This window comes from Strix uralensis, chromosome 22 (genome assembly GCF_047716275.1).
Source record: "Strix uralensis isolate ZFMK-TIS-50842 chromosome 22, bStrUra1, whole genome shotgun sequence".
Taxonomy (NCBI): Eukaryota; Metazoa; Chordata; class Aves; order Strigiformes; family Strigidae; genus Strix; species Strix uralensis.
Window position 1 is genome coordinate 7,615,657 of NC_133993.1, and position 60,948 is coordinate 7,676,604.

At 52.5% G+C, this 60,948-nt stretch overlaps 3 protein-coding genes across 3 annotated transcripts; 2 read left to right on the forward strand and 1 right to left on the reverse strand.

Annotated features, from left to right (window-relative positions):
• Nucleotides 1–4,756: 4,756 nt before the first annotated feature.
• On the reverse strand, nucleotides 4,757–5,238 carry LOC141953600 (reprimo-like protein). The gene has a single exon (XM_074892300.1). The coding sequence runs from the start codon at nucleotides 5,133–5,135 to the stop codon at nucleotides 4,800–4,802; it is 336 nt and encodes a 111-aa protein (XP_074748401.1). The 5' UTR covers nucleotides 5,136–5,238; the 3' UTR covers nucleotides 4,757–4,799.
• Nucleotides 5,239–9,199: 3,961 nt separating this feature from the next.
• Nucleotides 9,200–31,485, forward strand: ITGB3 (integrin subunit beta 3). Its single transcript, XM_074892465.1, has 15 exons — nucleotides 9,200–9,447; nucleotides 14,665–14,750; nucleotides 19,112–19,304; nucleotides 21,321–21,573; nucleotides 22,086–22,248; nucleotides 22,841–23,002; nucleotides 23,161–23,256; nucleotides 23,468–23,557; nucleotides 23,942–24,076; nucleotides 24,513–24,942; nucleotides 27,215–27,437; nucleotides 27,661–27,761; nucleotides 27,887–28,006; nucleotides 29,091–29,257; nucleotides 30,031–31,485. Exons 1-15 carry the CDS (start codon nucleotides 9,390–9,392, stop codon nucleotides 30,097–30,099), a joined length of 2,346 nt encoding a protein of 781 aa, XP_074748566.1. The 5' UTR covers nucleotides 9,200–9,389; the 3' UTR covers nucleotides 30,100–31,485.
• Nucleotides 31,486–46,584: 15,099 nt separating this feature from the next.
• Nucleotides 46,585–59,918, forward strand: METTL2A (methyltransferase 2A, tRNA N3-cytidine). The gene is made up of 9 exons (XM_074892466.1): nucleotides 46,585–46,705; nucleotides 48,530–48,621; nucleotides 52,557–52,918; nucleotides 54,266–54,315; nucleotides 54,791–54,851; nucleotides 56,031–56,170; nucleotides 56,963–57,069; nucleotides 57,269–57,334; nucleotides 58,668–59,918. The coding sequence occupies exons 1-9, from the start codon at nucleotides 46,617–46,619 to the stop codon at nucleotides 58,817–58,819; spliced, it is 1,119 nt and encodes a 372-aa protein (XP_074748567.1). The 5' UTR covers nucleotides 46,585–46,616; the 3' UTR covers nucleotides 58,820–59,918.
• Nucleotides 59,919–60,948: the final 1,030 nt, after the last annotated feature.

Consider the following 60,948-nt stretch of genomic DNA (forward strand, 5'->3'; position numbering starts at 1 on the left):
GCGGGGAGCACAGCAGCCTGGAGACCTTGCCAGAGCGCAGGAAACCTGTGTTTTGTTCTTAGGTCTGTCGTGGCTTTAGGAGAAGTGGTCTGTTACCTCCTTTCCAGCCCCCAAACTGCCTGCCTCATCTTGGAGACCAGCTTTGGGACCTCATCGCTTGGGATGCAGGTAACCGTAGGCAGGCTGCGGACGGGGATCACAGCATCCTGCTGTGGGCTCCGCTGGGTGAGGGCTTGTTGGTGACCGCTCTCTGGTGCGTATACACTTGGAGAGACACGTGTGTCCTTCCCCTCAGCCAGCTGGGGACACGCCTAGAGCCAGCCCAGAGGTCTGGCAGGAAAACCGGGTGGTGGTGAAGCATCCCAGACGCCCATGAGAGGGGTCCAGCCCCTTGCCCCCCATCAGCATTCGGTTTCCGACCCACGGAGATCCACTCCAGCCATTCTCCAGGCTTTCCAGGGCAATGTGTGTCTGGAAGAACCTGCTTCCCTCCACCTACCTACAGAACGAGCCCAGAACTGCTAGACAAGAGGAAGGAAACTGTTACTTACCTAATTTGATTTTATTTTACTTCTTTTTTATTTTTTGGGCTCTCAGAAACGTGTTCAGTTTGGATTGAGGTTACAACCTGGGTAATGCCTCCCTGCCTAAAAAAAAAGGCTGTTACCATAACAACCTGACTCTGCACTTCATTACCATGGCAATTCTCAGGAATTATTAAATACTGTGTATGTTTGGTGCAGGCGCTCCAGTACATCTGGTGCCAGGCTCAGGTTGGGATCCTCCCTCCCCCCTAATCTGTTTGTCTGTCTCATCTTGTTTAACTCTTTCGTTGCCCCCAGCCAAGACTGCCAGGGCAGGGAGAAGGAGGTGGGTATCATTAGGGACTTGGTTTGGGTTGTTCCCCACGGCAGGCAGGACTGTATAACCAGCGTTGCTGGGTTTTCTCAGGTGGGTCAAGCCACCTCTTTATTTCTCCAATTGTAAAATCAGTGATTACAGAGGTAGAGGATTTCTCTTGCAGGCAGGCTGTTCAGCAGGAGGAAATGCTCTCACACTTGCCTTTCTCTGCTGTTTCCCTGCTGCCTGTCCAGAAATAAGAAATTCCAGCTGGAACAGAATTGTGGCAAGTGGGGACCAGCCCAGAGACAGGGAGCTGCTCCTGAAGGAGGATTGTGAAGGTCCAGTGCAGGTTGCTCTTGATGGGGGTTAAGAAGCAGTTCCCCATTATCAGGATGACTTGACTGACCATGTACTGATCATGATTGTTTTCAGAGAAGGGATGCAGACTAGCTGGACCAGTGGCTCAGAGCAATGTGGCCAGTCCCACAGGATTGCATTGGTATCTTGTATTCCACTGCTAGATGATTTTAAATGAGGCTCAATGTCTGGTCCTCACTGTGCCACTGATGTGGTGATGCACCTAAGCATGTCCCTTCTCTCCCTGTCTCTCTGCTGTACTCTATAGCCAGCAGTGTCTCAGCCATACTTGTACAGCTCCTGGCACCCCACTGACGTTCTGGAAGCTAACATGCTACAAGTAACAATTAAAAAAAAATCAAAATAACATTAAATGAGCCTCGTTCAAAAAAAATTGCGTAAATTTTCTTGGGAGCCCATACCCACTCGTGAGCTTAAGCTAAATGAGTAGGCGTGAGATGAAAAAACACAGCTATTTGTGGGGAAAGGCAGTAGAAAGAGCCATTATGGTCTGCTTTCCTTACGCAAGCCCTGGAGTAGCCACCTCATCCTCTGGCTGCCAGACACGTGCCTCCGGGGCAGGGCAGCTGGGTTTTCAGGGTCTGAGATGGCAGCTCTTCCCCTGAGAACTGGGGAGCATCATGATGTCCTCAGCACCCTTCCTTCCACCAGGCACGACCTGAGCTGGCATCTGCTCTGCGTGAACAGGACAGAGAAGGAATCAGGGCAGTTAAAACAGCAACCATGACTTCACCTCAAGAGGGTCTTTAGACCCCAGATCTCTAACCTGTGGGGTTCCCTCACCATGCCAGCCCTCCATTGCCTTCCTTCCGGTCTCCCCTTGCCATCTCAGTGCTGGCATCAATCCTCCAGAGATCTTTTCCCCAAATAATTCCTCCTCTCAGTGGGGTAATCAGCCTTTTATTGGGAATCTAATGGGATGGGGGCTGTTGGGAATCTAATGGCACGACAAGAGGATGAACAAGCCAATGTGAAGTTGTGCTCTTGCTCCAAGGGGCCATGTGGAAAATCTTCCCTCTTCTAACTGACTCCTGAGCAAGTTCCAGCTTCCTCAGCAGGTGCCCAGCTCTGCTTTCTGTGGCACTGCATTGCTTCTCCACCTGATGTATGCATGACCCTGCTGTGGTTGACTTTTCTCCTTTCCTCTGGAAGATTCCACACCACAAAAGGGGTGAAGACCCCCACGCCCCACTCCTGGCTGTGGCCTCTAAGGACACTTGGCAAGTGGTGGCTGTGTGGGATTGCAGAGCCATGTTTCCCCACTGGGCAGCAGGACCCCTCAACACACACCCCAGCTCTCTCAGCCCCTGGCAGAGCAAGGCAGGTAGGGACACGTCAGATAATGTGACCAGCTTCTTCACTCAGGCCACTGCTGCAGGCCAGAGTTAAGGTGATTTTTATGCTTTCTTTGGATTGGCAACATTTCCTGTGCCTTGCTTGCATTGCTGACACTGGAAGGTTTCTTCCTCCACCTCTGAATTCTCCCTTGTGCTGGGGCCACGGCTGGTGGATGGATTGACAAGAGGGACCAAAGGCTGGCTTAAAGCAGAAGGTGGATGGGAGTTTAGTGAGTACATCTGGGCTGTCCTCTGATAGCACAGCGACCTGAAGATGCGGTTGCACATTTAGGTTATACAAGCAACTACACTCCTAAGTTTTTGCAGAGCTGGGTCGTTGTATGCATTGAGGTTATCTGCATCTCACCTTGATGTCGTGACCAGGCTGTGCTCCCACAGCAGGAGCAGTTTGCACTCATACGCAAAGAGCTCAGCGGCCATAACACCCCCTTCAGCAACAGGGACCAAAATCCCCTTCCACGCTGCTGTGTGAAGCCACTCTTACGTCTGCCAGCAGGGCAGCAAACCCTCCGTGCTGAGAAGGCTGCTCAGGTACACAGACCTACAAGCTGCTCATAAAAATCAGAGTCCTGCCTGTTCAGCCGTTTCGCTGGCACCAACAGGACATTTCAGAGCTTTGAATCCCAAATTCTGGTCCTGCTGCCGTGATGTCTTTGTGCTCTTAAGGCGTTTCAGACAACAGGTTATTGGGAGCAACCAGTGACAGCGCTGCACTAATCCTGCTCTGCATCAGGTTTAGTCCACCAATACCCTGTAGGAACCTTGAAGAAGGTGCTCAGCAAATACTGATTAATTACAAAACATACTCTAATCTTGTTTGCTTCTGGGAAGAGCAGAGAGCTGTTGTGGATTTACATCCAAGTAGATCAGATTATCAGCTCCTCCAGTATCCAGGATTGCTTTCCCACTACAGAAGTGGACCCAGCAGGAATATTGTTGGCGCAACAAAACTCAAATTATTTCCATCTCACACCCACGGACAGAGCTGTAATTCCATCACAGAACAAAGGTCAGGAGCCCTCCTCCTCTCACATAATTTAGTTTTGACAGCTCATCAGGATTAGAGGAGCTGGAGATTTTAACTTGGAGGCTGAAATCTTACTTTGCAAGAGGTGCATCAGTGCATCTTTATGAATCTCTGCCTCAGTACTGTGCAGGTATTTAACACAAGCCTGAAATACGTAGCTCCTGACAGATTTATTTGCTAGTGGTAGGTGATACTTGCCTGTGAAAAATGTATGGTAGTTTCTGCTTTAAAGAAACTCTAATTGGAGTTCAACTGGAAGGTGAGATGATTATATCAGGAACTAGGATTGAAATACCTGAACTCCGCACTCACAGAGAGAGAAAATGAACACGAAAATGAACACAACACAAAATACTTTTGAAACAGGTTCTTTTTTCCTGAATGTTCACCAGTTTTCAAAAAACTACAAAAACTGCAAGGACTGTAACAATATAGAACTTGAAAAAAAAAAGGCTATTGTGTACAAAAACAATCATGCTTTTGTTTTGGGGTTGGAGCGGTTTTTTGTATTTATCTGGGTTCTTTTCTTCCTTCAGCATAGTGTGAAAGAAGAAAGTACCAGTTTATTTAACAGGATAGCTCAGAAAAATAAGGAAGAACATGCTTTCCTCACTACAAAACTGTACCAGAAGATGCATGCTTGAGGTCCGAAATACAAACAGTGACACATTTTGTAGCATGGAGACTTCGTTGTACGACCCACATGGCACTTCCTTTCCCCTGCCCCACGGTCAAGATGTGTCCGTGCCATGTATTTTGCTTTCCCTTTAGTTTGTTTTTTTGTTTGTTTTCTTTTTGTAGTGAGCTATTTGCCTTTTTTTTTGCCTTTTTCTTTTTTTTTTTTTTTTTTAGCCCTAAATCCCAGGTAGCAGTATCCAAGGTAACAGCAGAAAAGAGTCCAGATCTGCACATTATCACTGTTTCTGCAAGTTTCATGCAAAACTTAAGCCATTTCTGCATGCAACACGATGCTGGTCATTTATTGTGTCTGATACAACTCTGAGGAGATTTTCCCATTCACCACAACAGAGTTTGTTGACTGGGAAGCGCTGGTTTGCTTTTCCCACGGACACAGACATATTAAAAGACCCCTCCCCCCCTTTCCACTCCCCCCCAGCTGCCCCAAACACATGGGAATGAGCATCTCAGCACCAGGTCCAGACAGTTCACTTGCCTACAAAAGCCCGGTGGCTTCAGTAAAGTCCCATGATTGCAGCTCCCACATCCTTGGAAGGTCTTCGGTCCTTCACCAGAAAGTTAATCATGCTCTCCGACTTGATGAGCAAGTTGCAGCCCAAAAAGAAGATGCCGAACATCACAGTCAAGGAGAGGACACAGAGGACAGCGATCTGCACCACCCGCGTGATGTAAAGGCTCCTCTCATCGGGTGCCAGGACCGAGGAGCCGCCATCGGTCGCCAACACCGAGCTGGTCCCATTGCAGCAGGCCATGAGCATTCCCAAGCCCTGGGTCCGGTTGGGGTAAGCTCCCTGCTCTAGGAGAGTCTGGTTGAAAAAGGATCCATTCATGGTCAATGCGCGATCCCAAATCTCCAGGGAAGGCAAGAGGAAAGCTTGCTGTCCCCCTGCCCACCCCTCACATGCCAGGGCTCGGCACCGTGGGCTGGCGGGCTCCGAGCCACCTCCTGCCTTTCTTCTCGCAACGCCTCGGATGGAGGGGAAACTTCCTCGAGGCTGCGAGCAGTTGGGAAGCCAATTTGTGCAGCTGAGGGATGGCTCACTCCTGGATCCCTCCTGGCACTGGCAGCATTAGCACAAGCCCCCAAACAAGCAAAAAGAGAGAGACAGAAAAGGCGAAGGAGGCGCAGGGGAGAGGAAGGCAGCCGGAGGTGGCCCCATGCCTCCTGCCCTCGCCACTGCCCCGAAGCTGCCACCCCGAAGCGCAGGGCAGCGGAGCGGTGCAGCCCGTGCCCCCGGGGCTCCCCGCGGGAGGGAGAGCTGATTCCTGCCGCCTGGGAGCTCCACAAATGCAAGTTCCAAGCTAAAGTCTTCACCGTGTTCAAAGAAAAAACAGCAACTCCACCCCCTTCCAGCCTCCCCCCAGGACCGCCTTCCTCCCCCTCCACGCTCACCCAGGCTGCCCACCCCTTCCCCACGCGTGTGCACCCCCTCTCTGCCCTGCCACGGGTGCACGCACCCACCCCCGTGCCACCCCCAGGTGGGGGCTGACCCCTAAGGCCCTGTGGAGTGGCACCTAACTCATCCTTCCTCCCGGCCCCCCCACCTGCTCCCGAAAGCAGCCCACATGGTCAGCGTTGGTCCTGGACTGCTGGCAGGTCCCTGTCCCCCCTGACACGGGCTCCCGTGAGCTCAGGTCAGTGCTGCTCTCGCCAATCCCCGGTTGCTGCTCTGTGCCACCCACTCCTTCTTCGAGCAGCGCTGGCCCAATCCAGCCCAGTCCACCCCCAGCTCTGCTCAGTGATGCCTGTCCTGTGCCTCCAGATGAGAGCTGGATCCATCCCCCTCCGTGCGTCCTTGTCTTCCTCTGGCTGGGGGTTTCCTCCCCGGGCACCTCTGTCTCCCTCTTCTTCCCCTCCTGCTCCTTTAGTCCCTCTGAAGGGGAGCGCTGCAATGCTGCACCCTGATCTCTGCCCAGTACCCCCTCCCTGCCCTGTCCCCAGCTCTGGGTCCTACAGCAGCATCACTGCTGCACCCAGGGCCGGAGCATCGCTGACCCTCTCACTCAGGCCCTCAGCCCCACCAAGGCAATCCCAGGAGAAGTTTCATCCCCTGTGTCTGTGTAACCTCCCAAAGTGACACCCCAAGTCGGGGTGTCCAGCTGTGTCTGGCTCAGTCCCGACCCTGCCCATCCCAGGGCTCTGCCCAAGGAACTGCCGTGTCCCGGCTTTGCCTGTTGGTATTTGCCCAGAAACGTGTCTGGAGGGCACGATCACCCCCAAGCCACGATGTGAGGACCTCGTCCTGGTTTAGCTGTGTACATCCTCACTCACTTTCTTTGCCCAGCCCCCAAAGGGGATTTTAATAAACCTAAAATGAGAATTGATAAATCGCAGCTAAAGACAGGAGCGTGAGGCTGGCTGGCTGAGAATGGGGGGTGGCTCCGTAGAGAGTGTCGGCTGATTTTCCTTTTAGGCGGTTAGGACCTGTGCTCCTGTTCTGCTGCTGTGACTTTAAGGGCTCAAAAACTGTTTAGTTTGGGTTTTACTTGTTGCTTTTCCTCCTTGTTTTGCACATGGCATTTCTTTCCTTGAAGAGCTGCCTGGTCTGCCAGGGCAGTTTGCAGGTGAAGCACTTGCAGGAGGAAGGTGGAAAGCCCCGATCCCACAAGAGTATCTGCTCGTGTTTAACCCGAGGGCCAGGAAAAATCCCCACGGGAAACCGGAGCATCCCCGCTGCCCCAGCCCGGGTGGGAGCTCCTCTCCCCAGCTCACTTCCAGACTGAAGGAGTTTCTGCTCCCTCTGCTGGCTCCAGCTCCAGCCTCTCCTCTCCACGCACACCGGAGCAGGGATTGGGGCTGCTGCACCCATCGCTCCTGGGTCACAGCCTGTGGTGATGGGGCAGCCGGGGCTGTGGGGCCGCCCAGGTCTCAGACCTGCCTGCTCCTTGCCTTCATACATCCAGGGACTTCAATCCCCAGAGCACCCCACTGTCTATTATGCGGTGCCTGGAAAACATCACGGCGGTGTTTCCAGGACAAGCAGCACCTTCTTGCAGCTGGCAGGGAAATTCAGTCCAAACATGCTGAATTAGGTTCATGCCATCCTTGGCCTCAGGCAGGATGAGAGCCCAGACAGATGCAGGAAGGTCAAATACCTCATTTTGTGACTTTTTCCTTCTTCTTCAGAGTTTTTGCTCCATGCTGGAAGCAAGGCTGCAGTACCACAGCTCATGCTGGGCAGGGAGCTTCAGGCCACACTGGGCTGTGTGTCCCTTTGGAGCCGGCAGCACTCGCTGGTTTGGGCAACCAGCTGCTGGGCGGGATGGGTCCCCCAGCGAAGAGGGGCTGCGAGATCGATGGCAGGTCGGATCTGTGGAGCGTGCAGAGCCAAGCAGGGCTCCCACATTTCCTCTCTAGAAACTCACACAAATTCATTGTTCCTTCCATGAAGCATTGGGACGTGCTTGCAGGGTGATACAGTGCAGCCCGTGGGCACAGGCTGCCGTGTGGCCAGAAGGGCCACGTAGAAAGCCTTTTGAGGCAGGACATGTGCAGGAAAAGCAGGAATTTGAATGCCCTAAAACTGGCTAATGAGGTCTGCAGTGCTCTGGGATCTGGAGCAGGACGAGACGTAGAGCCCCCCGGAAAGCAGGTTTGGGTTTGTATTGATGTCCCAGCCAAGGTGCCGCCCTTTTTGACACTGCAGGGGGGTCGATGGGCTTTTCCTAGTCCCCTTTACCAAATCGTCATTAACAAGTCTTGGGGAGGGAGTTGGATCCCAGACGGAAAATGATCTGCGGCTGAGCAGAGCCCACGCAGCCACGGGAGGGCAGCAGCACCCGCAGGGACAGTGGGGCTGAGTGGGGCAGCGAAGAGGCATCAAAACTTCTTTTAAAGCCAAGAAAAGTCCCCAGCTCCTGAGGCAGAGTTCCGAGCTCCCCCTCACCCTCACAAACGCCATCACATCTCGTTGAGAGCTGCACGGCTCTGGGGCAGGTGCCACTATCCCCATCTCTCCCAGCAGGGCTGTGGTTCTTGTACAGCGCCTTGCACATTGCCCCTCAGCATCCGGCACTGCCAGGCTGCGGCTGCAGCTCTCAGCACCCACACGAGCTTGTTTTCTGCTGCCTGGTGTTTTCTGTGTGTCAGATCATCTTGACGCAGAGTTGTGTTATTACTGTCCCCAACCCCTGTCACCTGGTGGGAGAGAGCATCCCAGGGCTCCTGGCAAACAGCTCTTCCCTCCCTTTTGCCCCCCAGCTGTATTTTAAGTGCCTCAGTTTTCCCGTCTCTGAGTAGGACCTTGGTATTGCAGGGGAACAACAGGTTTATAAAACCCCTTAGGGAGGCACCCACAAGCAGCTCCAGCATTTCAGTGGGGACAGTTCTGGTGCAGGTCTGGCTCCCTATACTTGCTCAGTACAGGAGCAATTTCTGAGGACACAGAGGAGAAAAAACAACACAAGTGAGAAGAAAATCAGGTCCAAATTATCTAAGCCAAAGCTGAACTTCCCTCCCTTTGCGATGTCCAGGTTCATACTCAAACTGCTGGTTTCACCAAGTCTCTGGGTCTCACTCAGCTCCCAGCTCCGTTTCAGCAGAAATATTCCATTTGCACCAGTACTCTGGGGAGGGGAGCCAAGAACTGACAGTTTCATATCAGTATGTATTTGGTATATTGCCCCTTAAATCCTTGAACTCAGAGGCAGCTCGGACTGGATTTAAAACCCAGGCTGCCTTTCATGCAAGAGTTAATAAAAGGAGGGAGTGAGCAAGATTTTGCAAGGAATTAAACCCAGGCAAAAGAGCCTATGGGAAAGAGCCTGTTACCAGCCCCAGGGCTGTAGGTCACCAGTGCCGTGTACTGGCTGCCAGGGTTTATTAGGTCCTTGTCTGAGCTGAGAGAGTGAAAAAAGCATGAGAAGCTGCAGGCGGAGCGGGCGGGGGCACTCCCTGACTCAAAACTGAGTGACAAGCCAGCGGTTTCCTCCAGCCAGCCCTGCTCGCCATGTATGTCATACACCCAGACTCATGATTCATCTCCTGGACTGCTCAAAACCTCTGGCCACCCCAGAGCTGCTCTCCATCGCTCACGGCGGGGCTGGTCCAAGCAGCCCCCCACGTTCAGGGCTCGGAGAAGAAAATGGGAAAACTCTACGTGGCTCTCGGGATCCTCACGCTCTGCGCTGCTGGCGGCTGGGGTAGGTTTACAGCCTGTAGCGCTGTCGCTTGCTTAAAGCCAGGTCATTTAGTGATTATGTTGCCTGTTATTTCCCAAAATCCCAGGACTTTCTGCATTCCCAGGGTCTGTGATTTCCCGGGAAAATCACTCGGAGGGGGAGCTGGCAGCCTGAAACCTCGGCGCAGTTTCCAAATACAAAGCACGGCTCAAGCTGGTTGGGCTTTGCCTGGGTCAGGGCCAGGAGGGTTTCTCAAAGATGTTATAGGGTCAAGAGATGGTTTGGTGCGTTATTCTTGCACTGGGTGCGGCAAGTTTATATTCTCTACCTACGCTGTGCTTGGCTCCGGATACTGGTTTGTAATGGAAGCACTGGGGTGTGACTTGGGCTCCGTCCTTCACAAACAGAAAATACTCTGGGGGAGCTTGAGAGCAGGTAGTCACTGTATCCATGTCATTTTAAGGGCATGGGGTGTACTAATGTCAGCACTGCTGTCTTGTGTTGTTTTTTCTCACGCTGTTTTGGTGCTTTTCTTTAAAAACTCTGATTTCAGGACAAATGTAGTTTGTATTTTAAAAAAAAATTCCAATGTTTGAAGCATGGAGAAGCCTAGAAAAGCGTTATCTCCTCCCCAGGTGCGTTTCTGGGGCTCTAAGCAAATCTCACAACTGTGAAACGGTGTGGTGTTCTCAGCTCCTGATTTATAAATCAGTCCCATTGTTTTTGAGGCCCCACTCGAGGAGGTTTGGGGCAACATTATTGTGTCTAAAGAATTCCAGACCTTGTTGAATTCCCAGGAACAGCCTGAGGCTCTGATCTGCTGCCGGAGGGAGCTGTCATCAGTACAGGACATAGGATAACCCCTGGAAGAGTTTGGGTTTTTAAAGCTGCAGTGTGGGGCTGTGCAGGTGATTTCTCTGGTCCTGTGTGTCTGTGTCTGTGATCAGCTGAGCTCAGTTTGGGGCATCCCCTCTCTGGAAAGATGGTGGCAAACAGGGAGAGGTGTAGAGAACAGACACAGCCCTGGGATGGCGTGAGCAGGAGATCAGCCAGAAAAGCCCAAATCCTTACCACTGAATCAAGCAGAAAGGCCAGAGAGGGTGTAAGTATGGTTTGTATCTTTATCAAGTTTTCTCAAATATCTTTATCAAGTTTTCTGTGTGCACATTCTTGCTCAAATTGGCAGAGGGGGAAAAAACAAAGTGCGTGGCTGGCTCATGCAGTACACGGAAGAGGTTACTTGGAGTGCAGACGGGGGACTGAGTAATTTTCTCCAGCCAGGGAAGGGTGATGCTCAGCCACAGACGTCTGGGGTGTTTCAAGTGCATCATTTCACCTCAGTCGGGGCGCGGGCCGCGGCGCTGCCCAGCCCCAGGCGGGTGGTTCCCATGCTGCCCAGTTTATCTCCCCTTTCCCTGTATTTCATGTGCTAGGATTTCTTTTTTTAAAGCCTGAGTCTTTAGGATTAAACCATTACATGAGAACAGCTGCTTTCATAGTAAAAAAATGAAGCTTTTGTACTTTGGTTTATTAGTTTTTATGGCTGGAAAAACAAGCCCCAAACATGGGGGGGGGGGGGGGGGGAAGAACTAAAACCCAGAATTTATTAGTTTAGGCTGTGCTGGGATCTTGTTAACCTGCTCACAGCCAGGCAGTGTCCTGAGTCTGGGAAGCGCTGCTGGGCGCTCACAGGGCCACAACCTGAAGGGACTCAAGCTGCAGCATCCTCCGCTCTCCTCCACCTCTGCTTTTGCTCCCACATCACCCCAAGGTCCCCCCTTCCCCTGTCCCCACCTCCCTCCTGCGAAGCCCTCCTGACACCACACCCTGCGTCCAGCCATGCAAGCAGTGCTGGAAATGCCAAAATAGAGACATTTCCCGGCAGCGAGGGGGGTGAGGCTGCCTGCTCTGCAGCAGGTCGAGCCCCATGTTTGGACAGTGATAAGTGCCCTGTGTTAATCACCGCTGGCGCCCGGGGGATTTCGGCCCCTTCCCAGGGGGATGGGATGACCTTGCTCCGGCCAGGCCCGGGTGAAGTGCAGCCAAGAATGGCTTCCGTAGGGTGCTGGAGGTTGGGGAAGGGTCCTCCATCCCCAGGCACATGGCTCGGTCATGGAATGATGGAGAACACGGGGACCACGGGGCTGCATGAATCTGGGGCAGACACCCCCAGGCTGGGGCTTCGGGCAGCCCAAGGGGGCAGGTACCCGCCTGCGGGGACCCCCTGGGCAAAGGCACCGCTGCCGGCAGTGGCATGGTGGCACAATGTGACAGCAGACACCAGGGCAGCCTTAGGCACGGCAGCATCCCCCCTTCAGGGACCCTCTGTGCTGCAGCCCCATCTAACCCCTCCCCAGCTGTGGGGCTGCTGCTCTGCCCGGGTGTGACAGCCTGGCTTGTGGCCCTTGTTCCAAAATCAGCCAGAAAATTGGGTTTACATCTCCAGTGTGGAGGGGGGACACCAGATCAAGGACCCCTGGGCTGTGGGGTGGCGGCAGGAGGGGAGGAGAGAAAACCAGCTGGGCCCAGAGGCTGTGCATAGGCAGGAGGTCATTTGTCCCAAATGCTGGGGAGCAGATGAGCTCCCCAGCCCAGAGGGACAGTCCTGGGGCACGTTAGCTCAGGTTTCACAGCATGAGGAGGCGAAGCGGAGGCAGCCAGGGGCTCAGCCAGCACACACGAGCCTGGAAATCCTCCACATTGTGTTTCAGTGCAGCCGGGTCTTGCTGAGACTGGTGTTAACACTGCACAGGGGAAACTGAGGCAGGGAGCGCTGAGGGACTTGGCTCAAGTCACAGGAGAAACCTGTTTGAGGTAGGATTTGGACCAGTGTGTCTCACATCCTGGATGCTGGTGCGAGCCCTGGGTCCCATCCCCTGGCTGGGAGTGTGGCTGGAGCACCCGGGGGTGGCAGGGGCCCTGGTCAGCTCTGCACTCCCCCAGCAAGCTGGGTGCTGAGGCAGAGCTGAGCGACTGAACCATCCCACAGCAAGCTAAAACCCACCCCCGAGGGAACAAACCCCACGCTGACATTAAAGAGGAATCTGGGCCAGGAGCGTTACTGGTGGTACTGGGCGCTATAACCCTGCCCCCAGCGCAGCCAGGAGTCAGCAGCTGGACACGGGTGCTACAGGGAGGGACGTGAGAGCAGAAGAAAGCAACGAAACTCCTGGCACAGGGGAGGCTACCTGGCACCTCGCCCCCATCCTGTCCGGGGGGGCCACGGTGCTGGGCCAAGTATGAAAGCATCAGGGCTGCCCAGGGACCTGCTGTCTTGGAAGCTGCTCCCACCCCGGGGTTGGCAGCTCTGAGAGTTTAATCCCGAGCATCTCGAGCTGCCGGGGTGATGCCTCTGCCACTGTCCCCGAGGGCTGAGCTGCTGCCAGCCCTACTGGAACCGGCTCCCAGCTGCGCGGCACAGCGCAAATCCACGGCACGTGCCCCGGCACTGGGCTGCAGGCGCTGGCGCTTGGCAAGGCAGGAGCGATTTTACACAGGCGCAGCAGGAGCAGGCGTGAGAAATGGGAGCCAGCGCTGTTAGTGCCACTGCTGCCTTCTGAGAGCCCTTTGCCTTCCCCCTGCCAAGCCCCGGCTGCCCAGACCTGTCCACCCAAGGGTGCAACATCACCGCTAACACATTGCTAAGTGTCCTCAGTGCAGAAAGCACTGGAGATCGACCTGTCGTTCTTTTAGGCAACTCTAAATTTAAAATCTTTCCCATCCTCGCATGCTGCAGCTGGGTATTTTGATGTATGGAGAGAGCTCTGGAAGTGGATCCCCCCCAGAGCTGGTGCTGAGCCAAGCAGTTGGGGTGCAGCCTGTGGTTTAGTCCCCCTGCGCCGGACGGGCAGGGAGCGCGGGCGGCAGAGGTCCAACGGGGCACACTGGCCTCAGTGCCCTGGGGCACATCCCCAAGCAGCCGCTGGCCTTTGGGACAGCCACAGCGTGTCCAGCTCAGCCTGTGACACCAGCCTCGTACAGACACACAGGGCCGCAACACGCTGCACACACACACACACATATGTGCACACACGTGTGCATACTCAGGTTGCATGCATGGGCACACAGCGCCGTCACCGTGGTTCTGCCCAAAGACCTGACGACATCATTTCACCATTTCCTCTTTCTGCTTTGTGTTGCAATTCCTGCGGCTGCAGAAAATGCAGCTTTTTTCTGCCTGCGGCTGCTGGGGAGAGCCCTGTGCAGGGACGGGGGGACACGGGGCAAAGGGGAGACCCCAGCGCCCGCTGCTCCACGCCGGCATCCCCCAGGCTCCCCAGGCTGCAGTATTCCCCCAACCAAGCAGGCACATGGCTGCAGTCTGCTCTGCCTGGGGAATCCTACAACTCTGTGGAGACACTTGTGTCCCGGGAGGGAGGAAGAGCTGAGGGTGAAGCCACCACAGCCGTGTCACCAGCCACACGTCGCGTCGGCCGTTGGCCATGGGAACCACAGAGCCGCACGGTCCTGCCTCTGCCAGAGGAGCTCCTCCTGCCCTGGCAGGCACTGGCACTGCCCTGGGGCCCCTGCGGGCACTTTGGGGCCTTTTAATCCCCCACAGGGACCCACTGGCCTCTGACATTTGTGACGGGTGCCAGTGTGTATCTCCCAAAGTCCCCACGGCCACAACAGAGCCCAACCTTTCCCCGGGGCATCAGCGCAAACTGCTGCCAGCACGTTTCTGGACTTATGCCCTTTCCCTCCCCTCCTTTCCGTGGGTTTGAACCTGAGCCAAGACCAGCTGCTGGGTTTAATGTCTGCACAAGAAGGCACCGACCACCCTGGGTCAGGGGTGGTGGGAAGAGGCGGCGGTTCCCCGGCTGCCGGCAGGGCTGCGAGTGCTGTGCTGCGCCCCTGGGAGCTCACCCCTTCCCCCTCCCTGCTGCCCCAAAATCCCTGCAGGGAGGCACGAGGGGAGATGTTGTCCCCCCAGCCAGTGGTGAGGGCTCCACTCCAACACATGTGTGACATCGCAGGGATGGGGGGACCCCAAGGAGCCAGCAGGTGGGAAATGAGCTCAGTCCCGGGCAGGATGAAGCCCAGCTGATACTGGGCTGGGGATGTGGTTATAAAAGGGGCAGGGAGGAAACACCCGGGGTTTGGGGCTGGGAAAGGGGTTAGAGCAGAGCCCTGGTGGGATAGGGGTTGTGGCTGCTCCTGAAGCTGCTGGCTGAGCACTTCAGCACATGTGTAGATTTTGGGCTCTGCAGGTTGTAACCACTCTGTTTGCTGTTTCAGGGGGTAACATCTGCACCACCCGTGGGGTGAACTCCTGCAAGCAGTGCCTGGCCGTGAGCCCCCTCTGCGCCTGGTGCTCTGGGGAGGTAAGAGCTGGGAGGAGGCTGAGCTGGGCTGGAGCACGTCCCTGAGCTGGGCAGAGGGTGTGTAGGAAGGGACGAGCCTCGGGGCTGAGGGATGGGTGCTGGTCCCTGTGTTACAGCCACTCGCTTGGTCTCCATCTGTTCCCACCGTGTCTAAACACATTCCTTGGCGGCATCTGGCTCTGACCGCAGCTCGAGATGCACATCACGGGGCTCAGGCTGCCCGTTCCTGCCTTGCATTGAAAACCTGCCCCTTATCTGGGTGTGTCAGTGGGCGCTGTGTGGAGCTGGCTGGGAAATGCTGATGTTTCCACTGGGAATTCACTTTGTCTCTCAAAAAATGTATGTTTGAAAACTTAGTTTACTTTTTGTTTGATTCTTGAAAACCCATTGTGAAGCTCTGGCTAAAGGAGTTTAATTGCTGGAAGGGCTGGAAAGGGAAGGGAGCCTGGTGGGAGGAAGAAAAAGTACTGATTAGAAGTTAGGATTTGGGTTCAAAAGCCTCTTTTTCATTGGAAAGAGGGGGAAGGAACACAAGGTGCCTGACTTCGGTTGCTGAGCTAAAGAGGATGTGAGAGCTGAGCTGTGGCTCTAAAATCACTCTTGGTGGGTGAGAGCCTGGAAGATCTGCCACGATCCCCTCTAAAAATGCTGTCCTGAGGGTTGGTCCATCGGGAAGGTCAGAGGAGGGAGTTTCCTAACACGATGGGAGAGCAGCCGCGGGGCAGAGACAAGGGGAGGTGAGGCTGGGATGGGGAGAGATGAAACCTTCAGGGCTTTGCAGTTCCCCAGGCGCAGTTCCCCCTCCAGCAAGTTTTTTCTTGCTTTCTGTTTCCCCATCCACGAAACCCTGCTTCCTCCTGCTGTGCCCATGGTGCCCACCAGCACTGGGAAACAATCTGGGAAGAAGTGATCTGAGCTGGCTATCGCTGTTGGATTGTGCCTATGTGGCCCAGTGCTTTGGGGTCAGTGTGTATCTGGAGGGGATGCCTCTGCTTGCTGCGCCCATCAGATACGGGATCTCGGTGTGTGGTGTGAATAAAGATGCTGGTGCCTCAGCTTATCTCCCGCAAGGAGTGGCTGAAATTTGCAGCGTGATAAGGAGCCTTGCTCCCCTCTCTGGAGGGGCAATGACTGGCTGGGCTGGGCTGGCTTCTTCCCGGCTGCTGATCCTGGGCTGGGTGTCTTGACGCTGCATCGGGGGCTGTGATGGGGTGGTTTTTTTCCTCCAGATCAGCAAAGGTTTCCAAAAAAGGAAATATTTCCAGTGCTGCTCAGAGCTGTGCTCACGGACAGACGTGACAAGCAGTGAGGGAGCCGTCCCGCTGCCAGCAACCAGCCCCCGGAGAGCCAGGCTGTGCAAACTCTGCTCAGCAACTCTGCCTCCAACATCTGGACCACATTGTCTTAATTTAGCAAATGAGGGGTTTTTTTCTGTGGGTTTGTTTAATTTCCCCGGGGTGGGGGAGGTCTCTGATACTGTGCCCCCCTTCTTTTTTAAAAGGACAGTGCCCTTATTGGTGCTTCTGCTCCCACTGCAGCCCTTTCCCACCCAGACTGCCTTCCCGAGGAGCCGGGGGTTATCAGATACCCCTGCTCCATCCTGGCTTTGGACAGGAGAGGGATTTCATTGCAGTTTTTTGTGATCACTGACCCTGCTGAGTGCTGATGCAGAGAATTGAGTTTTATTTATTTTTCAGAGACCTTGACCACTCTTACCAACAAATAGATGTGCCCATCCACTTGCTTTTCCTTTTGGAAAAAGTCAGCCAAGCCTTAATGCTGAGATGTGGCTCTAAAATCATTTTGGAGATTATGGTGACAGATCTTTCAGGGTCTCACCCACCCAAAATGTCACCCGCTCTGGTTCTCATGGAGGCAAGGCTGGACCAGGGTTTGATTTTTTTTTTTTTTTAGAGAAGCTGCTGGAAGGTTTTAACTTAATCTGCAGAGGCGTCTGTGCTTTGGGTCCTCCCAGGAGCTCTCCTGCAGAGAAGCTGATGCTGTATGTGGTGGCCTGCGAGATGAAAACAGAGATGCCCTGGGGATGTGTGACTCCCCACAGCCCCCCCCCGCCCAGCAGGGAGGGAGCTGGGGGATGGAGCTGGCTCTGCCAGCACCCTGCCTGACCCTGCCCTTGCTTAAAGTGTTTGGAGGAAGCGATTGGGAATAAAATCATCAGGTTTCCCCATCCTGGAGGGAGTTTGAGCTTAAACCTCCTTCCCTACAGCGGGATGGAGGTGCGCAAAGGGGAGGTGGAGCTGGGGAGCATCTCGGCTGTGGGATGGCTTGTGATGAAGGGCTGGGAACACGTCCCCCCTGCAGCATTTCCGCGATGGGGAGCCGATGCTGTCAGGGCTGTGCTGGTGAGGAAGCGGGGTTTGCAGGGTCTGTGTCAGTGGATGAAGTCCCTGCACTGTGAGTTGGTCACCAGCAAGCCTGGGCTGCCCTGGGTCGCTCCTACCTGGGGCTGTGTCCAAGTCACTGAGTCTGCAAGTCTACAGAGACTCGGGGGGGGAAGACCAGGGGCTGGGAGCTGCAAAAGCCTCATAGCCAAATGTCCCGTCAATGGCACAGAAACTTCTTCCTCTGCCTTTTGCAGTAGTTTTATTGCTTGGGAGGTTCTTGTGCATCCTGAGTCAATCATGATGTTTGGGGCTCCAGGGGAAGGGGAAGGATGCAGCCCTGGGCTTCTCCATGGGAATCTTGCAGTAGGAATGATACAGCTAATCTCATAATGTGCCTCTGAGGTCCTGGGAGCTCCCCAGGATCTCCAGGTATCACCCAAGAGCCCAGCACCACAGTTAAAAACCTGCCTGCCCAGCCTGCTTTTCACCTGCATGTTTTTTCCAGTGATTTCCCTGCCTGGGACTGGAATGTACGTGATGATTGATGGGATCTAGAGTACACCAGGCACCTCTTCCCGCAGCAGGGAGCCCCGTGGGACAAGCCTGTGGGGTGGGTGGGTGCAAGGGAGCTAATTTAGAGCAGTGACTTGTCCTCTTCGCTGACAGCATGCTGTCCAGGCAGTAAGGGTGGGAGTGGGAGGCCGCGGGGGAGGAACACGCCTGCTGATGTATTTTCTGGCTATCACTTGGCCACTGTTTCCAGAGGGCGGTAGGCCAGCCAGGGCCTCCTGACACTGTTTGCGTTTTTCCACTTGTTTGCTTAAAACACACAAAAATTCATTCCTGGGTTCAGCCAGCCTGAATCTGGGGGAGCCAATATCCTGGATGGGGAACCTCTCCAGTGCTGGAAGGCTGCAGCGTTGGGATCCAGCTTCCCAGGAGCAGGGAGGGAGCTGAACCAGCCTCACCAGGATTTGTGCCACCCCGGTTTGCTGCAGGGAAAGGCTGTGCAGGTCATCTGCTGCAGGACTTTGAATGTGGAAAGATTTGGGCTGTGGGAGGGAGATGGAGAAATCCCCTGGAGGGGAGGGTGGCTTCTGCCTGGCCGGGAACTTGTGGCAGCAGATCCTGGCAGCGTTGGTCTGTGAAATTCTTCCCATATTTGTCTTCATGAGAAACGGGAGCGATGGGAGCCCTTCTGAATCTGCCGTGATAAGGGCAAGGAGCTGGGAGCTTTCTAGGAAAGGAAGGACGGGGCTGGAACCCCATCGTGACTCCACACTTTGTGCTTCCTGCCCCTGACGGGCACTTGACAGCTTCCCCCACAGCCCTGTTGCCTTTTTGCTCTTTCACTCCTTTTTTGGTTCTCTCCCCCAGCTGGCTCCATCCGGCAGGAAGCTGGAAAGCTAGAGATAAGCCTGAACCCTTCCCGGACAGGAACCAAGCACCGCTTCATGCGATGGGCTCACCCACAGCAGGCCTGTTCCTTGCTTGTGGCAAGATTTCTAAGGGCACATGTCAAGAAAATGGGGGGAAAATGTGGCTTGTCTTTTGCCAGAGTTTAGAAAATAATAAAAAAAGTTCCAGACTCTGCCTCTCACCCCCAGCCTGACATGTTCATATCCTGCCTCACCTCTTCTAGCCATCCCATGTAGACAGTCTTTCCTTTTAGCTTTGACAAAAATCAAACCTGAGGCTCTGGCTGCTAGGAGTCAGGAGGGGGTTGGCAGGGGTATGGTATCCACTGCCCCTTTTGGCAGGGAGCTCCCCCATGGAGCACGGCAGACCAAAACCTGCTTGGAGCCCCGGCAGGACTTGCTGATCCTGGATCCCCTCTGTTTGTCACCTCCCACGAGCAGACACCATGTGCCCCAAAAAGCCTCTTATCCCAGTCTTGGCTTAGGTGTGATAAAGCAGGGGCTCTCCAGGGAAAAGGGGTCCCTCTCTCTTCCTCTCAGTATAACCCTGGGGCTTCCCAGTGGGGAGCTGGCTCCTGACCATGTCCCTCTCCCGCAGGTCTTGGCACAATCGTCCCCTCGCTGTGACCTACGTGCCAACCTCCTGAAAAATGGCTGTGGGCAGGACTACATCGAGTTCCCCACCAGCAGCGTAACCATCCTGGAGAACCAGCCCCTCAGCGACAAGGGCTCAGGGAGCTCTGCCACCACCCAGATGAGCCCCCAGAAAATCCAGCTGAACCTGCGACCGGGTAAGAGCCCCCAGGCTGCTGTGGGAAGGGGAGATGCGGTGGGAATAACCCAATGGGCTGAAGTGATGAGTGAGCCGTCGCCCTGTCCCACTGGCCAAGGCTGTCTCGTGTCCGTTGAGGGTGGCAAGGCCAGGCTGGGGGCTGCACCAGACCCTCCAGGAACATCCCCGATGGGCAGCAGGCTGTCTGCAAGCTGATTTCTGCTGGTCAGTCTCTTGGCTCAATCCTGTGGTATCCCGAGGGGCAGGATGGGGGATGTGACTTCAACAACACACGGGCTTATTTTATAAAGGCACGTAGACCTTAGGCACTGCTGTTGCACTCCGGGTGCTTTGGTGGAAGTCAGCTCGTGTCTAACGAGCCATGGAGCAGCTGGCAGGGTTGGACTGCCAACAGGTCCTTGTAATTTCCCAGGCTTGTTTCAGCCAGGCAGGCTGGAGCCAATTAACTGTTATCATCGTTTGCCAGCATCGAGGAGTTTCGAGTGATGCCAGGCAGGCAGCAAACTAATGGGCGTCACTTGCCCAAGGTCACAAAACCGGTTTAGGGAACGTGGAGCGGTGCCATCACTGTGCTCTGCCCCCCACGTAGCCCACCCCTGGCCATCCACTCACTGATGACTCTTCCAGACTCAGCAGGAACAGTTTTGGTTCCTTGTGCTCATTAAAGCCCTGGAGCCAGATACACATCCCCGCGCCTGGCCAAGAGGAGCCTGACCCATCTGAATGACAGCAGTCTGACGTGTCCCCACGCAATGGAGACATGTAACTGCGAAGCGGCCCTTGCTCTATTTAGGTCTAAAGATACTTGGCAGAGCCAGGTATGTGTGCTGCTCTGCAGAGGAACAGAGACAGTGCGCAGTGCTGTAAGTCCCCGTTCCTTGGAGGCAGTAGAAGAAAATCGCAGCTTGATACCATCTCTGCCCAACCAAGAAGGCTTGGCACAAGTCATCTGCCTTGACTCATGAACCAAGACCGTATGCTGAGGGATATAAGTAGGACAGGTCACAGCCCATGTCCCACAGGCTCAGAGTCCTCATGGTTTTATCTCAACGAGGAGAAACAGATGCTCTCTGAGCACAAAGCTGGGACCCCTGACTACATGGTGGTGCTCCAGCGAAGCAGCTGGAGGGGGGATGGAGCAATTTGTGCTCTTGTAGAGTTTGAAACTTTCTTCATCCTGGAAGTCAGAATGTGACATGAAGACTTAGAAGGAAATATGAAAACAATAACAATTTCAGCTTAATTAAAGCTTTTTTCCTCAACATTTGAGGTGTTCTGAGAAGGCTGCAGCTGTGCCCCAGCTTACATTTCAAAGAAGCCGTTTCAAAGAACAGCAAGAAAGAACCTTTGTCTCTCTTAAAAGGCAGAAAGAAAACGTCAACCCTAAGTGTTTTCAGCATTTTTTTTTTGAAGTGCAAAAGTCATCAAAACTGGCCTGTTCCCCAGAATATTCTAAGGAGGTTTTTGTTTCAATAGAAAACATTTCACCAAAAATTTCCCAGAAGGGGCTGGGAGGAGCCAAGAGGAGAGGGAAGGAGCAGGGATGGGGGAGGCCCCGGGAGATGCTTGAAGTCCTTGGGAGCTCAGAGAACTCCGAAGCAACCACGCAGTCCCCTGGTAATCCCTGTAAGACCCGCTGCCCACACACTGGGTGTTCCACTCACTCCATCCAGTGTGTGTGGGTCACGCTGTTCATGCAGGACAGCTTGGGGGATCAGCTCTGATCAGGAGGATCTGCTCATGTCCTGGTAATGAGAAGGTTGGAGAACAGGATCCACAAGCTACATTCGCCATCTCCAAGGGGTGCACATCATATCTCCCACGCAAGCAACCTGCCTTTAGGGCTTTGCCCCTTTCTGTCTGTTTAACTATGATGTTCTCCTCCCAGCAGCTTTAAACCATCTCCTTGGGTTCCTGCTGACCCCGTAGGCTGGCCTTCTCCCTAGCCCTGTGGTGAGCCTCCTCTGCTCCTCCCAGGAGAGGATCTCTCACTCCGCTGCCCTGTCTGTTACAGATGACTCCCAGATCTTTCGCGTCCAAGTGCGTCAAGTGGAAGACTACCCTGTGGATATCTACTACCTGATGGACCTGTCCAACTCCATGAAGGACGATCTCAGGAACATCCAGAACCTGGGCACAAAGCTGGCCAGCGAGATGCGCAAGCTCACCAGCAACCTACGCATCGGCTTTGGGGCCTTTGTGGACAAGCCCATTTCCCCCTACATGTATATCTCTCCTCCAGAAGCCATCACGAACCCTTGCTATGAGTAAGTCCCAGGCTGAGGGAGTCCTATAAGGGCCAGAAGTTAATGGGACATCACTGGAACAGGGCTGGAAATCTGTATCAACGGATTTCAGCAGGGAGTTGGGTGCCTGATTTTGGACAGGGTTTAAACATTGCTGCACTGCATGTTCTGCTGACACAGGGAGGAGGAGCAAGTCTAAACTAAAAGTATCATTGTGACTGAAAAGCTCTTAAGGGAACAAGCAATTTTACACCATTGTTTCAGGAGAGATGTTGAGGCTTAAAGAAAGTGACTCCTAAAAATCCCAGCAGGACAGAGGCTGGCAGCTGACCTGAGCCCAGCATCTCTAGAACATGTGGTGGATTTCTAAAAGGTCCTTCACCAGCCTCCGGCTGTGTCCTCAGTCTCTTGGGGTGGTTGGGTCCCTCCAACCCATCCTGGACAGGACCATGGGATGTGGGATGGCTGCAGAGTAGGGGTGGGAGCTGGAAGAGCTCAGTGAGCCTCATGCCCTGACTGTTCTCCTCCCGTAGGATTGGGGAAACCTGCCTGCCCATGTTTGGCTACAAACACGTCCTGTCTCTCACGGACGAGGTAACCCGCTTCAACGAGGAGGTGCGGAAGCAGAGCGTCTCACGGAACCGTGATGCGCCCGAGGGCGGCTTTGACGCCATCATCCAGGCCACCGTGTGTGATGTAAGGGGCAAGAAGTCCTGGCTGGGGCTGGGAAAGGGTCATCAGGCTGGGCCTGGTGGGTTGGCAGAGACCACCCAACCCCACCAGGACAGGACCATAAGCCCTGGGGGCTCAGATCTGGAGAGGGTGAACATTCAACTAGGACATTTCTAGACCAATAGCCAAGGCCAGGGAAGAGCAGGACCCCTACATGGCTCTGGGAGGAGAGAGGAGCAGAGCAGGTGCTTGGGAACTGATGATGATCCCATGTCAGCCCTGCAGTAACCAGCCCAGAAGGGACATCATCTCCTGTGCCTGCACCTTGATTTCTCTGGAAATGGGAGCAGCTGCACCCCTCAGTCATTAGCCACCTTGATTAACATTCTAGCAAATTAAAACCTGTCTCTCGCCTGCCAGGCTCCACAGCCCCCACACCACCCCCTCAGCACTTCCCTGGGTGAGCAATTGCCCTCGGTTCCCTCTGCAGTGGCAGGTGGGTCCCCATGGCCAAGCCATGACCCAGGGTGGCAGCAAAGGCAGTAGCAGGGTGCTGGCACGTAGGGCTGCCCTTGGCACATGCTGCCACGTGACTGGGAGCTGCCTTTTGCTGCAGGAGAAGATCGGCTGGAGGAACGATGCTTCACACCTACTCGTCTTCACCACAGATGCCAAGACCCACATTGCGCTGGATGGCAGGCTGGCTGGCATCGTGCAGCCCAACGATGCCCAGTGCCACATTGACAAGGATAATTTCTACTCTGCTTCCACCACACTGGTAAACCCTGACCCATGGGGTTGGGGAGCCCAGAGCTTCTGTTGAGGGTCCCCATGGGATGGGAAAGGTGGTCCAGGGTCTCCTGGTTGGAGAGCATGATGGGAACCAGGGTAGTTGGGGATACATGTTCCTAGGGTATAGCCTCTCTTCTTCCCCAGGACTATCCCTCTCTGGGCCTGATGACTGAGAAGCTCTCACAGAGGAACATCAACTTGGTCTTTGCTGTGACAGATACGGTTGTTGGCCTCTACCAGGTAACAGCTGCTGTGCAAAGCCACCTTCATGGGGGGCTGGTGGGTCCCAAGGAGCACCCTTTGCAGCTGGCCATGGGTGGTCAGACATAGCTTGGTGGCGTCCTGTCCTACCAAAGTTCTTCGGGAAGCTCTCGTGTACCGGGACAGGGTTTGGCCCAGCCATGGCACGCTCACCCATCATGAGCAGACCATCCTTATGATATTTCTCCAGAACTACAGTGAGCTGATCCCAGGCACAACCGTGGGCACCTTGTCCAGAGACTCCAGCAACGTCCTGCAGCTCATAGTGGACTCCTATGGGGTGAGTGTGCAGTGTGATGGCCCCACAACAGCTCTCTCCCCCCCAAAATAGCCACTGCTTCACACTGCAAGCAGCCCACACAGATTTGGCAGCTCCTCCAGCCCTGAGCATCCTCCCTGGACCAGCTGTGAGCATCTGTCTCCACCCACACGTGTGGGGACCTCAGGGAAGGGAGATCACTGTGTTCACCACCTGCCCATTCCCATCCTCAAAGGCGGGGAATGACGTAGCCAAGTCCTGAGAAAGACTCGGAGCACTTGGCTCCTTTTCTGTGCCTGTGGGAGCATCGCTGTGGCGTGGCGGCTGCTCGGGCGTACCCCTCCCTGGGACTGAGCCCTGCCTAGCCTGTGCTGTCTTCTTCATCATTCCTCTCTCCTCCCCCAGAAAATCCGCTCCAAGGTGGAGCTGGAGGTGCGTGACCTCCCCGAAGAGCTGTCCCTGGCCTTCAATGCCACCTGCCTCAACGATGAGGTCATCCCCGGGCTCAAGTCTTGCATGGGGCTCAAGATCGGGGACACGGTAAGGATCCTGCTCATAGGCTTGGCTTTCTCCCCCTCTGCGTAGCAGCACTGCCAGCTCATCTGATGCTCTCCACCAGCACCGTCTGCTTGCCCCACCACCTCCTGGGTGACACAGACCCCGTAAACTTTGCCATGGGGAGAGGGCTCCAGCTGGGTGGGGGCAAGGAGGAAAATGCTTTTTTCAGTCTGCTGAATGCAAATTCTGTGGTCCTCCAGTTCAGCCCAGTCTGCTGACCACAGTGCGTGGGATTTAGCCTGGTTACTGTGGGAAGCAGGTACCCTGAGCCAAACTGAGCTGGGACAGCTTTGAAAAGTCTAAAACAGACCTGGTGGGTCCCATTTCTGGGCTCCTTAAGTTTGGGCATGGACTGGAGTGGGTACCCTAATACCACGCTGGTGGCACTGACACCCAGACGCACCCCTCTGCTCCCCAGGTGAGCTTCAGCATTGAGGCCAAGGTACGGGGGTGCCCGCGGGAGCAGCAGAAATCCTTCACCATCAAACCTGTGGGCTTCAAGGACAGCCTGACGGTGGTGGTGAACTTCGACTGCGACTGCTCCTGCGAGAGCCAAGCCGAGGCCAACAGCCTATCCTGCAGCCAAGGCAACGGCACGCTGGAGTGCGGCGTGTGCCGCTGCAACCCCGGGCGCCTGGGCTCGCACTGCGAGTGCTCGGAGGAGGAGTACAACCCCTCGCAGCAGGACAACTGCAGCCCCCGGCCTGGCCAGCCCATCTGCAGCCAGCGCGGCGAGTGCATCTGCGGGCAGTGCGTGTGCCACAGCAGCGACTTCGGGAAGGTGACGGGCAAGTACTGCGAGTGCGACGACTTCTCCTGCGTCCGCTTCAAGGGCCAGATGTGCTCAGGTGAGTGCTGGGCTTGGAGGGGAGGCAGCTCAGGGTGTTTACACTGCCCAAACTCATAGACAAGGGAAACACCAGCTATTTTGGGGTTGTCCCATGCATTTTCCCCACCTCTGACCTGCTCAGCCACGGCTCTCTCTGGACCAGCCCTGGGTCTGAAGTGATGCCAGGGGAATTACTCCCCTTTTGGCAGCTGGTATCACCTCCTATGCCTGAGAGCTGTGGCAGGGTGATGGGCTAGAGGGTTAAAAAGCAGACCTTGGTCCCTGCTTAGACTCAGGAGTCCCATCAGGGGCGCTGGTGGGCACCCAGGGAGGCAGCTCTGGAGTGCACAGGGCAGGCAACTTGCTCAAATCGCAGCCCCCAACACATCAGAGGTATTGCTCTGCAGGAGGAAACCCCAGGGTGGAGGGAGAGGGGTGGGGAGAGGCAATTTTTATCCTCCACTCAGTTCTTGAAGACTCCCTGTTGGCAAAATCATCGGGGAAGAAAATTCTTCCCCCTCACTGGCCTTACAGTATCTCCCCTCCTGAATATTCATCTCTTCCATGTGCTACCAGACTCCCCCACTCTATCCCTGGCTGCTGCTGCTCTCAGTACGGAGAGAGGACCAGGTCCTTGGGTTCTGCTCTCACACCAGGGACCGGCGAAGGAGCCCCTCTCTGCAAAACACCCGTCACAACAGCAGTTTCACATGTCCTGATGTGCCAGGGAAGATCCCCATCAGGAACCCCCATCCAGGGTTTCTCTCACCCACATCTCCAGTAAGCACTGGGGGTCTGAGTGAACCCCAGCGCTCTGCCCCATCTCCTTGTTTTTTCAGGGGATGCGAGAGGGGTGGCAGTAACCGAGACTGGGGAATGAAGCTGTGGCACATCCTCTCCAGGAGCAGATCACCCCAAAAGTGATTCAAGGGTGGAATGAGAGAGGGGTACCGACCCCCTCTCCTATCCCCAGCCTCCCTCCCTGAGCCCAGGCGAGGCAGCTGCTAACACAGTGCCAAAAAAGCCACCGCTTTCCTGATGTGAGCCCAAAAATGCCCAGGGAAATGTCAGCGGCCAAAGCTGATCCCACTGCTGGAGCCCAACCTTGGGCGAGATGAAACCTGCTGGCCAGATGACACTGTTCCTGCTCCCCACTGTCACCAAATTGAGTTTTTCAGACCCCGCCTGCCCCCCAGCCCAACTTCATGGTTCAGGGCTGCATCTGTGCTGCTGAGAATGATCCTTTATCTTAACAGCCTGCTGATAACGGAGGCGGAAACGCTGGGGTTTTCCCCCACCCTCAGTCAGTGCCCTCGGGGAGCTGGGCGCCTGCCCCTGCTCCAGCTGCCTGTTTGCTGCCAGATCCAGCAGGCCAAGGGCAATGATGAAGCACTGCCCCCAGCCTGGGCAAGCTGCTAATTAACCCGATCTGTCTAACCCTGCTGGCATCAATCCCGTCCCATTAAGCCACTTCTCTCCAGCCCCCCCCTCTGTTTCCATGCCTTGTCACCCAGCGTGGCACTGTTTTCCTGTGACTCAGCCCTAGTTCCTCATTAACAGGGTTACACATTTATTTCTCATGCTGGTGCCCCCGAGGCCATGGCGGGGATGGTGCCCGGCCGATCCCAGGCCCGGAGCAGCGTTCCTGACATGCCCCAGTGCGCTCAAGGCTTGGGACGGGTCGGCGTGTGCCTGCTCCGTGGCCTTTCCACCACTCACTGTGTCTTGTCTGTGAGCCAAAATCAAACCACAATCCAAATAGCTCCAGGCTTTGGCAGGATTTGAGCATGTCTGTCTGTCTGATTAAACCAGTCTTGGTGAGCATGCAGAGCTTGTCAGGCTTTTCCCAGCAGTCAGCTTCCCCTGCCTGGTCTAGGGCTGAGAAACGAGTGGGATTTGGGGGGTTTGACCAGATGTCCTGACTCAATCTTCAATTAAAAGCCAGAGCCAAAGCTTGACTAGTTCAGAGACAGATCTGATTGAGCATCTCCAGCTGCTGCTGCCAACCTGCCAAAGCTGGGGCAGCTCAGCCTGAAATTTGGCATTTTTTTCTCATTTGGGTGGACTAAAAGGAGTGTTGGGGACACAGCGAATGTTGAGGTTTGATCTGAGTTGTTGTGTGTCCCACCCCAAGGACAGTGGAAAGGGTTTGTCCTGGGCAGCTGGTCTGCCTTGCCGTGCCCACGGAGGTGGAGCTGCCACACTGGGTACACAGGCACCCCATATGGACAATTGCTAACGGGACCCACGGGGATATTTGAGGGTCCTAATACCCTCTGGGTTGTCCCCAGGCCACGGGCAGTGCAGCTGCGGGGACTGTCTGTGCGACTCGGACTGGACCGGTGACTACTGCAACTGCACCACTCGCACCGACACGTGCATGTCCAGCAACGGGCTGGTGTGCAGCGGCCACGGCTCCTGCATCTGCGGCAAGTGCGACTGCACCCAGCCAGGCTCCTATGGTGACACCTGCGAGAAGTGTCCCACGTGTCCGGACGCCTGCACCATCAAAAAGTGAGAGAGGGCAGAAAGCTGGGACAGGTCGTACCCCAGCGGGGAGCTGGCAGAGAGCTGGGATGGGTCAGAGCCCATCAGGGAGCCGGCAGCAGGAGCTCTCACCAGCTGCAGCCTGGTTGGGTTGGGATTGCAGCCGTTTCCACAGCCTGAGACTGAAAGGTGTGATGGTCTCCTGGGGAGAGCACAGAGGAGCTCACGGGACCTCCCTCCTCTTCCTCAGGGAGTGCGTGGAGTGCAAGAAGTTTGAGCGGGGAGTGCTGGTGGAGCAGCAGTCCTGCAGCCGCATGTGCCGCGATGAGATCGAGACGGTGCAGCAACTGAGTAAGGGAGGAGACCCAACCCCTGCCCTAAAGTGTGGAAGCCCAGGGGGCTGCGTACGCTGCCCACTTTCCCCCGGCATGTGCATCCCCCCGGCACGGGGGGCTCTGAGCCTCTCGCTCTGGCAGGTGACAGGGGCAAGGACGCCGTGAACTGCACCTACAAGGACAAGGACGACTGCGTGGTGCGGTTCCAGTACTACGAGGACTCCAGCGGCAAGTCCATCCTCTACGTTATCGAGGAGCCAGGTAAGACCCGGCTGCCGCAGCTGGGCTAGGCTGGTCCAAAGTGTGCAGCGTTGGGTTTCTATGCTAAATGGGGGGATTTCGTGTCCCTTTTGTAACTACCACCGCCGCCAGGCTCACAGGGCACCGTGGTGGGGGGCTGAGAGGGGTTAAAGAGCTGCTTTGTTCCCTGCTCCGTGCCACTGGGGCCGTGATTTCCTGCCTGTCTCACATTTCCCCACCATGTTGCTCAGTTATTTCACCGCCACATTGAGGCCAAGGATGGGGGCTCAACCCACTGCCCTGATCCTGTTTCTGACTCCATGGGTGTGATTTTTCTCGAGAAGCAGATAAGAGCTGGCTCCCGTTAGCCAGGCAGGAGCAATGCTACAGCTGCACCCCAGGGCTGGGATATGGCAGCCCCCCGCCACGCAGAGCAGCCCCAGGGTCTCCAGCAACCTTGAGGTCTGATTTCCAGATGAGCTGGGGGCTGCATGGCTGCAGATCCTTCACAAGCAGGGCCACAAAGGCAGCTGCCAGCTCTCGCTACAACTGCCTGCCACGGGCAGGGCTGCAGCCCACCCTTCCCATACCCTGCACCCAGAGGGGAGAGGGAGGCAAGGGCTTGGCAGCCCCGGGCAGCATGCAGGGGGAGCAGGGTGGGTGCTGGGGTTCGCATCAGATCTCGCTGCCCCGGTTTGCCAGCGTGGTGTTGACGCACACCTGGGGAGCAGGGGTGGTGCGGGGTGTCAGCCAGGCTGGTGGTTTAGGGGTGAACTTCTACCAGCCTGAGGACTTGGTCTCTGGTGTCATCCCCCACCATGGGTGGGACTTTTGCTGCCCCTGGCCTGCTCCAGGCTTGGGTACAGACACCCACCCTACAGACAGGAGCTCAAGGATTGCAGCATGTGCACCCCATGGATGGGCTCCTCCTTTATGGAGCCTGCTGTGCTCCAAGGGTGGAGGCTCCTGCTCCCTAACAAGGGAGGATGAAGCCCTCCTGAGACCAGAGGAGCTCCACTTACCCATGGCCAGGCAGCCCCAGAGCTGCTTTTAATTACCCTGGGAGTGCTGAGCCCCCCCAACCCTGCCCTCCTCCTTCTGCCAGACTGCCCGAAGGGGGCAGACATCCTGGTGGTCCTGCTCTCGGTGACGGGCGCCATCCTGCTCATCGGCCTCGCCGCCCTGCTCATCTGGAAGCTCCTCATCACCATCCATGACCGACGGGAGTTTGCCCGCTTCGAGGAGGAGAAGGCCAGGGCCAAGTGGGACACGGTGAGAGCCAGCGGGTTGAGTGTGGTGGGCAGGAGCCCCTGAACCCCACAGCCCCTGGGTTGAGTGGATCCAGATCCCAGTGTTCCCAGTATGAGACCCTGGCTGCTGTCTGTGGTCCTGGGACGTGGTCCTTAGGGACCAGCTTGCCCCATCCCTCTCTGGAGCATGGCACAGTGTCACAGGCAGGACTTGGGGTGACACTGCCAGCCTGGACACCCCTTCCCGAGCCCGCTGCAGCCCCAGGGGCTGCACACAGGGGATAGCAGATGTTCCACATGATTTTTCCACCTCCAGCATATTCCAACCACTTGTCACCAGCGTGACCCTCTTACTCACTGCCCACACCAGTGTTTCCATCCCGTGAGCGAGGCAGAAGGTCCCTCCTGCCACGGGATGCTGGAAGGGCTGAGGGACCCGGAGCACAAGGGAGGGGGCTGGGATGGCACTGGTGCCTGTCCCCACCTCTCCTCCACCTCCCCAGAGGGAAGGGATGGGGTGGGATGCGATGGTGTGGCTCTTTCAGGAGGCCTCTCTGCTCCTGAGCTCCTGCTGCCTTCCCTCTCCCCCACAGCAGCTTTTCCTGCTCTTCCCCATGAAACTTTTTGGGGAGCCATTAAACTGCGCAGCCGAAGCCTTGAGCAGAGACATGGATCCACCACTCATTGCTGAAGTGGTGCCTCAGTTTCTGCAGCTGTAAAGTAAAACAAATGCTGATGCCAAGCACAAACTGATGATGCTCTTTTTCCTCCTCCTCCTCCTCCTTCTTCCCCCAGGGCCACAACCCTTTATATAAAGAGGCTACGTCCACCTTCACCAACATCACGTACCGTGGGAACATGTAAGGATGCCGCATCCAGCGCTGGCCGTGGGATCAACCAAGGATCTGTGGGATCTTCTGGAGTCCAGTTTACAGAAGAGCTTGTTGTGTCTGCGTGTGTGAGTGCGTCTGTGTGTAATTTAACAATCCCTCGACTGCCTCCGAAGCCTTGTTGTCCGTCACCCCACCATAATTGCAGGGACGTGCTTTCCACGGCAAACCTCTCATTCTTACCTCGGCGGGTCGCCTCGCGGGAGCCGGCGGCCCCTCCATACACTGAATGCAGAGAAATGGGACTTTCTCTGCCTGGCGAGTCTGTGAACTTTTAGGTGCTCATCGGGCCAAGTGGATTTCAGGACTGGCTCCTCGAACCGAAGGCTGAGCTGGGCTCTCCTCCACAGCCCGTGCTGGTGAAGCTCTGCCCACCTGGAGAGTCCCCCCCGCGCACTGGACAGATGCAGAGCCCTGGGGGCAGGCAGAGGAGCCATCTCCTTGGGGGACGGGAAGCTTCGCTCGCTGCCAGCAGGCAGGAGCCAGCTCTGTGTGTGAGCCAGTGTGGCTCTGTGGGTTGAGGACATCGCTCGAGCAACATGGCAGCCCCCTGCTTCTTGCAGCCACATGTTTCTGCACTGCTGTGCCCCCGGACAGTGAAAAGCAGTGCCCCAGCATCACAGTGCCCTTCCTCCTTCCCTCCACGTGCACTCAGTTTGTACCACCAGCCAATTCTATGTAGCATCAGCTGTGCTGGTCCCAGCTGCAGCCTGGCTCATCCCTGGGATGGTGCTGAGCTCCCCGTGTCCCCCTCTACTGTCCCCATGCCACAAAGCACATGGATGTGCAGGCAGCAGCCTGGGGAGGGTCATGATGCTTGTTATTCCTTGAGCCTGGCCACCTCTCCTTTTTCTGTGCTTTTTGGGCTGTGTGAGTGCACCATGCTTGGTTTTCTGTGTAGCTCAGGGTTCCAGAAGAGCAGGCAGGGTTCGGGCCATGTCCTGCTGCCTGGGGCTGTGTATCACCTGTGGGTTGTCCTGCAGGGAAAAACAAATGTCCCACAAGCAGAGTTTGGCTGTAACTGTGCTGCTGCCTGGTCCCTGCCCCAGCCAGAGCATGGCAGCTCTGTTCCCCTCGATTGCACCAAAAAGCAAGAGAGACCTTGTGCCCAGCGTGGGGCTGGCCCCGAGGGCCCCAGCAGCATGTTGGCTCAGCTGGTGGTGGCCAAGTGTCCCTGGTCCCAGGCTGGCCTGTCCCCAGCAGCGTGGGAGCAGGATCTGGCTGCAGGCAGCAGTTGCTGATGCTGGGGTGGGAGCTGGGGCTGAGCCCCAGAGCTGGGGGGGGGAGTGGATGGGCAGCACCAGAGCGGCAGCGATTCACACCACGAAAATAAAAATAAATAAAATTTGAAAACCTCAAACTACTCACAGTGTCTGTGACCACACCAGTGGTCTGTGCCCAGGCTTCCTGCCCCGTGGGCAGCCCCTGGCTCCCCAGCACGACTCAGGGAGCTGTGCTAAGCCAAGATGGGTTGAGGGATGGCAGAACTGGGCCGTGGGCCCCCCATGGGGGTCTCTGGGTACTGGGGGTTACTGGTGCCCTCCTGGGGGTGGGTAACACGTTTTGGGGGCACAGGGAGGGCCACAGCCTGCTACAGCCTGTGGTACTCCTGGCAGCCACTTTGTTTTACTGCAAGGGGGGGTGAACCCCAGCAGCCCCCCAACTTGCCCCCCAGGTCCCTGTGAGCCCTCCGGTCTGCTGGAGCAGCCCCCAGAGGAGGGGAGCTGGGCTGGGACCGCTGCAGGACCGTCCCAGGTTCAGCTGGGGCTCGGGCTGAGGGTGGAGGTGCTAAACCTGGGAGCAGGGTCCCGCCTGCGCCCCCAGCACCCAGCACCCCGCCCGTGCACCCACTCTGCTCCGCGTCGCGCAGGGCTGCGGGGACACCCAGCGGCCACCCGTCAAAGCAGCATTTTGGGACCACAGAAGGTGCCTGAAAAACTGTTTGCCCAGCTCTCCAACACTCCCCCCTATCCCCTGAGCCGTGAGGTGCCCCCAGCCCGTGCAGCCTGTTCAGGCACCCGGGGCAGCACCCAGTGCGTCCAGCCACAGCGGGCAGGGGCTCGAGGGGGTGTTTCCAGCAGCCAAGCAGGCTCTGGGCTTGAGTTGGGTTGGACTCAGCTGGGTTTGGCCCCAGGAGGAGCATTTCGGCTGCAGGGTGGGCTGAGGGGAAGGCAAAGGGGTGCCCAATGCAGAGCCTGGCTGCAACACGAAGGAGCAGGATGAGCCCCCCCGAGCTGGCTGGGGCTGCCCCAGGGCAGAGTGAGCCAGAGAAGGAGTTTGGGGCGCAGGGGTTTCAGCTGATCCCTCTGCTCGGTTTGGGCACCCACTCCGTGATGCTGCAGAGCTCATGGTGCCACCCCAGGGTGCAGGGCAGCCCCCCACCCCGGGTCATCCAGCCTGGGAACCTGCCCCACTCTCCCCGCTGAGCCAGCGAGGGTCCTTCCCGCAGGACACATCCAGCCTGCACAGGGGTTGATCCTGCTCAGGGCTACGGGCACAGCACGGATCCCAGCTAGCAGCAGCCAGAGGGATGGGGCACATTGTCCTCAGGCCCTGGATGTTGTCCCCATCCCTGGGACACCCTGTGCCTTAGACACCCCACTGGACCCCATCGGACCCTGTCCCAGCTCACTGGTGGCAGGGAGCTGAGCCTGGGAATGCCACTGGTGCCACCAGGCACTCTGGGACATTGGGCAGAACAGGGACAGAGAGGTGACACCAGGCAGCGAGCTTGGGGACTGCCCTGTGCTGCCTGAGTGCACCCAAGGGTGAATCAGCTGCGGGGTCCCTGGAGTGGGTCAGGGGCCTGAGGGGTGCTGGGGGGCACCCAGCTCTGTAGCACCCTCTTGCCAGACAGCCCCTGGCACTGAAGTCACCTCCTGCCCCACCACAGACACTGAGCCCCAGGCTGATCCTTCCCAGCCGTGCCCTCAGCCCCAGCCCCGCTGGGTGTGAGACCCCAGGTGTCAGTGGAACCCTGGGGTTCCCCTGTGTGCAGCAGGGCCAGGACGGGGACTCCAGCGAGCCACCGAAATCCTGTGGCCCCGCCGCCACCAAGGCTCAGCAGCAGCCGCCGCGCTGTGGCTCAGCAGAAAGTCAGGACACATCCGCCTGTTCCTGAGCCCCACCGGCCCCCAGGAGCGTGTCCTTGTCCAGCAGTACCTCCAAGTGAGCGAGGGGTGCCTCCTTGGATGGAGGGAGCCCACGTGTGCCCATGCTTCTGTCTCCTCACGTTCCCTGATTGTCCTCAAGACAGAAAAGCCACAGGATGGGACAGGGACGGTGGTGAGGATGGTGCCAACATTGCAGGGGAGCTGCCCCACAGTGCAGGGTACTGATGGCTGAGATGTATCCATCCAGGCAGGCAGCATGCAGGAAGGATAAAGCAGCGCAGGTGAGAGTGGGCAGCGCTGGTCCCTGCACACATTCACATGAGTTCTTTTGGAAGTGTGCCCGCACCCCAAAACTAGGGGCCCATCACCCACGCACACAACCCTCATCCCCAGGGATGCAGCTGGGTCATGCCAGGGGTTGCATGTCTCTATATTCTCCCAGGCAAGAATTTGGCCTGGAGATGCATTTGGACGCTGCGGAGCACCCTGGTGTGGCCCAGTCTGGGGTAGATGCCTGCACAGGAGCTGGGGGGCAGAGATGGAGGACTGGACCTTCCCAGAGCCCCCCAGATGGGGGCTGCCGGGTCTGTCCCATTCCCCTCCCTAGGCTCAGCCTGTGCTCAGACAGTGACTGATGGTGTGGGTGGGTGCTCCCGGCCCCAGACCCCATCTTCTTTTGAGGTGTTGCAGAAGAAATGGCAGCCACAGGGCAAGAAGAAGAAGAAAAGTAAGTACATGAGCAGTGGCCAGTCAGCCACAGTGGTGAGCCTCAAGGGCCAGCAGTGCCACAGAGAGCAGCACCCCCCAGACACCCCCGAGGCGGTTGTCACACCCCAGAACAGGTAACGCAGGGACTGTCTGGGGTTGAGCCAGTCCCACCCCTGGTGACCCCCGGGGTGATCTGAGCGCCAAGGCAGAGGGACAGGTGCTGGGCAGGGTCATCTCATGCATGTCTGTCTGCTCCCTTGGTAGGAAGAGCGTGTCCAGCCTGTGCGTGACTCCATACAACGAGGAGGGAGAAGAGCAGGATGACTGGAAGGTAACCCTTCTCCTCCCCTTCCAGTTCAACTGTGTTTGCTCCATCGTGCTCCTCTGAAATCCTCTGTCCTGCCTCGATGACTCCAGCACGCTGGAGAAACCAGAGCGATGCCACGTGTGCAATTCGGGCAGATCTGCATTTCCCATTGAGCTGTGGGATGAGACAAGACCCCGGTTCAGTTAAGTTCACTGCCCCTTGATGCCAGTGGGCATGGCTGCTTGCAGGATCCGGCCCATGACCAGGAGGACCAGCTGGTCAAAGTCTGGAGTGGCTTTTTCCCCCAAAAATCAGGGCTGTGTCACTGTGCTGGCCAACATAAAGGAGTGTGAGCAGCCGCAGGTACCTCCTGGGGCAGGTGGTGGAGGTGGTGGTTGCTCTCAGCTCCCTGGGAGAAGCCATTTGCTAGCCGTAATAATTCCAACCCAGCTGAACCTGCACATTTTGGGCTGCGTTGAGGCTGTTGGTGTTGGGGACCACTAGATGGGGATGTCTGTACGCGCTGGGTCAGACGCTTTCCACCTTTCTGTGCTGCTTTCTGCTCATCTCCCACTGTGGACAGGGATCCCCAGAGAAATTTCCCCCATGGAGGTTTCCAGAGAGTGGGGGCACCCTGCAACCCATCCCACAGACACAGCTCCTGCAGCAACGCCTCAAGCCAGGGTTCTTGTTAATGCTACTTTTATTCCTGAAAGCACTGAAGCGCTCCCTCTTCTTGGAGCCCGTTAATACATCAACTCCTTTTGTAAACTGATGTCTGTTAATAAATCCAAGAATGAGCAAAGTGCTTCCTGATGCAGCTTGGCGATGATTTAAGGTGCATTCTGCCCCATTCACAACCCCAAACTCTGTTTTCCAGGTCTCTAGGAAATTTCTGAAATGAAACACATCTGCCCATTGATTCTAGGGAATCAGGTCAATGTTGCAGAGGTGAAATCTCACCTACCTCCAATAGAAATCCACTTACCAGACTAGAATCACCAGGAAGCACTGGAGGACATGGCTGTGGATGGCACTTTGGGATTGTTCAGGATCTGGAGCATCTGCTGGGCAAAAAGCTTAAGATTTGGGGAAGAGGAGAAAAAGCTGGAATTAAAAGAAACCAAAATGCTGACATTTCCCAGGGCACAAAAATCGCAGAATAATTAAGGTTGGAAGGGACCTCAGTAGGTCTCTAGTCCAACTTCTTGCTCAAAGCTGGGTCAGCTGTGAGATCAGACTGGGTTGCTCTGGGATTTATCCATGGTAGGATCTCCAGGGTTGTAAAGGAGTTGGGGATAGCCTGGGATGCAAGAGTGTCATGCTCTGGGGAAAGCTTGGACCTCCAGCCTACACCCGGCCAAAAAGGACCTGGTTTGGGAAGCAGTTTTAGGGTGAGATTCTCTAAAATCACCAAATCCTTTGTGGGTATGAGAGTTCTCAGTGTTGTAAACTGCCCTTTTGGCGAGACATTTAAAGCTGCAACCAAGAGTCTCCCTGCAAACTCTTGTATTTTGGGCTCCCCTTTCTCGAACATATTTCCCCGTTCACTAAGCTCCATCTTCCCCCATGCCCCAGGGGACATGGTTGACATCCACGACACAGATTCCAACATGGGCACCATGGAGGTCCCCTCAGGCAGCGAGGCGCTGCAGAAAGCCCTAGGACACACCACGGGTGGGGACTGATATTCCCCCCCTTACTCTCTGCTCCTACGTGGCCCCTCCAGCCAACAACCCAGTGACAGGAGCACAAGGAGGCTGCTGGGTCTCTGCAGCTCGAGCCTGGCCCATGGCTGGCGCAGGGTATGCCATGCACCCAGCAGAGGTTACATTCTCTCCATTTCTCCCTTCCCTTTAATCTTGTGTTGAATTTTTTCTTTGCATTACTTGGCACAGGGGGCATAGCGTGAACTCTGTGTGTTTCAGCAAGATATAAATGCCATCCCTCAGCATATCAAAGGAGAAGGGGGCTGTGCCTAGAGTGTGCTACACATGGTGCAGCACGGAGGGAGGTGATGGGTGATGAATGGCCGTGGAAGGGGAATTTAATCCTTCTTGGCCTCATCATCCCACCCTGCCTGGGGGGAGGGAGTTTCATTGCATTATTGTGGCTACAGTCCTTCAGATCCTGAGATGGAAAGGGTAGGTGAAAGGCAAAGGAGTCTCTATTATTATTAATAATAACCTTTTTTTGCCAAGTCTCTCTGCACTGACTGCCAGCATGCAGAGGAGGTTTCCAACACTTTCTTGTTACAGAGGACACAGCCGCTGTGGATAATCAGGGCTCTGACCTGCCCGGGGTGGAGACCCATTTGACCCCAGAGCCACAGGAGATGCCAAGTCTTGCTGCTGTGGTTCGTGTCTCTCTGGCTGCCCTTTCACTGTCACTGCCAAGGTCTGAAATCTCCCTGGAGAGCCAGTCCCTGTTGCTGGCAAGACAGCCTGCTCCGTTCAAATACTGCCCGGGCCCTACCTTGGGTACAAAGGTGACACCCAGGACCTCGACACCATCCTGGGCTCCATGGCCAGCGAGGTCCACCTGACCAGCAAGGAGAAGCTGGAAGCCTTAGGACACATGGAAGGTAAGAGTAGGTATCTGAGGTCTTTTTCCTTGGAGGAAACCTAGAAATCTCTGGAAACCAACAGATCAGTTAAAAGCCTTCTGCACGCCCGTACTGGTGCTTGTCAAAGGATGTGATGGTAACACGGAAGCTACACAAGGCAACTGATTCCCTTAAAATAGCGCAGTGGGTTCCCACTCACCGGGGTTAAACATGAAGGAAAGTCTCTGGTGGTGAGGGACTCAATTGCTCCTCTAGTAGTAAAATCCTCCTCCCCTGTCTCAGCAGGGTCTAGTACCTTATTTTTGTACCCCAATCTGTCACAGAGGCATCATACTATGAGAGGAGTTTGTGCCCAATGAAGTCAGTCTGGATTCCCGACAGCGTAGAGAAGCAAGCCCCAGCACTTTTGCTTTCAACTTTCCCTTTTTCCGATGCCTGACCCTTCCCAAGGACTCCATCCTGCCTTCATCTGGAAGGAAGAAAGTTCTAACCACCATCTTGGGGAAGCCCCTAACTTGTACTGTAGCTGCCACTGGGTCCAGCACCAGCACCTCATCCCCTCTGTGTGCTGGTGTCTGTTATTTCCACTGACGCTGAGCAGCTGATGGGAAGGTGAATCCGAGTGAATCCATGAAGGTGGTGAGGACAGTCCAGCAACCACCCCTGGGCGGAGGCAAGCAAGATCTCCATAACCTAAGTTGCTGCTAGATGACAGCAAACTGGATTAGACAAGAGTCTTTCAGAAGAAAACTCTGGGGCCACCTATCTTAATGAACTGCAAATCTGCTGGTAATGAAGCTATGCAGAGAGCCAGAGACACACCAGCACTGCAGTAGGTTTCCAAAACACCACTGCAGGGCTCACTACAGCTGTGTGCAGGCTCACCGAAGCCAGACAAGCAACAAAAATTCCCATATTCACTAGCTGTCCTTACGTGCGATTACACATGGCAGTCACAGCACTTGGGTTATGCAGCCAAGCTCCCAAGTAGAGCATGCCAAGAGAAACCGTGCTAAACTCTGACTTCTCATCAAGGATTCAAACACGCCGTCCCCAGTCCAACTTTCCAACTGAACACATTTCACACCAGAACCCTTAATACTGCTCAGGGCCATCAGAGATTAACACATCAAACCTGAAACTGCTAGAAAAATCAAAGCACAACACTGCTCTCAGCATGCTCCTTGATCTGTGTTGTAACTCCTGAGTGTCGAGGGTGGGAAATCACAGGTGTAGGATGGGCTGCTTGAGCCTGACCAAGATTTACTTGACACCCTCTGGTTTCTGTTTCCCTTCTTGTTTCAAGACCCAGTTTGTCTGCAAGCCACCTGACCTCGCTCTGCCTCCCCCTCATCGCAGTGATGGCAGGGCTTTTCCCCTCTCTGCTTGCAGGAGAGAATTTCACTAATGTGCTGAAAAGATTTTCAATCCTCTGGAGGACAGAGCTGGAGAAAGGCAAAAGATGTTACTAACACTGCTCTTATTTTTATATAACCAACCTCCCTCCATGTCCTGACTGTGCATAGAAGCTGGTAGCAGCTTGCTGATTTGTTTAGGATGACACTTAAAACACCCATGTTTAGAAGGAAAATGATGCTCAGAGGTTTTTTATTTTCACAGAGGACAAAGTTGATGTCAGCAGTGAGGGCTCCATCCTGACCACCCCACGGATCCACTCAGACCCAGAGGAGCTGAAAGAGGCAAAAGTGAATGGCGAATCATAGAAATAGTGGTGAAAAGTTGCCTCTGGAGGCCTCCAGAGCAACCTCCCACATGGAGCCAATTATTGCCAGCACTAGATCAGGTCAGTCAAGGTTTCGTCTAGCCAAGCCTCAGGCATCTCCTTTGGGACCTGAAAGTCTGGGCATGGCCCAAAGCACCTTGCCCGGTGTCTCTCAGATTTTCTGGGGTGACAGCAGGAACTGAGCCTGGGTCTTTCACCACCGGACCTTTGTGCTGGGTCACAGTGCTGCAGGGGTGACGGGCTGGGCCTGCTGCAATCACAACTATGTGGCCTCACATCCACCAGCTGAACCAGGTTCTGGATTAGCAGGTGAAGGACAATATCTCCAAGAGAGAGCTTGGTGTGATGTTAATTCCTCCCTGTGACTAGTCAGCCTTTGGCTACCATGAAGCACCATGTTTAAGGGGTAGGGAAAGGAAAACCAACTTGTCCATGAAGTGCCACCTCCTTGGGTGGCAGTTTGTCTGAGCTACCTGCTGTCCCAGGTGCTGGCTATTCTGAAGGAAAGAGCGAAGGAAGGGGAATAAACTACCCTGCACATCCACTGCAGGTGAGATAGGCAACCAGAGGCTTAAGTGGCAAGAAGAGGAGATTCAAATCAGCCCTAGGGAAGATGCTGTAGCAGAGGACAGGGAATGCTGAGAGGGCACAGGATTTCCATTGCTGGATAACCTGCTGCCCATGAACAGGATGAAACAGTGAGTTAATGCTGCAGTAGCACAAAACAAGGACAGGTGTCATCACAGGGTCATAGAATCATAGAAGGGTTTGGGTTGGAAGGGACCTTAAAGATCATCCAGTCCCACCCCCCTGCCACGGGCAGGGACACCTTCCACTAGCCCAGGTTGCTCAAAGCCCTGTCCAACCTGGTCCTTCCACATCTCCTCCTGGTGATGGCTACAGCTGTGAGTCCTGCCTGGAAGGAAGCCCATGACACTCTCTGCTTATTTGTCTTTCCACATCCAGAAAAACTTGCTCCTTCCCCTGGCTGTGCTCCCAAAAGCAGAGTGACACCAAAGCCTCTGCCAAAGAAGAAGGTGATAAACCCCTCCCAAAGGAACAACCAGGTGAGCATGAAGGTGGAAACTGCGTGTGTGGAAATGCTGCCGTCTCTAGTCTGTTACGTGGTCACACGCAGGGGTTTTGCCTTCATGCTCATCCCTACAGTGCTGTGTGTGCTGGCGTTATCGATCTTGAGGAGAAACGCTGAGGCACAGGCGGTGAACTGGGCTTCTGACCCCCCCAACAAGGGCTGTGGGTCACAGAGCTTGGTCATCCAGTGCTGCAGTGTGGCCAAGGGAGGTGTCCAGGGCTGTTACCTCCTGCCTGATGGTTCTGCTTCCACACACACACCAGGGTGGCCACAGTCACCCTCTGTCAAAGCTGGCCTGAACTGGGGAAGACAACAGAGATGCCAATATCATTTCTGTGCAGCCTGGAGCAGTTAACGTGAGCTGCCACAGAGTGTTTCAGTCCCACCACTGTGAGCGTGGAGCTGGGTGGTGAGCTCTTCTCTGGCAGTCCGTCCAGCACTGTCTGGCCCGTAAGGCTGGGAAAAGGACTGGTGCCTGCCTTACTTGCTCCAACTCCATCAGCAGGAGCTGCGCACTGGTTGGTCTCTTGTCAGTGCCTCTCAGTCCATCTCTTTATGCCTCTGTGTGTGTGGCAAGGACCTCTCATGCAGCCCTCAGCAGAGAACTGAGTGAAAAGCAGCAAAGAACATGACAAGGAAACAACTGAAAAGTCATGTTACCTTGTTATGGGCTTCCCTCCTGGAAGGCACGCTGTCAGCATGGCCAGGAGTGGTTTGACCTTTAGCTTGGTCCTGTGGTGTTGCATGATCCTTCTGAGACAACAACCAGGAGTACACAAAGGAAGGGACAAGTCCCTTGTCTCAAGGATTTGGAGACGCAGCAACTGAAGGAAGCATCAATACCCTTTTTGACAGAGAGAGAACTGAAGCTCATGAGCACAGAGCTAGAACTAAACCAACCACCTCACCCAGCACCTGGCGTTAAATACAGGCTCACCCTTCCTCTGGCCAGCTCCCCCAACTCCCCTGCACCCTCAGTAGCTGTTTAGAGGTAGATGCTTTGCCACTGGCAGTAAGGAACAACCAACCCCAATCCCAGTCCCAAACCCCAAGTGGTTATAGTTCATTGTTTCCAAATGAATATAATATAGGTAGTGCCTCCCTCCAGCCTGTTTAATCTGCTGTCCTCTCCCTGCCTGCAGCGTTCTCCAACACTTTCAACTTATTCCCCAAAGATCCAGATGGCAAAATTAAACTTCACAGCCTGGAGGTGACTGCTAAGCAGCTGGGCTTTAGCTTAACCAGTCAAGAGGTGTACGATGAGCTGGTGCGTGCAGATGCTGACAGTGAGTGCACCAGACCACGCGTTACTCCCCAGTGGGTTGTTCTAAGCCAATTTCTGGGTGTGCAGAGCAATCCTCCTCCATGTGCCTTCCCAGCCTGCGGCAATACTGTACCAAAATGTTTCCTGAGCCAGAGGCTGTACTTGGGCTGCTGCATTTTAGCACTTACCAGGGACTATCCTTCATGAATATGTCACACCCTTTGGACATCTTTATGCATGATGAAGCACCAGGATCCACAGCCCAGTTGCATGTGAAAGCTTTAACAGCTCTTTTCCTATCCTTAAATTTTAGTAGCAAATCTTTCTGCAGTGCCAGCTCTGAGCTGCTTGCCCCAGCTTTTCATTACAGCAAAAAACTGCCTTGCTAATGGAGGTGCCATTTGCCTGCAGGAAACATGATGGTGGAACTCTCTGACTTTCTGGACATCATTAATGACAAGAAGTGTTTCACCCAGACAATATGTAAGTAAGAGACATTCTACTCCAGCAAAAGCTTATCCAGAGATATCTGAATTTACCCAATTCTCAGGCTAATTGGTACCAAGCAAGAAAGCAGCATCTGGGACCCAAAGAGACAAAGACTGCTCTACTCAGACGAGACGGCAACAGGTCAATGGGCCATGACAGGCCAGCTCAGGGTTAGCTCTGCCCCTGGGGCTAACCATCGCTGTGCTTGCCAGTCTCAGGGACAGGGGCAGGAATCCAGCGTTCGGTCCAGGTGTTCCTGGTTGCAAGAGCAGAGGCCAAACTCTTCTCTTACAAGATGGGACACAGAAGGAGTAGAAGATCTTACCTTCTTTGACTAATGATAAGCTGCAGGGAATTGTTCTCCCTGGTAGATACCTAACTAGCACTCAGCAGAAAATGGGGATGGATCCCCCCACCAAAACTTGTCCAGATCTTCCTGGGGGCTGCTGGGATCTCTGCTCCCTCTGAGCTCTGTGAAGGTAAGACAAGGCTCATTCATGGCTCTGACCACTCTCCTCTCCAGCCCCTGGGAAAAATGACTCAGGTGGCTTCAATTCTGTCAATGTCAGAGGAAACCTCCTCTTCAAAGTCTTCTTGAAGCTGGTAGAGTTGGCAGCTCTGCCCTGGAGAACTCTTTTAGATTATCAGGTGAGTTGCCTTAGTTCTGTGAGACAGAGAAGGGAGGTCCCCACTTCCCTGGGATATTTGTGTCTTCTATAATACAATATACAGAACACAGGGCCCCAAGACTAGATTTCCCAAAATGTTTTATATCTAGTTGGACACCCAAAAGCACCTGCATAGCTCAGACTCCTGCTCTACAAACACACTGCTGTAAATGCCACCACGTGTCTATCAATCACACACCTTCGCAGTTTCAATATCCTCACGTACCCGGTCTTTCCAGATATGTGGGTGCACAGCAGGCAGTGCTGCACGGGGCCTTGGGCTGTGTTTCACAGGACAATGACGCCCTCTTTTGTCTTCTAGTTCCTACCAGCAGAAGCTTAGGGACTGTACTGGCCAAAAAGTCTGGATGGATGGTGACTTCCTCAAGTGTCACAGAAAGAAGCCCCACAAAATTTGGAAAGAGACAGTTTACCCTATGCCTTCCTTCGTAAGTGCTGTCCATGTGTCAGCCATGAACAAAAGGGAGACAGCAGCTTACGTGGAGCACCTCAAAGGTAACGCTTGCACCGTGACACTCCCGCTCTGTCCAAAAGGGGAGTCACTGGAGCTGTGAGGGGGACAACCCGACTGGGGCATTTCACAGAATCAGAATCACAGAATCATCCAGGTTGGAAAAGCCCCTCAGGATCATCGAGTCCAACCCTCAGCCTGACTCTACAAAGTTCTCCCCTACCCCACATCCCCCCACAGCTCATCTAAACGACCCTTACACACATCCAGGTATGGGGACTCCACCCCCTCCCTGGGCAGCCTATTCCACTCTCTGACCACTCTTTCTGGGAAACATTTGTTCCTCATGTCCAGTCTGAACCTCCCCTGTTGCAGTTTAAAGCCATTCCCTCTTGTTCTGTCACTAATCACCTGGGAGAAGAGACCAGCACCAACCTCTCTACAACGTCCTTTCAGGGAGCTGTAGAGTGATGAGGTCTCCCCTCAGCCTTCTCCTCCTCACACTGAACAGTCCCAGCTCCTTCAATCTCTCCTCACAGGATTTATTCTCCAGGCCCTTCCCCAGCCTCGTTGCCCTCCTCTGCACTCGCTCCAGCCCCTCGAGATCCCTCTCGTATTGAGGTGCCCAAAACTGGACACAACACTCCAGGTGTGGCCTCACCAGTGCAGAGCACAGGGGGACTGTCACCTCCCTACTTCTGCTGGTCACGCTATTTATAATACAAGCCAGGATACCGTTGGCTTTCTTGGCCACAGGGGCACACTGCTGGCTCATGTTCAGCTGCTTGTCAATTAGAACCCCCAGATCCTTTTCTTCCAGACAGCTCCAGCCACCCCTCCCCAAGCCTGTAGCCATGCAGGGGGTTGTTGTGGCCCAAGTGCAGGACCTGGCACTTGGCCTTGTTGAAGCTCATCCCGTTAATGTTGGCCACCGATTTGCCACAGCTCCTCCTGGCACGTGGCCTTCTCCAAAGGTGGAGGGTCGGTGCTTCTCATATTGAGTTCAGCAAGGCTCAGGGTCAGCCCTGCATTAGCAAACCTTTCCCAAGGTAATTCCCAAGAGGACCACAGAAAACAAAGCTGGAGCAAACCTTGGGAGTCCATCCAGCTCAAAACCCTCCCAGGTCAAGAAGGAAAAACGAACAGTTGTAGTGGGTTCTGCTCTGGGGGCTCGTATGGGCGAAGGAATCGCCCTCCAGAGGTGTCCATGCAAGGTGGCTGCCACAACCACCCCACTACAAAGCATCTAGTGGGGGGGTGAGCTCCAGGTTACCCCAACACCTACAGGCACCTGTGCCATGGACTGCTGCAAATTAAACACCCCAAGTAGCCAAAGCACTGGTGTCTTTGTGGATCTATGCCTGCTAACATTGGCCGTGCCAGATGGCAGCTACTGTATCTCATGGTTCAGAGGAGTGAGGAATTCAGGACTTATTGAGTCCTTCCCCAGCGAGAGGAGGCAAATTGAGAGGCAGGAGGCAGCTGGCTGTTGATCACACAGTCAGTGACTCTGGTTCCTATTTCCCTTTGCCCCGTTTAGGCAGCCTTTACACCCAGGTACCCATCTTGCTGCTGATTTCTAAACAAGATGCAACAACACTGGCAAAGCCAGAAAAAGGCTTGCAGAAGGTGACAAGACAGAGGAATGAGCCAACCACTTCATTTGAAAGCCACTTTTTCCATGAGAGAAACTGGGTGCAGGAGGTGAGAGACAAGTGATGCCTCAGCTATGTAACAGTATCAGAGGTGTGGGGACAAGCCTGAAAACTTGTGCTTTGTTTCATCCAGCAGCTGCACTCAAGCCTCCTGCTCACCGCAAAAAGTGGAGACGCTCTCCTGACATCAACACCGAGCACCCAAACACACCACGTCATCTGACAACAGAGAGCCCAGGCAAGACACAAGCATGAGCATGAAATGCAGAGGGAAGATGTTGCCCTTTGTCATACGGGACTGCACTTAGAGCAGAACTAAGCGTGACTGGTCACTCATGTAACCTACACATTAACTGTCTGGTGATTGCTTTAACTAGACATAGGTATTAAAGAGCAATTTCCACATAAGCGCAAGGAAAAATGAAACCAGAGGTATAATAATAGCTTACTTTTATAAACTTAACAGTTTATTACTGTTAATCATCAGCATGAATTGGTTATAACCTGCCAGTGCCGCATCATAATGCGCCACTGAGGTGCTTTTTGTCTTACATGTATGCACATGGCATGTGCTCCCACCAGGGCAAAGCTGCGTGATTCCTCCACCACGGTCCTCTGCCTCCTCTTCCAACTTCCCTCCCTCCTACTGGAAGGCGCAGGCAGCCAAGCGGTACAGGCACAGCCCAGCCCTCTGCCAGCCCCAGTGGAGGATCAGCAGGGGCCAGATCAGCCTGTAGACAGGCAGCGAGTGCTTCCACCACACCTTCCACACCTACACCTAGTCAGGAAACTCCCACCGGGAGCTGCTGACAGCTGTTGGCCTCCGCAGGCTCAACCGTGAAACAAAGAAAAAGTCCAGGTGCCTCCTTCCTAAATCAGCAGAATCATCCTCCCTATAATGGGGTCTCTGTGTCTCTTTGTTCAAGCCCCCCCTTATCTTAGTTTTCCCATTCCAGGGGTTGCCCAAGTGTCCACTGAAGGTCTGCTATCAGTGATTTCTGTAGGGAGCCTAACGAGCATTTCAATCATACCTAAACAGACAAAGGGACCGCAGGAAACAGTTGAGGAGTCAGGAGTCCTGGAGAAACAAATGAAGCAAAACACAAGCAAAGCTTTGAAACAAATGAAGCAAAGCACAAGCAAAGCTTTCATACATCACATCACAGTTTAGTCCTAATAATTGTCAGAAATTCGTTTGTTTGAGCCCTTTCGTTCCCATTCAGCCACCAGCTCTGCTGTTGGCAGTGATGGGCGCCAGGCGACGGCTGTGCCTGGACACCACCGGAGGCTGGTGAATGCTGGGCAATGGCGGCTTGGGCTGGGCCTGTTCCCACCCTGGTGTATGAAATCACAGAATCGTCTAGGTTGGAAAAGACCTTGAAGATCATCCAGTCCAACCATTAGCCTAACATTGGCAGTTCGCAACTATACTATATCCCTAAGCGCTATGTCAACCTGACTCTTAAATACCTCCAGGGATGGGGACTCCACCATCTCCCTGGACAGCCCATTCCAACACCTGACTACCCGTTCTGTAAAGAAATGCTTCCTAATACCCAGTCTAAACCTGCCCTGGCATAATTGAGGCCATTACCTCTTGTCCTATCACTCATTACTTGGTTGAAGAGACTCATCCCCCCTCTCTGCACCCTCCTTTCAGGGAGTTGCAGAGGGCCAGGAGGTCTCCCCTCAGTTTCCCTTCTCCAGACTAAACCCCCCCAGTTCCCTCAGCCGCTCCCCATCAGACCTGTGCTCCAGACCCTGCACCAGCTCCGTTGCCCTTCTCTGGACACGCTTGAGTCATTCAATGGCCTTTTTGGAGGGAGGGGCCCAAAACTGAACCCACTCATCGAGGGGCGGCCTCACCAGTGCCGAGTCAGGGGTCGGATCCCTTCCCTGTCCCTGCTGGCCACACTATTGCTGATACAAGTCAGGATGCCATTGGCCTTCTTGGCCACCTGGGCACACTGCTGGCTCATTATCAATCCCCCCCCAGGTCCCTCTCTGACTGGCAGCTCTCCAGCCACTCCTCCCCAAGCCTGTAGCGCTGCTGGGGGTTGTTGTGACCCAAGTGCAGCACCTGGCATTTGGCCTTAGTAAAGCTCATACAGTTGGCCTTAGCCCATTGCTCCAGCCTGTCTAGATCTCTCTGCAGAGCCTCCCTACCCTCAAGAGAAATAAAAGACACGAAAAGCGTTTTTATCGCCGTGGCGGCCGCCTCAACCCAAGCGCCCCCGCCCGTCACCGCCATTTCCCTGAGGTAATGCCCGCCCCTTCCCCGCCCGCGCCGCGCGTTTCCCGCCACCGCCCTCACGTGACAACAGCGACCCTCACGTGACCGCCGCCACCGCCCGCCCAGTCCCCTTTCGGGTCGGACCGCAGGGTGGGACTTCCGGTTCCGCTCGCCCCGTCATGGCGGCGCCCAGGGAGGCGCCGGAGCGGCGGCCCTTCGGGAGGCGCTTCCTCACCGACCCCGCCCGCCTCTTCCAGCACAACGCCTGGTGAGGGCGGCCGCTGCCTCCTCGCCCCGTCGGTGCCCGCTCCGGATCCCCGGCCCTTTGCTGCCCGCCGCGGAGAGGCCCGGGGGGGCGGCCGGCGCGCTCCGGGGCGCAGCTTGCCCTGTGGTGCCTCTCCGCGCCCGGCCGCGGGGGTTGGGGGGGGTGCCCGGGGGTGGGCTCGTCCTCGCCGGCCTGCCGGTAGCGCGTGGCGAGGCGGTGTGTAACGGGGCTCTCAGCGGCGCTTCACGGGGGCCCGGCCGCAGATATTGTTCGCGCTCCTCTCCCAGCGCGCTGGCCCGGCGCCCGGGCGCGCCTCTGGAGCTCCCAGCGGGGCGCGGAGCAGGCCGGGGGAGCTGTGGGTGTGGGGCTGGCGGCCGGGAGGCGGGGGCCTGGCACCCCCCGGCTGGGGCGCTGCCAGCATGGTAGGCGGCGCGGTGAGGGCTTGGAGGTGCGGGAGGGTCCTGCCCTGTTCGGCCGGTGCTCGGGGGTGCTGATCCCCGGGGGGTCCTGAGCCTCCCTTGGCCCTGCTCGAAGCAGTTGGATTGCTCAGGCTCCCTTGATGTTTCAGGAGAACGTGGTGTTTTGTTTTGTAGCAATTGTTTCATTGCTATAGTTAATAAAGTTAAGTTACCTGCTTTCAGAAGTCTATAACCCTTCTCCATCTCTGTATGAGTGACTAGTGTATAAATTGAACAGTGATCGTTTCACCCACCTGCTGCCCTGGGGTGCTGTAACAGTGTGGGATCGTGCTAGGTGTGAACTGGGAACAGGAGCCTTTGGCTGGAGAAAGCTGCTGTTTTAAAATACGTTAAGCACCCAAATTCTCGAAATTGCTGGGAACTGAAGGTGTTTTGCATTTTTGAAGTGAATATGTCCACTTTTCATCTCTGGCTGCTATACCCTGTTAAGAGTTGGGTATGTTTAATTTGTAATAAAGTAATATGTGCATGTATCGGCTTGTCATTCATTTGGGACTATGCTATACCAAAGGTTTGTTACAAAAGCATATCCTCAACGGTATTTTCCTGCAGAAACTCATAGTAATCTAGTTTTCACAGACTTGACATTTAAGTCTTGTTTTGTGAGTTAATATCAAAAGACTAATTTCTCCTGAGGCCAGAATAGTGTTTCTGGGTCCTTGTATTCTGTTTTTCATTCACTTTTTTAATGAAAAAAGGTCAAGTGAATCACTTAAATGGGCATACACAGTTGTGTAGTCATTAAGGTTATTAATACTTCTTAATGCTTTAAAGCTTCCTGCATATTTTTCTCATAATTGGATTTAATATTAATATAACACTTTACTTTCCAAATAACCCTACTGCTTTTTTTATTTTTAACTTGAGCAAGAAAATGTAGTTTTCTAAGACAGCTAAATCAGATGGCCGATGCTGATGACCTGCTTGAGTGAAAGCACGCGAGCGCCTGCCTGTCTCGCCTCTGTGGGAACAAGTGCTTTTCACTGGGTGAGAATGACAGCTCCTCTCCAAGGAGGCCTGTTTGTGCTGAGTACCCTCGTGGTTTTATAGTAAGGATTTATTTCATCTAAATTTGGCTGAGCATCAAATAGGGAAAAGGATTAGGGGACAGATTTGGTGTCTCTCGGGATCCCTTCCAGTTACATCTTTTGTAACGTTACAAGTGCCGTTCATTCAGAACTGGGAACCGTATGTGCTGATAGCTGTTGTAGTGCTGCTGAGCTAGAATTAGAGATCGTGGAAAAGCTCCACAGCTGTCAGTTTGGAGGGCTGTCTAGACCTTTCTCTTTTCTCTCTGTCTTTGCCCTACCATTCGCAGCTGAGTAGTTCATCTTATTTTTCACAACAGGGATAATGTGGAATGGTCAGAAGAGCAGGAAGCCAGTGCCAGGAGTAAAGTTCAAGAGAACAGCTCACAGCTATTGCCACAAGATAAACAAGGTACTTTTGGATAGTCTTCTAATGCTAAGTCTTGGCTTGTGCATACAAGAACGGAACAGTCTGGCCAGAGCCTCATATGCATCATCATTTATTCCTCCCTTCCCCCCTCTCCCGAATCATTCAAAATACGTTACCTAGCTGATAATGAAAAATGGAGGAGGAGGAATTTTTCTGCTCTTAATTTACCTTTCTGTGACTTTTTAACCTTCTCCAGAGACTCATCCTACTGGAACAGAAATGGTCTTGGTTGGGAGGAGTCATCTGGGGTTGAGCTGCTTTTTTCATGTTGTGTATGTTTAAATACTTCTTAGTGTTCCTTGTCAACAAACTTCTTTCATTGTAGTATTATTGCCTCTGCTTGTTTTTGCTCTCTAAAGCTTAACTTCTAACAGGCAATCTTTTGTTTGTTTGCGTGCTGTGGAGCCATCCCGAATTCAAGCTCCGTTTTTCTCTTAAGAGGGTCTAATAAAGTAGTGTCCGTATGTGTCTCTACCAAGTTAACAAACAGCATGATAATGCTTAAATCAGAAGCAAGTAAAGATTATTTTGTCCTGACTGAAGTGTTTGTCATCAGAGAGGCAGAAAAGGGATTCTAAAGTTTTTATTTCCTCAAACTTGGCTTAAAGGTATTTATACATCCAAAATGTAAAGCTTACCTGAATCTGAATCAAGCTAAAGGTGCACAGCTCTATGGTCAAGTATAATACGGTTGAAGCTGTTCTGAGTTGGTTAGTAATGCGTCTTTCCTCCACACCTGTTAGATATCATCCAGTCCCTTAAATGATGGTGAAATGGCTTCCTGTTCTTTGGTATGATAAGAGACTTGTTTGATGATGATCTTGTTATACCCTGCCGAGCTCTAGGATGGATCTGCTCCTTTTGTTCAAATTAAATTGAGTGTGTCATCTGTAAGGCGATGCTCAACGCTACGGGAGCTATTGAGACACTTCCCATATAGCTTCCAGTTGTATTCACAATAGCAAATTTAATTATACCAAAGAGCAACCCTCCTAATTTCTTGGATTCCCAGAAGTATCCAGCAGCTTCTATTGTGATGCCCATTGTGTTGAGTTCTTTTTAAAATCTGGTTAACATTAAAAGATGCTGTCTGTCATGCTTTGAGAACCTATATACAACTATGAAATTGTGGAGCAATTTGCTGTTAGAGCAGTTTGTCAGGTCTTCATGATGTATTTCCCAGACTGAACAATGGAGGCCAGTCAAATTTTGATGGTTGCTATTCAGTGGAAAGCGTGTGGAGACAATGGGATGGCTGAAACGAAGGGAAGCCAGCCCAGCCAAGTGTGCCTGAGGCGTCTAGTATTTTGAGAATCAGTAATGTCCAAGCAGGAGAACAAAGACAGGCTATTGGTCATTATGGCTGTATTATTCTGTGGACTTCTTGGGGCTGTCAGAATTTGTTCTGAAGAAGGAGAGAAGTTCTATGGGGTATGTCGAAGATGTGTCTCCTGGCTGGGAACAAAGAAAGAAGTGGAAGAGTTTCTTGGTTTCCTTCTGAGGCTCCATAATTAGCCCCCATGCAATTCAGGGGGTCCCTGGTTCTCATCCTGTCTTTGTGAACAGTTACTTTTGTTTACCCTTCTTCTGCAATGTGAAAGGGTGAGTATGGGCTTGGCTTTGGGGGTGTCCTTACAAAGACGAGCAGAAAAGTCAGGAGTCCTTATCAAGAAAGTCTCTGGAGGAATCTGGCTCGCACGCCGATGTCCCCATGAGCTAATACCACAAAAAGAATCTTGAAGCAAGTAGTATGTGAACTTTTCTGGCATAAGTTGTGCAGGAAGTCAGACTGAAAAATTAATATGGTCATTTTTTTTGCTTTAAATCTATTTCTTGCATGATCTTTGTCAGCTGGCCCTTGATTTCTTGCATTTATATTGTTACCGATCCTTTTTTCCAGTGCTTTGAAAACACTTGGCTATGAGGTAAATGAGCTTTAAGTAAAGCTTCCACACATGCGGGTTGAAGTAAAACAGCTGTTCAATAGCATCCAACAGAATTTCGCAATAATTTAACACAGGAAGAGCACAATGTCTTGTTCAGCATTATACTGTGGCAAAAATGTGGGTCATCCAAAATGGCTGGGCTGGAATTTTGCCCCAGCACCTCAGGTAAGCATCCCATTACAGTCAGGCTGTCGTGGGATTGTTAGGGACCAGCAGGAATCAGGACTTTATATTTTTGTTAGGTGAAAGAGCATTTCCAGCCGTAGCAGCCTTTCGTATCCCTACTAGTACACAGAAAAAGTGACAATTCAGGAAGGAGTGTGCCAGGGCATGAATCAATAACACTTCTTCCTCTGACTTTAGCAGTCATTGAGTTCTATGCAAATAGTGAACTGACTTGACCCTGCTTACTTTGAGCTACGGTGAGGTCATGGCACAAACTCACTGCTCTAGTCTAATATCAGACATTAAAATTTCTTTCAGCTTGGAGTTTAAGGACAAGGCTTCTTAAAAGGAGAAAATCCTTGTAGTTGAGGTAAAGGTGATATTTTTATATATAGCTCTTTGTGCTTCAGGGATAGATCCTACTAAAAATATACATATGACCAACTTGTGGTTCTTTGTTAAAGCCATTTTTGTCTATGTTTGGCTGAGGCTACATATTTTCCCAGGTGTTTGTGGTTCATTTTACTATGTCCCTTCAGATATCTTCTAAACACTTGTGTACTTTTCAGAAAGACTGATAAATAAACTGCAGTTCAGATAATAGTACTAATCTCCAATTTCAAGATGCCTGCTTTTTCTCATAACCTTACTCTTACTAGATGTTGGAGAGAGGTTATCCATTCTCACATACAGTGCGAGAATCGTTTGAATTCAGTAAGGCACTTGTTGCTGTGCAAAGATGGCTAAGGAGTTGCATGTTACTAAAATACAGTTGGGATCTCTGGCCGTGGATGTTAGTGCCTCTAGGTGATTACAAGAATAGGATGCTATAATTAGCTCTTATTTCCCAGGACAGAGAACTCATCACATTGATGAGAATTCAGGAAGCCAGTGGGATTCGTAACTTCCCATGGAAAAACTAGTTCCCCTAGAACTGTACTTGATCTGAAATCTCTGAAGGTGTGTGGAAATAATTCTGTGGGTGACTTGAATTTCATTAGATCATGGCTGTGTAAGAGTTCTTCCAGCTTTCTGTAATCTTGCTACTGGAATGTATCCACTTGGTGTGAAAATGATAAAGTTTGCTACTAAAGTTAATTTTTATCATCTTTAGTCCATCCACCTTAGCTCTTCACTATTACTTCTGTTGATTCCCCTCTTTTGTTTTAATTTCATAAATGTGTGATGCTCTAACATGCCCAGAACTATGGAAAACAAAGTGCTGTAGACTGGGCTCTAGCAATACTTCTGTAAAACATGCTGTCCTGTAATCTTGGTGTATTGCGCAAATGCTAATTGAGCTTTCTGCCGGGCCTGTACAGTTGACTAATGTTTCTGTTTCTCCATCTGAAAAAAGGGGTAGCACGTTGGACAGGAGCTCTTCAGCTCCAGGCAGCTGTCATAGAATTCCTTAGAAGTTGTAAGTGCTTGACACTTAGTGTCATGAGGCTCCAAATTAATTGTTCCAGTGAACTGAACAAGTTAGAGATGGAAGTAAAACCTGGATTTCTTCATTCCAGTCTCCTTCAAAGAGGCCTTTTCTGTTGCCAGCTTCCTTTAACTCCTCCCAAGAGACAGTTAGTTTCCTTTTCTATCTCTTTTCCCTTTTTTAGTCCTGATAAAGTGACTGTGAGGACGCAGCTGAGTGTTTATGTGGGGTGGCACAATTTAAATAAAGGTGATTTTCAGTCAATAGCCTTACTTACTAAAGTGGATTGCTGAATAGGTATCTGCAGTGATCCCTTACTGTCTGAACTGATTGAGACCTGATTCGACTACTGGTGACATTTTTGTTTGTGTTCACAGAGGAATATGAGGTGAATGCTAAGAGATACTGGGATGACTTTTATAAAATCCATGAAAATGGCTTCTTCAAGGACAGGCACTGGCTGTTCACTGAATTTCCTGAGCTGGCACCTAACAGGAACCCAAGCCAAAATGGGGATTCTGTGCATGAATTTGGTAACAAAGAAGAATCCAACAATGAAGGGCTGGGAAGCTGTGAAAATGGACATTGTTCATTGGAAACCAGGGCAGAGAATCAGTTAAACCTGATAAAAATCACACCTAAGATCTGCACAAAGGACTTGGCTGCACAGAAGTATAGTGAGCTGAATCACAGTGATGGAGATTACCCGGGATCATCTGCATCTTACCGTATATTAGAGGTAATAGCTGTAAAACAGTGTCAGACATCAAACAGTCCCTTGTATCAGTGGTAGTGTGAGTGGGACATATCATGGGCAAACAGCAAGTGAATGGGATGATTGCTTAAGTCAGTAAAATGCCAAAACCAGAGGGCAACTTAGAACTGAATTAAATCTGTTGGGATTCTTTTGGTTCAGACTGTGAACTGGCAGAGGCCATTCCGAGTTTAAAAGACAAACTATTGCTATCGGATGTTGAAATAAGCATTTCAAAGTAATCTTTTGAAGAAGCTGATTCTTTTACTTGTCTGTATAAAGCTTTGCCTTGTCATTTATGTTTTGCATGTTTGTGCTGACTCTTGTTTGCCTTGGGAGTTGTGAAACAAAACAACGAAACCAAGAATGTAAAGATGCTGTTTGGTTTGTTCCTTATGGCCTGTGTAATAACAGGGAATCTCAGACTGATACAGGGTTTGTCTCAGAAAAGTCTGTAGAACTTCTAAATATTAGACTCCTGACAGCTGGTAACAACCTTTTTCTCTGCCACCTCTAGTTCACTGTAGATATTGCTGTTTTTGTTGAATGCTTCATGTTCTATGGAAGTTCCGCCTCTTCCAGAGAGAGTCAATATGAACTGTCCTTTTGATTTTTTTATTTAATCTGAGGCTTTGAAACTTCCTCAGACTTTGATGTTGTTGGGTCATTGTGGCTTTCATGTCTCACCTGAGTACTTTCAGTAATATCTGTTACTGCAAGGCATCAGTGGTGTTTTCTGCTCAGTCTACTTCAACTTTACGGATTCCATAAACATTGAGAGGCAAATTCCCCAAACCCAGTTGTGTGAACCATCTTCTCTTCAAATGGGAACAAACAGAATTAATAATAAGGTAGAATCGTTGTAGACCTAGTTGTAACTTGAAGAAGAGCCGTCTAGTGAAGGAAACTCTGAAACAGCAGGATGTGATTATAGTAAAGCAAATTTCTTTCTCCATTGCTCTGATTTTCTATGGAAGTGAATGCAACTAATCCATGGCCTTTGCCAGTGCTTCAGTGACTCATACTGGTTGTTATGCTTGGGATTCCAGCAATAACAGTTTTCAAAAGAGTAACAATATATAGCTTGTTAGTAAGATTTCCATGAGAACTGGCTTAGTGGTTTCCCACAGATGCTTATATATAAGCCTGCTCCTCAGAGCCAAACGTACTCGGATCTTGCAGTAAGATTTGCAGATGATCGCTGCTAGGCTCAGTTGTTACTCATGAGTTGCTCTTTGTTCCATGGCTGTAGAGAGATGATCTGAAATTAGCTGCATGGGACATACGGAAGAAATTATTTTGACTATGTGTACATCTACTTTGTTTGTGCAGGTTGGCTGTGGTGCTGGAAATACAGTCTTCCCGATTTTACAAACCAACAAGTAAGTAGTTCTCAGTAGGTTTTTACCTGCATGATATACCAGCCTCTGAAAAACAACTGGAAAAGTGTTGCATGTGTTCTTAGTTTAGACAATCTCAGAGGAAGGCCAGACCCAAATGGTACCTTTGCCATCTGCAATTCCAAATGATTGTGTTTTGAGCCTGGAAATCTTTGCTCTTATAGAACGCAACCAGTGAAACATGATGTGAGTTTACATGTCTCATTCTGAAAGCACTTTGGTATGGGCCTCAGTGCCTCTCCTTTTGCAGAAGGAAAAGTAAGTAGTCAGTTCCATATGAGAATAACTGAGGCATAAAGGAGCAACGTGATCCACCAGATTTTGCACAAGGCATTATTGACAGACTAAAGACCAGGATTTCTGGCTCCCAATTCTGTGCTCTATGCGTTTGAGACACTTCTTAATTCCTGTGGAGCACCTTTATATAAATGTTAATAGTTTCTTTTATTTATTTCAGTGACCCAGGCCTTTTTGTTTATTGTTGTGATTTTTCTACAACAGCTGTGGATCTTGTCCAGGTAAACTCAGTGGTGACTTACGAAGGTAGGAAGTACATGGTGCCAATAGCACGTTAACACAAATATATCACAGCTGCCGCCAGCTGCCTAGCTGTGTTGGCAGCTTTCTTTTTTTAGCTAGCCCCAGTGCTGACCCTTGTCCTGGTAAATCAGGTAAAACGAGCCATCAAAGATTGTAGAAATGAGGGAAGTTGGAGTTCTCAGAATGTCACATTGGCAGCAGACAAGTCAGCCAGATTTTCTTTCCCCTGTGGTTGGCAGTACTTTTCTAAATCCAGTGCTCTTTAGCTGAGTAACTGCTGAACCCTGAAGACATTCAGGCTATTTTTTTAACAGGAACTGAAGCTGGTTTTGGTTTGTGTGTGTGTTACTGTCACTGCAGTTCTGGGAACGTGGTCTGATTGCTTCTGCACAGACAGTTGAGGAGAGATGCAGTTGTCTGTGGAGCAGGAGGCTGGAATTTAGTTGAAGGACAAATACTGCTAACAGATTTCAGGTCAGAATAGAACTGAGAATACATGAAGTATCAAATGTAATCAGTCACTTCAGGAGATGAGGTGGGGAGCACAGCAGCAGAGGCAGCATGCCATTTCATCCTCTTAAGGTGACACAAGCACTGTTTGTAGAGGCTACTGCAATCCACAGCAGCAGCTTTAGTAAAATATACAACTTCTTTGGGAAGTCTGAATGCGATCTTTAAGAGCGTAACTTTAGGCAGACAGGTTTGATTTTTGGGGTATAGGGAGTAGTTTGCTTGTAGTTGAAATGAATATTGATTTCAGTGATGCAGAGAGGAGCCCTGATGCTCTCACTTTGGTAAAGATTTCCTGCCTAACAGTGTAAATCCCTCACTTCTTACCACTATTAGTGGAAAATTGGACTTTAAAATTGCAGTAATCCCTCAGTGCGGTTTTGGGGTTTTGGCAGTGCTGATTGTCTGAATGTAACAAATCCAAAGCTCTTTGTAAATCTCCCATGTGTACTTATTTTTCTCATTTCACTCCTGTTACTTGTCTGACCAGGGAACCTGTCTGACCCTATCTCCTTAGTCCAGTGAGGCTGACACAGATCTCTGGACACACCACTTCATTATGTGAAAGTTAAGATGCTCCCGTGTCCAGATAATATTGAGATCGGGATCTGCTGCTAATGCTCTAATTTCTCTCCTCTTAAATACAGAACAATGCAGAATATGATTCTTCTCGCTGCTTTGCGTTTGTGCATGACCTGTGCAATGACCAAAGTCCTTTCCCAATGCCAGACGAGAGTCTTGACGTTGTTATTCTTATCTTTGTCCTCTCAGCGATTCTCCCAGAGAAGTAAGTTTTAATAATTCCTGCTGGCTGCAGAAGATAATGCATATAGAGCTGGAGTTCTTTAATAATTGGTCCCCTCATATCAAGGAACATTAAAGTTTGTTCTGTGTCCAGTCCAGGTTTCCATTAAGCCTCTGAAAATGAAATTTGCAGGTACTTTCTGTTGTAACAAATTCTGGCATAGGATAGGTGTGATTTTGAAGTGCTAAGTGGCTGTAGATGACATGTTGCTGCAGTCACAGTTGCTCACCTGTTCTGAACCCCAGCCCCACTGAGCACTCAGCACCCATTTGTGGAAAGTATGCGGCTAGATTTTATGGCTGAAAGATGAACTTCTCATGTGGAAGGTAGCAAGAAGGGAGGGGACAGGTTCAGAAAACAGTTAAGAAAAGTGCTGTGATCTTAGTGTGACTGCGTTACAACCTACACTAATCTGTTTTTTGTTCCCTTTGGTTTTATTTCACAGCATTTTTCTTCAAGTTCCCTTACTACTTGATTTACAGAAACCAGTGGAAATACTTTTGTAATTAGTAAGAGAGAGCAGTTAATCCCTGCTGTGGCAGGCTAAGTTGTTGTAGGAAAAAAAGCAGAATCGGGGAGTGTCAGAAATAAGGCAGCCAAATAAAATCAACCCACCTAAATCTGAGAGAGCTCAGAAAAGTGCTAGCTTTTGGTAGCTCTTTATATGAAGTTGAAACATATGTAAGACTTTATACCTTCTTTTTGGAAAGTAGGCTAAGGAAACAAGCATCATTTTGCAGGATGATGAATATTTCTGTTTTGTTCTTTCCTCAGGATGCAATGCATCGTTAACAGACTGAGTCGCCTTCTGAAACCAGGAGGAATGATTTTATTACGAGATTATGGCCGTTACGATCTGGCCCAGCTTCGGTTTAAGAAAGGTATTTTCTTTTCCCCTGGGGAGTCTTGCCAGATCACTAATAGGTGATGCTTCTCTGGAGTAGTGTCTACCCCGTTTAGGAGGCAGCTCATTAATTCCCCTTAAGCACAGCATGTGCTGGGAGAAGTGCTTCTTGTTGGATGACAGTTGTTGATTTTTAAATGATACCTGGTAACTGTTTAAATCCCTCTTGCCCTTAGGTCAATGTCTGTCTGATAACTTCTATGTGAGAGGTGATGGCACCAGAGTCTACTTCTTCACACAAGGTAAGAGGCTAGAAAAATCCCTCTGACTGTCCTCACCTCTTTTTGTCCCTGTGCCCTCAAGTTTTGCCACTAGCTCTTTCCAGCCTGTCTATCTTGGAGCAGTGTGGAATGTTAAATGTCTCCCAGTTGCATGGGACCTGGGCTTGTCCCTTGTGAATGCGAATATGGCACGGTGAATTCCTTAGTGGAAAATCCTGTTAGAGAAAGACTGGTGTGTGCTTGCTACACTGGGAGGGGCTCTTCTTGAATCTTATTGCCTGCGGAGGATGGAGTGAGGTGGACACCACTCGAAGGAACTTTACTGTTTTCCTAGGAGGAAATAAGAAGGGCGTGGTTCAGCACAGAGCTGAGGCAGCCGCTCCAGTTCTGCTGCTGCTCAGTGTTCAGCGGGGCTCGTCCTGTCCCTGCTCATCACCCACTGCACCTCCGGTTGCTTCCACCCCCCGCATGGTCAGTTTTAGAGCAGTGGCACAGCTGCAACAAACTATTCCCTTCCTCACCGCACAAGTCTTGTTTGTCACAACAAAATTAATGTTTAATGCGTGTTTGGCAAACGCTTCACGATGGCAAGCATCTGATAAAAGAGCGCAAGCTGGGGCCTGTTAGCCCTTTCCTACAGAAGCTCTGTGCAACCACGTGCTCCCAGGCTGCAGCTGAACGAGCTCTCTGCTGCTCGGCGGGACAGGGTCTGGCTTTGCCCAGGGCCAGTGTGCTGGGGCACTATGATACTTATTTGCTTGGTCAGGAATACCTGCCAGTGTAAGTGTTGCATCCTGGAGGGCTCTGAGTGCTTTGATTGAGCCCCAACAGGGTGTGGTTTTTAAAGGATTTTTTTCCCAAACTTAATCGTAATGAATCCTGTTCCCCTCTAGCCTATGCAGCACAGATCTTATTGCCACCATTTAAAAGCATAGATCCCATCCTGTTCTTTGCTCTTGCAGAGTCTGAAATTCCTCTGGAGAGAGGGGGGAGGGGGAAGGAATGGATCTGTCCCTACTTGCCAGAAGATTCTGCCTTAATCAGTTACTAGAGGCCATATCCCTATCTCAAACTGCTGCTGTTTTCTCTTTGTCAAGTCTCTGTTATTCTAGTTGTCCTCCAAATAATTATTGCCTTCCTTGGTAGAAGGTAAGCTCAAGGGAAACCAGAGAACTGTGATCTTAATACCCCAGAGTACAGTAGTTAAGTCCTGTCTGATCTTTATGTTTCCCTGCCAGAGTGAGACCATGAGTTTCCTCTGGCCCATCTTTCAACATAATTTAGCCCTCGGTCTGAGCAGGTATCAGTTAAATGAAAGCTATGGCGTCCTCAGGCTCCTTCTCTCTGCTTCCAGATGAGTTAGATGATCTCTTCACAACAGCTGGGCTGGAGAAAATCCAGAATCTGGTTGATCGGCGATTGCAAGTGAACCGTGGGAAACAAATGACGATGTATCGAGTCTGGATCCAGTGCAAATACCGCAAACCTGCCGCCCCTCCGCTGTGAGGAGACCAGAAGCGCTTTCTGGGTTGGAGCCTCCTCACGGCCATGGGCAGTGTCTCCTCCTGGTGAGATGTGGCTTTATGGAGTTCAGCGCACACAGGACCTCAGTGCCTTTTACAGTGCCTAGCATCACTTCAAGTGAGTTTTGCTAAGGACGAATGCCCTAAGAGGAGACCAAGCAGTATTTTAGATGTCTTGCTACTGGTCTGAATTTTTTAAATTATTTATGGTTTTAACAACTTAAGAAATGGTCATGCTGTCTTACAGCAGCTGAGCAAGTTGAGTAGCGAGTCACTCTTACTCTGGATTTCCACATGAAACAGAAGGAAAGCTTCGACCTTACCACTGTGTTGTGTACTCTTGTCTTGGGAACAAAAAGCTTACAAAGGTTAAATCTGCTCTTCTCTGCAACTGGTCACCAGGCCTAATACAAATCCCTTCGCCAGCTTATCTCCTGCATCTCTCTTCTAGTCATTCAGGTTTGTGCAAATCCACAAGTTAAAATACATTGATCGAGGGCAGGAACTGAGAGCATCCTAGTTTCTCTGTGCCAGCTTCCCCATGGATGCCTCGTGGTGTGCAGATAACCTGTGGCGAAAGCAGATTATGCTGCCTTGACCTCGCTGGGCACAAGGATGTTCATCTGGGCAGCTAGCACGCTATGGCTCAGGTGCTATCAGTTCATATCAGGTAGGGTTCAGGTTTTCAAAGATTTGGGGCTGATGCCAGTTTTGGGGCACCTCCAGAGTGCAGAGTATCACAAGCAGCTCACAGGACCAGGGTTTACACAGAATTACCTGCTTTTTCTGCTTGAACGTTGAGAGACTGTTCTTGCTGGCTGCAGCCCCCAGGTCACGAACTGCACTGCCCTGTTGTGGTGGTGTGCTAAACCCAAGTAGACAAGACACCTGTCTTTGATAAGAAATCTGAAGAATGTCTACCACTCTTGTTTAATTTCTTAGAGGAAGCCAACATTGTGGCTTTCTGAAGGTATTTCCCCACCTTTGACAGAAAATATCTTTTATCTCAGCTTGTTTTCTTTTGTTATTTTTAGGGTGTGGTACAACAGGTATTAGAATAAATTTTGTGGTAATGCTTTTCAGTGCTGGTTTGATTAATATAAATCAGGCTTCCACAGGAACTCACATGCTTCTGTGCGCTTGATCTGAAGGATTTGGGCCACCATTAAGTAACTACAGTTTTTTTCCTCTTCTGTTATAATGAGTGTCACTAGTGCCTGCTCTCGTCTCAAGAAGGGAAAGGCTGATATCTTCTTCCTTGTTTTAGTTCATGAAGCAACAAAGTCTATTGTGTGTGCACCACAACAGAGCAGTTCATGCTACACAAGGCATGTATATTTTGTTAGCTAGACACTTATATTTGTAGCTTGCAGTTGCCCAAGAATAACTGTCAACTATAGAGACATGTAGGTTATGAAATAACTGCTGTCTTGAAACAGAGGAGAAAGGGTAAAAAGATGAGGAAATGTCATTGCTAACTTTGGAGAGTCTGCAGGAGTCCTGGGGAGTCAAACCAGGAGCACCCTGATTTGTAAAGCCTTGGAAGGGGCTGTAGCAATAGTCTCTGCTGGGCATGTGGCAGCATGATCAGTTTGTAGCTTCCCTGTCGCTGTGTCACCCTGCAGGTAGGAGTATGTCTGCTACCCGAAGGCTTCCGGGTCGGGACATTTCAGCCCTTCCTGTGGAAAGGTGACCCAGCAAATCCATCCACACCACAAAGGCAGGCTGCAGTGCTGGGGTGGGAATGGAAATGCACCATTGCTTTTTTTATACATCTAGCTCTTTTACATAAGGGTGAAAGGGAAGCAAATAACTGGGAAGAGAATTCTTGTTCAGTTTGTTGTACTGTATTTTCTAAAGGGCTAAGAGACTTTACAGCGTCTGCAAATGGAATAGGAGGAGATGATGCTTCTTTCTCTCTAAGCACATTTGGCTTCTGCTGGGCACAAGCCTGACCCAGCCCAGAAGCTGTGCAGTTGCTGCTGTGTTTTCATGCTAAACCTACAAAGTCTGATTCCCTGGCAAGGTTGGTACCTCAGGCAAGGTCTAGGCAAAACACGGCTCAAGGCATCTGGGAGCTGATCAAGATCGTGTCTCCTCATCTTATCCAGG

What these genes read in the sequence shown, in the direction of transcription:
- ITGB3 (XM_074892465.1), top strand. Translation starts at nt 9,390, where the DNA reads ATGGGAAAACTCTACGTGGCTCTCGGGATCCTCACGCTCTGCGCTGCT. An exon ending in GGCTCAAGATCGGGGACACG is followed by an intron (nt 24,077 to 24,512) that starts GTAAGGATCCTG and finishes TCTGCTCCCCAG; the next exon opens with GTGAGCTTCAGCATTGAGGC. An exon ending in CGAGACGGTGCAGCAACTGA is followed by an intron (nt 27,762 to 27,886) that starts GTAAGGGAGGAG and finishes TCGCTCTGGCAG; the next exon opens with GTGACAGGGGCAAGGACGCC.
- METTL2A (XM_074892466.1), top strand. Translation starts at nt 46,617, where the DNA reads ATGGCGGCGCCCAGGGAGGCGCCGGAGCGGCGGCCCTTCGGGAGGCGC. An exon ending in CAGCTGTGGATCTTGTCCAG is followed by an intron (nt 54,852 to 56,030) that starts GTAAACTCAGTG and finishes TCTTAAATACAG; the next exon opens with AACAATGCAGAATATGATTC. An exon ending in AGTCTACTTCTTCACACAAG is followed by an intron (nt 57,335 to 58,667) that starts GTAAGAGGCTAG and finishes CTCTGCTTCCAG; the next exon opens with ATGAGTTAGATGATCTCTTC.
- LOC141953600 (XM_074892300.1), bottom strand. Translation starts at nt 5,135, where the DNA reads ATGAATGGATCCTTTTTCAACCAGACTCTCCTAGAGCAGGGAGCTTAC.